Genomic DNA, 71,139 nt, shown 5'->3' with positions numbered 1-71,139 from the left:
TCTCAAGGAACCATGCATTGCATTCTTTTGTTTGTTTGAAATCATTTTATTGGGGGCTCATACAACTCTTATCACAATCCATACATGCATCGTGTCAAGCACATTTGTACATTCATTGCCCTCATCATTCTCAAAACATTTGCTCTCCACTTAAGCCCCTGGCATCAGCTCCTCATTTTCCTCCTCCCTCCCCACTCCCCCTCCCTCATGAGCCCTTGATAATTTATAAATTATTATTTTGTCATATCTTGCCCTTTCCAACGTCTCCCTTCACCCACTTTTCTGTTGTCCGTCCCCCAGGGAGGAGGTCACATGTAGATCCCTGTAATCGGTTCCCCCTTTCTACCCCACCTTCCCTCTACCCTCCCAGTATCGCCACTCTCACCACTGGTGCTGAAGGGATCATCCGTCCTGGATTCCCCGTGTTTCCAGTTCCTATCTGTACCAGTGTACATGCTCTGGTCTAGCCAGATTTGTAAGGTAGAATGGGGATCATGATGGAGGAGGAGGGCGGGGAGGAAGCATTTAGTAACTAAAGGAAAGTTGTATGTTTTATCGTTGCTCCACTGCACCCTGACTGGCTCATCTCCTCCCCACAACCCTTCCATAAGGGGATGTCCAGTTGCCTACAGATGGGCTTTGAGTCTCCACTCTGCACTCCCCCTCATTCACAATGACATGATTTCTTATTCTTTGATGCCTGATACCTCAGGCTGACATGAGAGTGTGGTCAAGCAGGGGTGACGTAGAAAGATGGATGGTGTGTGCTCTTTTGTGGATTGTTCTCTGACTCAACGTCCTGCAGCAAAATGAGAAGGCACGTTAATGAGCAAGCGTAACAACAGTAGGTCATCCAGACGAGGTTTTCCCTCTCCCTAAAAACCAAACTCACTCCCCCTGACTCATAGCAACCCTATGAGCCAGGGTAGAATTGCCGCGGTGGGTTTCTGAGAATGCAAATCCTTCCAGGAGTAGAACGCCCCTCTTTCTCTCCAGGAGCGCCTGGTGCTTTGACTGGTTGGCTGGTGCTGCCAACCATGCAGATCGCAGCCCATGTTCACCACTGTCTACCAGGCTCCTGTCCCTCTCCATGTTAAGGAACCTGTTGGGGGAGGGGAGGAGAATCTGGACAAGAGGATACTGGGTCCCCAGGAGAGGGATAAAGAAGACTGCAGAGAGCATGGCCCCCGCAGGGAGGGACAAGGACATTTCCACTATCGAAGAAAGGACCCAAACTGAACTTCTTTCGTTAAATCTGGAGTGGGGGGACTCCCTTTCCAACAGGCAAAGACAACAACAAGGTCAGAATTAAAGACGGGGAAAAGAGGAAGAGGGAGTGACCCAGAGTGAGGAGGCTCGTGCACAGAACAGAGCCAAATCACACTCCCCGCCAACAAATCAGTGTCAACTCCTAGGACCCTACAGAGCAGGGGAGAGCAGCCCTGTGGGTTTCCTGTTCATAGGAGTAGACAGCCCCATTTTCCTCCAGCAGGAGACTGGTAGTTTTGAACTTCTGACCCTGTGGGTTGAAGCCCAACACGAAGCACTGCACCTCCAGGGTGTTCTGTGCTCAAGGAGGAGGAAAGTCAGCACTTGAACCCATGCCCATCGGGTCAGTTCTGACTCATATGGACCCTCTCTCCACAGCAGTGCTTCTCAACCTTCCCAGTGCGGTGGCCCTTTAATACAGTTCCTCATGTGGTGGTGACCCCCCCACCATAACATTATTTTTGTTGCTACTTCGTAACTGTAATTTTGCACTGTACTGAATCATCATGTAAATATTTGATATGCAGGATGTATTTTCATTGTTACAAATTTAACATAATTAAAGCATAGTGATTAATCGCAAAAACAATTGTAATTATATATTGTGAAATACTTGTTTCTAATGACAAATAAATGAAATTTTGTCTTGAAGCATGGTGTGGCATGGGTAACAGTCTTCATGCTGGGTACTCATAGGTGGGATATCTGCCTGTGGGGGACCCGCCTGGAGATGGTTGGAGGAGCGATGTCTCAATGGTTCGCAGACCATTGGAAAGATGCGTTTTCCAGACCATTGGAAAGATGCGTTTTCCAATGGTCTTAGGCGACCCCTGTGAAAGGATCATTCAACCCCCAAAGGGGTGGCGACCCACAGGTTGAGAACCGCTGCTCTATATGGTTTCAGAGGCTGTAAATCTATCCGAAAGCAGATGGCCTCATTGTTCTCCCTCAGAAAGGCTGGGGGGTTGAACTACTCACCTTATGGAGCAACACTTACCTGAGAGGTCATTACCTTAAAACAAGATTAACAGCTTAACCTTCTCCCTGAGGGCTGAGTCACCTGATCCTCCACATGCCTGCAAGCTGTGTGTTCACAGTCGGGTGCTGGCCACAACGGCAGGGAAGTGAAACAATCACACCCCTGCAACTTTGCTTTCTGTGCATTTACAAAAAATGAAATGTGATTTTAATTTCCAGAGCTGCTTGCCTCTTCATGCTGTTCCAGGCAGGAGAATACATAGCAAAGGATCATGGGCTATTGAGTCCACACTTCAAAGAACTTTGGGTGGTATTATTTGTTTACCTACATAATAGTAGGAACTTAAAAGAACAAGACAACAAAACTGTGATTAGGTGTTCCTGTCCTACAGTGTGTGTCCCATAATGCTCCACCGCCACCCACCCACTTCTGTTCTTTTTCCTGCCTCACCCAGAGCGTGGCCACTCCAGGTAGGGAAAGACTGGACAGGACCCCACTCAACGACGCCCCAGGGGCCCACAGGTAAAACTGCTGGAACCTCTTGCTCCCCCTTCGGCCACCCTCCAGTCTGCAAAGACCCAGTGGAATGACATCTTCCACAAACTGGGTATCTTGTCCTCAAAGGAAAGTTCCAAAGAATTAGAAAAGGAAGCAGAAGAGGAGAAAGCATGGATCCTTTGGCAGTCCTTTGTGGAACATGAAGACTGGGGTTCGGAAGAGCTGGAAGAAAATGAAGGTGAATTTAATACGAAGGATGAACATGCTGGTGAAATGTACAGGGAATGGAAAAGTGGGGGAAGAGAGACGTCGGACAGGGCAAGATATGACAAAATAATAATTTATAAATTACCAAGGGTTCATGAGGGAGGGGGGAGTGGAGAGGGAGGGGATAAAATGAGGACCTGATGCCAGGGGCTTAAGTGGAGAGCAAATGTTTTGAGAATGATGAGGGCAATGAATGTACAAATGTGCTTTACACAATTGATGTATGTATGGATTGTGATAAGAGTTGTATGAACCCCTAATAAAACAGTTTTTAAAAAAACAAAGTCTTTAGCATTGAATGTGGCTCATTCACAGGTTCCCCAGGAACATTTTCAAGAATGATGGAAATAAAATGTATAGCATTGAAAAAAAGAAAAGAAATGTACAGGGAACAAAGATTGGCTACGTGGAAAGCAAGCACCCTGAAGAATAAATCTGGGGACATTTTGGAGATCTCAGGAGAGGACCACGTTTCAGAAGTTACCCAAGCTGAATTCCCTTCTGGGCTCTGATAATCACCCTGTCCGTGGACTGGCAAGGAAGTTGCACGTCAAATTTATCAAAGCCATTTCCACAGCCGGCATAGCCAATTATCCTGACCGGAGAGCCGTGCCCACGGTGTTGGTTTATCCTGAAGAAGATAACATCGATCAGTTTACTGATCCTCTAGTGTCTGTGGCAAGAAGCTGACAAGAGATGGGTTGGAGTGGAAATTGGCTGCATCTGGGGCGATCAAGAAAGACCCAGGGAGAAAAGAACCCCAGGAAACCATGCATGCGGAGCGTCTGTCCTCTGTCGTCTTTGCAGGGCTAGATCCCCATGAGGAGAGAGCAGATCCCAGGACAGCGGAGGCAACAACAGTCATGACGTGCTGAGCATTCCTGATGTGACACGTCATCTGGATTTGCAAAAAGAAAATACAGCACTTGACCTCTAGTGTTTAACCTTGTATATAAAACTATGTTTACACCCTCAGATAGCTAATCGCTGCTGGGAAGCTTTCCAAATGTTTTGCAACACTCTTTTTGAGTTAATGACATTTCCTTTCAAAAGAGATAAAAACTAGAAGAAAATGTGACTACATAAAATGAAAGAGCTACCCACAAAGCCCTAAGGACGATATTCCCGCTCAGAGCAGCCAATGCACAGAGAGGACCATATGACCAGCCCCACCACGAGACATGACGTCCCTCACTGACCCACAGCCCTACAGGGGACAAGACTGGACACAGTGCAGGAATTGTGCCTGATCTGACCCCCCCACACTGAAGTGAAACACTAAGGGTGTCCAACAGAACAGCATGGGGAACAGCAATGAAGTCCCCAGGGAATACCAAAAATAGACTTTTGGGCCATGGTGTGCCGCCCCATCAGACTCAGAAAACACTCCTAAAGGTCAACAAACAGACCTTGAACTATTTACAGGCTTTTGTTGTTATTATTAGTTTTTTGTTGTTTTCTTTTCTGTCTTGGTTTTTTGTGCATCTTATTATCTCTCCAGGTCTATCTGAATAAGATAGGCAGGATAAACAATCTGGAGGAGAAAACAACGGGGCCAACGGTTGGGGGGGGGCATGGGAGAGGGGGAGGAGGGGAAGGAAGTGGATGTTAACAAACCCAGGGACAAGGGAACAAGTGTCCTAAAATCGATGGTGAGGAGGGTGTAGGAGGCCTGTGGGGGCTTGATTAAAGGCAATGTAACCAAGAGGAATTACTGAAACCCAAATGAAGACTGAATATGATGGTGGGACAAGAGGAAAGTAAAAGGAAATAGAGGAAATAACTAGGAGGCAAATGGGCATTTATAGAGGTCTAAATACAGGCATGTACATATGTAATATATTTATATGTAACAATAGGGAAATAGATCTATGTACATATATTTATAGGTTTAGTATTAAGGTAGCAGATGGACATTAGGCATCCACTCAAGTACTCCCTCAATGAAAGAATACTTTGTTCTATTAAACTGGCATTCCACGATGCTCCCCTGCCCCACACAATCGCTGAAGACAAATGTGTGCATAAGCTATGTGGTAAATAAAGCTGATGGTGCCAGGCTATCAAAAGTTATAGCATCTGGGGTCTTAAAGTCTTGAAGATAAACAAGTGGCCATCTAGCTAAGAAGTAACAAAGCCCACATGGAAGAAGCACACCAGCCTCTGTGATCACCAGGTGTCGATGGGATCAGGTATCCGGCATCAAAAAACAAAAAAATCATACATTGTGAATGAGGGAGAGTGTGGAGTGGAGACCCTAAGCCCATCTGTAGGCAACTGGACAGTCCCCTTAACAGAAGGGTCGTGGAGAGGAGGCGAGCCAGTCAGGATGTGGTGTAGCAACGATGAAACATACAACTTTCCTCTAGTTTTTTAACTACCCCCACTATCATGATAACAATTTTACCTTACAAATCCGGTTAGACCAGAGCATGTACACTGATACAGATAGGAGCTGGAAACATAGGAAATCTAGGACAGATAAACCGCTCCAGACCAATAATGAAAGTAGCGATATCAGGAGGTAAGGGGAAGGTGGGATAGAAAGGGGGAACCCATCACAATGATCTACATATAATCCCCTCCCTGGGGGATGGACAACAGAAAAGTGAGTGAAGGGAGACACTGGACAGTGTAAGGCATGAAAAATTTTTTTATAAATTATCAAGGGTTTGGGAGGGAGGAGGGAAAGGAGGGAGGGAATTGAGGAGCTGATACCAAGGGCTCAAGTAGAAAGAAAAAGTTTTGAGAATGATGATGGCAACAAATGTACAAATGTACTTGACACAATGGATGGATGGATGGATTGTGATAAAAGTTGTATGAGCCCCCAATAAAAAGATTTTTTAAAATGAACAAACCAAAAAACATGAATGGGCCATGTCTATATATAAATGCACCGCACAATTCTCTCACTTCACTACGTACTTATACAGTAAGACCCAGGAGAGTCAGAACTCAGCCAGACGGGCTATTCTTCCTGGGGTCGCAGCTTTTCCATCCTTGACAGGGTGCAGTCGTACCCGCTCTCCACCACGCTCTGCTAAGTGGGGGATGTGCATTTTCCTTCTCTGACAGGTTTCTGTTTCCACAGGTTCTCGGAATGGCTGGTATATAACTACTTACACAATTCTAGAAACTACCCTGCCCAAAATTTGAACACATACTATAAACTAACAGAAAATATCGATTACAAAAATACATTTATACAAATATATTCATATTATATTATAATTTTAGGAAAATATTTTAAAAATAAATGAAATTGCCTTATCGTATAACCCAACTCACTGCCATTGGGTTAATTCCAACTCATAGTGACCCTACAGGACAGGGTAGACCTGCCCTTGTGGGTTTCCGAGACTGTGACTCTTGATGGGATGTGGCAGTTTCATAATCTCCTATTAACTTGAGTGAAGGGGTGGAGGTTGTCAATCAAGTCATAGTCAATGGTGCCTCTGTGGGGGCCTGGCTTTCTCCTGAGGATTCTTGGAACTCCTGTCTTCCTCCCTGGAAGCGGGACACACACTGTCCCTGTGAAACATTCCTGTTGACAAGTCACATGGAGCAACGCTGTTGGAGCCAGAGCCCTGGAGCTGGAAGAGCCACGTGGAGACCCACGCCAGCACTGAGATGCTTCCACCGCCACTGTTTCCACAAGACTTTCCACCCACTGACCTGTGATCTTCAGGCATTCAGCATCACTGCATGTGCTGGGGGAGTCTGAAGAGCAATTTATAGACTGGTATCAGACATGGGCTAATATCAGACATATGGACTTTATCTGGACTGGGCTGGGAGGTTTTCTTAATATACAATGACTCTGACACAAAGCTCTCTCTTACACACATATGAGTGTCTCCAGATTTGCTTCTCTAGTCTACCCAGACTAACACATGGGAGTAGAAGGCTTCATTTTCCTCTCACAGAGTTCCAAACTGCTGACTCAGGGGTTAGCAGCCCAATATATAATCCATTGAGCCACCATATAAAGAAATCTTCGAATATTAAGGAGCACATTTATGTCCTAATGCAAAAATGGTCAAAAGAAGAATGAGAAATAGTCATGAAACATGAGAAAAATCTGGGGTCTGAAAAGCTCATGGCCAGCTGTATAAGGTTCAACTATGGTATCTGCCCATCTAAAGGAAAGAAACGTGCTAAAAATAGAAAGACAGGTGGAAACCATCAAACATCTGCCCCACAATCCTGAGACCAAAAGAACTACTTGGTGTCTGGCTACCACCACCGACTGCTCTGGAAAGGACCAGCACGCACACACCAGCTGCTGTGTAGCGGGGGCTTGTGTGTTGCTGTGATGTGGCAACCATGCCACCACTGTTTCAAATACCAGCAGGGTTTCAGTGGAGCCAAGGGACCACGTGAGAGGAGAGGACTAGGCTGCTGGCCGAGGAGACGTGTTGCTGTAGGCCAATAACTGTATGCTGACCATTGACTGGTTCTGACTGTGGGATCCGGTTAACTTCCCTAATAAATCCCCTTAATCACTGAGTATTCGCTGAGTCCTGTGTGACCATTGCAATAAATTATGGAACCCAGCATAAATGTAGAGTGTGTGGGAGGAACAGATGGTGTCCAAATAGATAAAGAAAGATGGGCGTGAGGTACATCTTACCCCTGCATTGTGCAATAGGGAAGTCTCTGTTTACTTCATAAGTACAGCACTTGGAAAAACTAGGTGTTGTTGTTACTTGTTTAGGGACCATCGAATCCATTCCAATTCATAGTGACCCTATGTCCAATAGACTGAAACCTTGCCCCACCCTGCTCTATCGTCACGATTGTCTTGTTTGAGCCCCCTGCTGCCGTCACTGAGTTCATCCATTAAGATTAGACAGCAGCTTTAAAATCAAAACGAAACCCACTGGTTGTGAGTCAATCCCAAGTCATGCAACCCTTTAAAGGGTTTCTGAGGCAGTGAATTTTTACAGAAATAGATAATCTCCCTTCTCAGGGCAGCCATAGTCTGTTTGCTGGGAGCAAATCACCAGTCCCCGGAGGAGATCATGCTGAGTCAAGTCAAGGGGCAGCAAAGGTGAGGCAAGCCCTCAACGAGATGGATCGACACCTCGGCTGCACTACAAACAACTTACAGACGGGGTAGGACCGTGTGGCGTTTCGTTCTGTTGTGTATACGGTTGCTGTCGGCCCTGGCCCACTTGATGTCATCTAACAGGAGTAAATCGGCGGAGCCCTGGCTGTGTGTAAGGCTGCTGCTAAGTGCAAGGCCAGCGCTTCGAAAATACCAGCTCTCCCAGGGAGACCAGAGGCTTTCCACTCCCTTTCGTCTAGAAACCCGCCAGGGGCAGTTCCACTTTGTCCTACAAGGTCAATGTGAGTTGGAATCAACTCAGTGGCTGTGAGTTTGGTTTGGGCTTTGAGACACAACCAAAGGAGCCCTGTTGGCATCATCAAGTAAGCGCTGACCTGCTAACCACAAGGTTGGGGTTCAAAGCCACCAGCTGCTCCACAGGAGAAACATGAGGCTGACTGCTCCTGTGAAGATTTGCAGCCTCTGACACCCTCCCTAGGGTCCCTTTGAGTCAGAGTCAACTTGATGACAGTGGGTGGGCTTGAGGACGTAACCCAGAGGAGCAACTCAGAAAAGGAGGGGGAGACTGGCCACAGAACTCAAAAAATATAATGTGTCGCTGAATTGTAGGCAGAGAAACTGGTGTACTGGTGTCCACTTGGTGCGAATGTTCTCAACAATAAAATGAACTTAACATTTTTAAAAACTCATTGAAAGGTACACCTAATGTACATTCATATCATTGTGCATACACTGGGGCTCAGTAAACATAATTAAAAAAATATTATCTGGCTTTAACAACACAAACCGGTTAGGAAGCTTTGCAATTTTGCTTCAAGGAAGCTATAGTTTGACGATGGAATTATAAGCAAGCGTAGGTGTTATGGATTGCATTGTGCCCTCCAAAGATATGTGTGTAAATCCTAACCTCTAGGTCTGTGTAAGGAGCCCTGCCTGGTGATGCTGTGAGTTCGGCGCTGAGCGGTGAACTGCAAGGTCAGTGGTTCAAATACACCAACCGCTCCTTGGTAAGCTTAGCTGTTTGTGCCCATAAAGATTTACAGTCTCTCGGTTGGGAGACCCTGATGGCATCGTGCCTCTGCATTGGGCTGTAACCTGAGAGGTCAGCAATTTGAAACCACGAGCCCTTCTGAGGGAGAAAGCTGGGACTTCCTACTCTCAGACAGTTACAATCCCAGAAATGCACAGGGAAGTGTCACCTTGTCCTGTAGGAGTGCTATGAATTGGCATTGATCCCATGGCAGTGGGAGGGGTGCCCTGATTAAAATCACTTCCATGGCAGTGGGTGTGCCTGTGAGAATGGGTCGTCTTTGTTACATCGATGAGACTGAATTTGCACAGGGTGCGTTTTGAGTTCATCCCTTGTGAACTATAAAAGATGAAGCAAGCAAGTGAAGGAATCAGAAAGGCCAAGCCACATGGTGATCCATGAAGCTCCGAAGAGACAAGGACTTTCCTCTGGAGGAGAGAGAGAGAGATTTCCCCTGGTTCTAGCAACCCGAATTCTGACTTCCAGCCGCCTCAACAACTCACTGCTATTGGTCAATGCTGACTCATAGCAACCCTATTGGACAGGGTAGAACTGGCCCTGAGATTGTAACTCTTTATGGGAGTAGATCTCTGTCTTTCTCCCTCAGAGCTGAATGATGGTTTTGAACTGCTGACCTTGTGGTTAGCAGCCCAATGCATACATAACCACTGTGGCACAGGGCTCCTTTGAGCGTCCTAGATTGTGAGAAATTGTGTTTCTGTTTGATGAAACCACTCACTTGTGGTATTTCTATAATAGCAGCACTAGCTAAGTGAGACGACAAGCTGACAGCTCCACTCCCAAAGCGAGCGCTTCAGCTCAGCCACCCTTCCCTTCCTGGGGCTTTATTTCCATGCCGACTCTTGAGGAGCTGCAACCAGTGGGCTTTTGAACTGTTGGAGGTCCTAGAGAGGTGGGAGACGGTTTTCAATATTAGTTTTCTGATAAGAACGTGTATGAGCAAGGAATCCTGCCCCTTTATAAACGAACTAAAATTCATGAACGGGATGACCTTGAAAGCTATGACATTCTCCAGCATCCTCAGTTGTTGCCCACGTTCCTTGCTATCTTGTACCAATTGTTAACCTTGTAGCAATGCTAGACAGCCAAGCCACAAAGAACAAAACCCTTGGCAATGCTGAGATGCTTTGGGGGCAGGAGTTCTCACTGTCCTTTCAGCTCCCACTGTCCTCCAAACACCACTGGATAAGCCCAGGGGCTTTGACCTACTTTTGCAGTTAAGGTAATGATACATGGGATGCCCTGTAGGAGAGTCAGTCGGGCCCTAAAGTCAAACTCTGAGGTTCATCATTTGCTCCAGAACAGGGGTTGTGGTGGTATAGTGGTTATTACTCACAGGGCTGTAATCCTCAAGGTCAGTAGTTCAAAACCACCAGTGGCTCTGTGGGAGACAGATAGGGCTTTCTACTCCTGGAAAGAGTTACAATCTTGGAAACCCACAGAGGCAGTTCTCCCGTGTCCTATGGAGTTGCTTTGAGTCAGTATAGATTCAATGGCAGTGAGTTTGATTTTTTGGGTTTTAGAAAACAGCTGGCATTCTAAAAGATGAGCGCTATCAGGGCTTGTGGGTTATGTTTGTGGAACTCCTCCTAAACGGAAAAGAGACAGCAATGTATAGAAAGGTGGCAGGAGAGTTCCATGCCCCAGGGAGAGATTGGTGTCCCATAGGAGCAAAGAGAGCCCCCACTACAGGAAGAAGAAATGGGGTTCTGACCTGGAGTGGGAGGGGAGCTGGTGATGAGAAGACAAATGAGTATCTTCTGCAGCTTCTAATCTCTTGGGGAAATTAGCTGACAGTGCAGAAGGTACAGGTGACGCTCAGGTTTGAGGGGAAAAAGGTGTGAAGGAGGAAATCTGGGGAAACAGAGGAGTGAATTGACCAGGAAAAAAAATGCAGTGAAATTGATGGGGAACGCTGAGTGTGACACTTGGAGAAGTTGTAAATGTAAAGCGAGGGACCGCTTACATGGTGCTAGGTTGGGGTGCTTTTCTCGAGCTCCTGGGCAGCTGCTTGGGTACAAGCAGGAGTCAATGCTTTAACAGGGAGTACGGTTTGACCAGAAGTCCCTGGGTGGCAACTAACCAGAAGGTGGGTGGTTCGTCATAGGCGCCTTTGCGGAAAGGCCTGGTGATCCTTGATCAGGGTTTGTTCTTAGAGGAAGGCCTTCAAAAAGATGGAGGGACACAGGAGCTGCAACAATGGACTGTGGCATCGGAACCATGGGGAGGAGGGCATAGGACCAGGCAGGGTTTTGTTCTGTGTGCCCGGGGTCACTCTGGGTCCAAACTGCCTCGATGGCACCCCAGCACCACCACCAATAACATGAATCTTGTCTTGACTCAAGATTTTGATTCTGCTGATGGGGGAGGTCCTAATCCCCACTGATTTAATGCACAGAAGTTGTGCCCGTGACTGTCCCAGAGCCATGGGGTCTGTGCCATCACCCCCACATCAAGAATAAGCTGTTTCCTTTGGGGCCAGGGCGTGGTGCCCCAACAGACTGGACTGGAAAACGCTCCTAAGGGCCAGCAAACGATCCCTGAACTAACTACAAGCTTTTCTCTTGTGAACTGTTTTGTTCTGTTCTTTGTCAGTGGTTTGTTTTTGTTGTTTTGTTGCCTGGTTGTATACTGTTGCTTTGTTTTCCTCTGTCTTGTTTTCGTGCATGTTAGTGTCTCCACAGGTCTGTCTGAATAGGACAGGCTGGATGAACTATCTGGAGGAAAAACAACGGGACTGACAGTTCCGGGGGGACTTGGGGTGGGGGGGTAGGGGGGGTAAGGAAGTGGTGTTAACAAACCCAGGGACAAGGGAAAAACATGGGACCCCAAATGGTAGAGAAGGGGGAGTGGCAGGCCTGGTGGGAAATGATCAAGGGTAAGGTTGCTTAGAGAAGAGGTATACTCTAGCCCAGGTGGCGATGAAGCATGGTAGTAGGGCAGGAGGAAAGTCAAGGGAGATGGAGGAAAGAGCTAGGAGTCAAAGGGCATTCATGGAGGTCTACACAAAGACATGTACATGCAAATATATATAGGAGGATGGGGAAATAGATCTATGTGTCTATATTTATAGGTCAAGTATTAAGGTGGCGGAAGGACCTTGGGCCTCTACTCAAACACTCCCTCAATGCATGAATACCTTCTTTTATTAAATTGGAACTCTATGATGCTCACTCTCCCGACACAACGGCTGGAGCCAAAGTGGGTGAACAAGTAAATGTGGTGAAGAAAGCTGATGGTGCCCGGCTATCAAAAGAGATAGTGACTGGGGTCTTAAAGGCTTGAAGACAAACAAGCGGCCATCTAGCTCAGAAGCAACAAAGTCCACATGGAAGAACACACCAGCCTGTGTGATCGAGTGGTCCCAAAGGGATCAGTTACCAGGCATCAAAGAACAAAAAATCATATCATTGACTGCACACCTCCATGATAGGATCGCTGAAGACAAATGGGTGCATAAGCAAATGTGGTGAAGAAAGCTGACGGTGCCCGGCTATCAAAAGAGATAGTGTCTGGGGTCTTAAAGGCTTGAAGGTGAACAAGTGGCCATCTAGCTCAGAAGCAAATAAGCCCACATGGAAGAAGCACACCAGCCAGTGCGATCACGAGGTGCCAAGGGACCAGGTATAAGGCATCATGCAAAAAAAAAAGATATAAGTGTGTGTATGTATGTGTATATATATGTGTATATGTATATATGTATATATATACCATATTAAATGAAGGGGGAAGTGCAGAGTGGAGACCCAAGGCCCAAGTGTCGGCCAATGGAGATCCCCTCATAGAGGGGTTTAGGAGAGGAGATGGGTTAATTAGGGTGCGAGGTAGTACCGATGAAGAACACAGCTTTCCCCCAGATCCTGGATAATTCCTCCCCCCAACTACCATGATCCGAATTCTACCTTGCAGGGCTGGATAGGACAGAGGCTGTACACTGGTACATATGAGGGCTGGAGGTACAGGGAATCCAGGGTGGATGATACCTTCAGGACCAAGGGTATGAGGGACGATGCTGGGAGAGTGGAGGGTGAGTGGGTTGGAAAGGGGGAACTGATTACAAGGATCCACATGTGACCTCTTCCCTGGGAGAAGGACAGCAGAGAAGGGGGGAAGGGAGACCCCGGATAGGGCAAGATATGACAAAATAACGATGTATAAATTACCAAGGGCACATGAGGGAGGGGGGAAAGGGGAGGGAGGGAAAAAAAAAAAGAGGACCTGATGCAAGGGGCTTAAGTGGAGAGCAAATGCCTTGAGAATGATTGGGGCAGGGAATGTATGGATGTGCTTTATACAATTGATGTATGTATATGTATGGATGGTGATAAGAGTTGTATGAGTCCCTAATAAAATGTAAAAAAAGAAAAGAGGAGAAAAAAATGATTAGGGCAAAGACTGTACGGATGTGCTTTATACAATTGATGTATGTATATGTATGAACTGCGATAAGAATTGTATGAGCCCCAATAAATTGTTAAAAACTAAATAAATTTAAAAAAAAACAGAATAAGCTGTTTCAGTGCTCTCTTCAAGGACATACTTACTAACACCAGAAGGGCGCAGAGAAGACGGCGCGGCCCCTACCCAAGCATGAGGTCGTGGAGTGTGCCAGTTCTGCAGATTCTTCAACAACAGCGAGTAAAGGACAAATCCGTGGAAAGCTGTTAAATCCAGAACATTCTTCGTTCTACATTTGATATTTGTCTTACTTGTGCAGCTCTGACACAGTACCCAGGGAAGATGGGTTTGTGTTCTTCAAGGACAAGTGCACTGACAACGGACCATTTTCAGAGGTTAGTATTTAAGCCTTCGAAAGCCTAGTAGAACACTAAATGGAAGGACACAGTGGCGGTAGAAATGGGCTCAAACGTAACAACAGTTGTGAGGATGGCGCAGGACCCGGGCAGTGTGTTCTGTTGCGCACAGAGTGGCTGTGAGTTGGAGCCAATTTGAGGGCATCTAACAACGAAAGTGAACTTCGCGCCCTTCTTACACTGGGCAGTACTTTTTTTGAGGATACGTTCTACATCTCAAATTCCCGTGTGTCTTCCCATCCTCCTCCTCAAAGCAGATTTGTAGTTTGGCAAACAGTTCAACTGGCTGGGAAAAAAAAGCATGCTTTCTCTACTATTCTCACCGTCTTTTCCAAATATTGAAGAGCTTGAGTATCATCCAAGGGTGAGTGGTTCAACTCCAGAGGTGCCTCAAAAGACAAGGCCAGCAATCTGTTTCCCAAAAGTCATAGCTCGAAAACCCCTATGGAGCTGCGCTCTACTCTGCAAGCACGAGGTCACCACGGTACACTTACGCCAACGGCGACTCAACAAGGAAGAGCTGCTCTGAGACCCTAGGGCACAAAAGATGGGGAATGCGTGTGTGAGACATAGACTACCTCATTTATACCTATTAGTTCTCAAGGCCTGGTCAGTAATAATTGCTCGAATTCTGAGCCTGGCTTAGTATTCTGCTGTCACCAACAATTAACCCTTAATTTTTATACAAAGGGGTCCTTCGATAGAGGAAAGAAATAGGAGGCAAAGGACATCTACGGAGGTCTAAATACAGCCATGTACATATGTAAACACATTTATGTATAGTGATAGAATAGATCTATGTACATATATTTATTTATAAAGTATTAAAGCAGCAGATGGACATTGGCCCTCCACTCAGGTACTCCCTCAATGTAAGAACACTTTGTTCTACTAACCTGGCACTCTGTGATGCTCACCTTCCCTGACATGGTCGCTGAAGACAAAATGGGTGCATAAGCAAATGCGGTGAAGAAAGCTGATGGTGCCTGGGTATCAAAATATATAGCATCTGGGGTCTTAAAGGCTTGATAAACACGCAGCCATCAGTTGAGAAGCAACAAAGTCCACATGAAAGAAGTACACCAGCATGTGTGATCATGAGGTGTTGATTAGATCAGTTATCAGGCATCACAGACCCAAAACAAAAACATCATATCGATGGGGAGGAGGGGGACTGCAAAGTAGAGACCCAAAGCCCATCAGTAGTCAATTGGACATCCCCTGTCAGAAGGGCCACAAGGAGAGATGAGCCAATCAGGGTGCAATAGCACCGACAAAACACACAACTCTCTAGTTCTTTAATACTTCCCCCCACTGCCATCACTATCATGACCCCAATTCTACCTTTAAAATCTGGTTAGACCAGAACATGTACAACACAGAGAATCCAGGACAGATAAACCCCTCAGTACCAACTATGACAGTAGTGACACTAGGAGGGTAAAGGAAGGGCGGGGGTGGGGTGGGGAGGGTGGAGTAAGGAGGAACTAATCACAATGATGTACTATAACCCCCTCCTAGGGGATTAGACAACAGAAAAGTGGGTAAAGGGAGACAGCGGTTGGTGTAAGACATGAAAAAAAATTAATAAATTATCAAGGGTTCATGAGGGGTGGGGAGGGAGGGGAAAAAATGAGGAGCTGATACCAAGGGCTCAAGTAGAAAGAAAATGTTTTGAAAAGGATGATGGCAACATATGTACAAATGTGCTTGACACAATGGATATATGTATGGATTGCGATAAGAGCTTTAAGGGCCCCCAGTGAAATGACTTAAAAATGGGGGGGGGGTCCTTTGTTTTCAGTTTGCACTGGGCCTGGCAAATTATGTGGTTAGTCGTATTAAATTAATATTTAAAGGGTGCCTATGATAAAGTGCTCATCTGCTAACAGAAGGGCAGGCGATTTACTCACCTGCTGCTTCCAGGGGAAAAGATATGGCAGACAGCTTCGGTAGAGGGTGACATTGTAGGAAACACTAAGGGCTGTGCTACTGTGCTCTCCAGGGAAGCTGTGAGAAGCCCTACTTCCCTTTCACCTTATACATCAAAAATCAAAACCATTTTGCAATGGAGGCAATTCCCCCTCATTGCCACCTTGTCAGGGTTTCCAACACCGCCAATCACGAAGTTAGCTATTCAACATGTAATCCTTTAGTGGAGCGGTTGTTAAGGTCTGGGCTGCATAACTGAAGGTTCAAGGGCAAGCCCACCAGTCCCCAGAGAGTCTGCTTCTGCACGATGAAGTAAACTCAAGGTCGTGGACCAATGCTGACTCATAGCAGCCAGATAGAAGGGGCAGTTGGGTTTGAACCGCCGACCTTACAGTTAAGTCGGTCCAACGTTTACTGGACAGCAGCCTTGGAAATCCAACGAAGCAGTTCTCTAGTCTCCGAAAGGGTCGCTATCAATTCCAATCGACCGCACTGCTTTGGGTTGTTCGGATTTTGGGTCTTTTACTTTAATTTCTACGGCGACAGTCGCGTAATGGATGCCAACCACCCCCCTTTCAGTTAGCTACCCAGTCCCTCTACTCAAGACCAAACGCACTGCCGTCGACTCGATTCCGACCCTAACGACCCAGTGGGGTTTGGAGACTGGAACTCTGCGGGAGGAGCGGAGCGGCCGGTGGTTCCCACGTAGCCAGCCCTACCCGGACACTATCGCCACCAAGGTCCTGACGGGGGGTCGGGGTGGGGTGCAGAGTCTTCCCTTCCGGGCCGAGGAGCTAATAAGAAACAGGCATCGGTTGGACTAAAGGAGAGTTTATGGCGGTGGGCTCTAATTATAATGTGGGGGATGGGGCGGGGAGGACTCCGCAGGCAGCCATAATGATGGAGTTTGGCGTGAGGGGTACAAGCCCGGCTTCCAGGCTTGGGGCTTAGACCAGGCGGAAAAGAGCGGGAAAATTGAGTGCCAGAGAAAGAAAGGGCGGGTTGGAGTTAAAGGAAGAGGCGGCGCGAGAAGCCAATGAATGAGACTGAGGCTGCGGCGCGAGCCCCGGCCGCCTGCGTGCGCAGGCGCGCGCCCCGTGGTCTCGCGGGAAAGAGCCGTTGCCGGTCGGCGGAGGCGGGGCGGGGCGGCGGCGGGAGCGAAGTCTCGCGAGAAGCGTCTGTGGCTGTAGCGGAGCCCTCCGGCTGCGTGTGTGAGGAGCCGCCGCAGGACGTGCGGACGGTTTGCGGAGCCCGTTAGTGCCCCTGGCTGAGAGTCACCCCGCCGACATGTCCCGCTACCTGCGCCCCCCCAACACGTCTCTGTTCGTGAGGAACGTGGCTGACGACACCAGGTATGTGCGGCGGAGGGGCGCCGGGAGGACGGTGGAGGCCGCGGGGGCGCCGGGAGGGCGGCGGCGGCGCTGGGCCGGGGGAGGGGATGAAGATGGCGGGGCCCGCGCGGTCTGAGCTCCCCAAGCAGGCCGCGCCGGCAGCCCCAACCGCCGCGGGGGAGAGGGAGACGCCCCGGGCCCGCGCCAGGCCGCCGCGGGGAGCGCGGGCCGCGTGGCGGCGCTTTTGCTTCCCCTCCCCCTCGCAGTCCGGGGGCCGGTCCCGCACGCTGCCTTGGGGCGCACGCTGCCGCCGCCGCCACGGCCTGGCCGCCCCCGGACTCGGCGCCCCATTGATTTTGAAGTTTGCCTTCTTTGGGGTGCACGCCCCCTCGGTCAGAGATCTTGCTTTCCTTAGACCTAAAACAAAAGTCGGATCGCTTTGTACTGGAATAACGGGCCCGACGGAAGGGGAGGGAATTGTTACCCAACTATTTGGTACATTTTAAACACGGCCTGGATTTTGTACGTACGGTATCTTTGGAGATAGGGAATGATGAGATTTCGGGGGGTTTTCCGTCTGACTCGTGCCTTGAAATTCGGGCCCTTTGAGAGGGGAGGGGGAGCCTCGGCCATTAGGTTGTGGATAACCAGATTAATCCGGCGCGTACCTTAAGCTGGTTGCACTCCCACCGTTTCTCTTAATTTCTTCGAATTGCCTTCGCAGTATTTTGGAAGATATCACAAAATAAGACTGCATATTTAACAATTCGTCAATATTCTGTTTTTGTATGGTTTTTTTTTTAGCCGTGTGTGATTCCGCGGTTTTTTCTTTTTTGCTATACACTTCAACTAAGACAAGAAAGCATGGTTTCTGTGTCGCGTGCGTGTGATTTTTGACATTGTTTTTAAGGGTTGTGTATGAGAGGGCTTCAAAAAGATTATGGGGGTAAAATTCATCGTCTTGACTACATTTCCACGAACTTTTTGAAGCCCCCTATGTAATTTTTTCAAGGCATATCCGCCTTACCCTATATCCGCAGTGTTGGGGACCAACAATAAGTATGTATTTTTGAAAACAACAGGGACATAACTACAACCTGATTTTATGTTTTCTTTTTTCATTAAAAAATGAACAAGGTCGGTAAAAAACAATTGTGATCAGATTGCTTTATGCCTATTGTTAGCCCGATCCCTGGACATGTTAATGTAAAATAGTGATAGTGGTTATAAATTGTATCTTATCTCCCAAACTCTTGGATTCTGTAGCTTTCACTAAGGAGCCCTGGTGACACAATGGTTAAAGCACTCATCTGCCAACCGAAAGGTCGGTGGTTTTTAACTCACCAGTTGCTCTGTGGAACGAAGATGTGGCATTCAACTTCTATAAAGATTTGCTCCTTGGAAAACCCTATCGGGCAATGTTTTTCTGTCCTCTGGGGTCTCTGAGTTGGAATCCGGGCGGCACCAGTGGGTTTGGGGTGGTGGCAGGTTGGTGGGTGTTTAGTAGCTTTCTTGAACAAAAATATGTTCCTAAATTTGGTTCTTACCTTGAGCTTTAGAAAGCTGAGCTCGCCTGTTTTAAGATTCCCGTAGAAACAAATTCCTTTCATTGTTTGAGATATTATAGAAAGATCTCTGACTTCCTACAAAGAAACTTTCAAGGATGTGAGCATAAAAATTTGGGGTCTTTTTATGATGTTTTAGGTCTGAAGATTTACGTCGAGAATTTGGTCGCTATGGTCCTATAGTTGATGTGTATGTTCCACTTGATTTCTACACGCGACGTCCAAGAGGATTTGCTTATGTTCAATATCCTTTCTTCAGATGGCTGATTAGTGAGGGGTGTTGAAGTTTGAAATTCAAGTTTATGTAAGAGGTAACATTTAAAAAGCAGTTTGTTTTTGTCCTGTAATGTCTTATGTCTTCAGATTTCTTGAAAATAATTTCTGGCTCACATTGCTCTTATTATTTCTTAAAGTTAATCAAAAAATATTTATAGTATTAAATTCCCATTCATGTTACTGAAACTCATCCATGATTATGATATGTGATTTAAATTTGAATGCACTGGTTGCTACCACTTTTAATTACGTTAAAAATGAATGTTCTTGTGCTTGGCAATGTAAAGTTCTGGTATTGTTTTTTTAATTTGAATCACTTGATCAGAAACGAATTGTTTAACAATGAGGTAAACTTCTTTAATATTGTCCCCTAATTTGCTGTCCTCTGTTGTTACCTCAGAGATTGTAAAGCTGTACAGTTATGGCGACCCCAAAGAGAAAGCATGAAAGAACCTTTAGAGTAGAGTTCAACACTTAAGGCAAGTAGACAAGCCAAAGACCTCTTAAGGATCAGGCTTGAAGAGAAGGGAGAGTTTGGGAAAAGAAAAAATAAAGAAAAGCTGGAAGAAGGACAAGCCTAATGGGAGACAAAGCCTCGCTTTATCTACAAAAGGGGGAAAAGGTTGTTTTTCAAAGTTAAAGATAAAGCCATCTGTCATATTTGGCCAAGCATCTCATGACAAGTCCTTCTGACAAGCACTTAAAGAGTTAAAGGTCAAGATGAAGTTGAATGATGGCCAAGATTAAAGGAGTCATACCTGATGTATCCTACAGAATAACAATTTTCCTTTTCTTTTCTTTTTCTTTTTTAAAAAATGGTTTGTAAGCAGTTAACTTTCAAAATTATTCTGGTTTGGTCCAGTGACAAAACCTGTAACTTGATTTGTGTGGCCCTTGGATGTTGTAATTGTGGTTTTGTATGAATGCACATTCTCTTGTTGAGTTAAAAGTATACCAGGATGTGATATTGTTAAGCTTAAACTTGGCCTATCTGTTCTGCAGCAGGTACTCAGAGGCCAGGGGATAGCAGACAGAGAGCTCTTTGGAGTAGCGAGAGGTTCTGGACTTGGGCTAACTCTTCAGAACAGCTTACAGGGGAGTCAGGCACGTTCACTCACTGCTACGTAGAAATGACTGGTCTTGTGAGGTCAGATCCAATAATTCAGTGGGCTTCTTGAAACTTCAAGTTAGCTGAGTCCTCATAAGATTCTGATCGTGAGGGTGGTGCCCAAAAGCTGCTCCTGACTGGGGGCCAGGATTTGATGAAGGTCAGTGTGAAACCTGATTACAAAACTTGATTAAAGAAAGGAAAAGAAGTTCTGTCTAGCCTGGTAAACAAAGGCAGTGAGTGGTTTTACCTAGTTTGAGCTAAGATTGAGTAAGATGAGAACCAGAAAAAGAATTGTCACCTAAAGAAATCCAAGGGAGAGTGGTTCTTTTCTTTTCAGTAAGCCTTTCTTGAACTTCTATAAATCTGTAAAGGAAATGAGTAACAGTATTAATTTTGTTTTTAGAAATAACACTGAAGTACACTATTTGCTGTGGCTGGTATCAGAATGATACTTGGCCAGGCCTCTGCCTTCTACTCAGCCCAGTTCTGTTAGTCTGTTCTTCCCTTTATCATGGAGGAAGGGGGGGGGGGTGTAGACAGGGAAAGTAGAACCTAAGCCATGGTCCACTCAGCCCAGGATTCTATTGAGAGAGGAGCCAGAGGAAGATTTTATTAACCTCATTAACCATCTTTATAGTTTCCTTGATTTACTAGGTGGTTTGTTGGTTTGTTTGTTTTTTCTTATAAACTCTGCCTAAAAGGGTAACCCAATAAGTGAAATTAGTCCTAATTTTTTTTTAAGCCCAGCTACATTAACCTTTAGGATGTTGAGTTCGTGTTCTGAACTCTAGGACTTTTTTGTTGGACCCAATGATTTCAGACTTGGGAAAGCCCCTCCTTTCATTAAACCTTCACATGATAGCCTTTGGAAGAGACCTGGGAACCTTCACCCTGCTGGCCTTAGTCCCTTTCACAGTAAGTAGGAACGCATGGAAGCAAGGCCATTTGGATTCCCAGAGTAGGACACAAGTATCAGTCATGGTAAAGAGAATTTGTTACTTTTTTAAGAGCTTAATTGACTTTTGAGAACTGCCACTTTTTTGTTTTTTCTCAAATTTAAGAAATAGAAATGGCTAGGTTAGAAAAGTAATCTAAGAAAATTTCCCAGCTAACCTGAATGCATTTTGCTTCTGTTTAAAGTGGCGGTTTGGAGAGAAGAACTAAATTTGCACAGAATAAGTCCATAAAGCCAGACTTCATACATTGTGATTGCTAGTATAAAATGGAGGACAAGACACAGCAGCTCAGTTTCAAATATACAATACTGATACTAGCAGTTCTGCTTCAGGCCAGTAAACACTATATTGAATTTCTCTGGTTGAAATTCAGTTCCAGATCCATTTCTTTGCTGGAAGCTCTGTCTCAGTCTGGGATCCTTTAGTATCCTCTTATTTGTCCACAGCATGCTTTTACCATCTGCATAGATACAATGATGTATTGCTTAATGATCCAGTCTTGATACTCACAAGTGGCTAGCCTGTCAGTTTTCTGTGTGTGATGCAAGGAAAACATACATGAAATAAGTTACATATATCCAAGAAAGGCAATACGATTTGAGGTTATTTTATTATGCAAGGTCTTTACATAAAAACTATTGGCATTTTCATTTGAAACAGTAACTTTTATTTTTAAAGATTTTTTCCCTCTATCCAATGTAGAACTTAGTTTTTTACCTTGTTTTGTGAAGTTCTTAAAATGCAGTGAAATTTTTTCCATAGGATTACCTGTTGATTAAGCTATGACAGCTTTATTTTCATAATAACTAGAAGGTACGTTCACATGGTTTTAGAAAAACTTATGCCATAGGAAATCATGAAGTTCCTATGTGAGTCAGCCAAACTAGTTAAGTAGGATCTGATTGGTTTTTCTAGAATTAATGAGAAATTGCAAGTTCCACACTTAATCAAATGATCCTCCCATTCATTACCAAAGTTTTCAAAATTTCCCAAGCCCCTTAACCTTTAGCACATTTGAGGATGTTCGTGATGCCGAAGATGCTTTACATAATTTGGACAGAAAATGGATTTGTGGCCGTCAAATTGAAATCCAATTTGCACAGGGAGATCGTAAGAGTAAGTACCCTTAAAATGTCTAACATGCTGCATCCTTTTGCTTTAAGATTTCTAAGTATTTTCAATGTTTTTAGCTGAAATAACTTTAAAATGGGTAAAAGGAGAGATCAAAAGATAATACACTTTTAACCTGACTACATCTGCCATAACTTTTGCAATGTTCTTTGGTAACAAGGCTCAACTATGATCAGGGAGGATTCTCAATTCATGTGGATTTGGGGCTTCCACTGTCATCCATATTTTTCTGTAAACCAGGTGTTCACAATTTAATGCCTGATACCTTTTCCTCCATTGGATTTGGATTTTATTATATACAATCCTTGGATTACACAGGCTGATGGGCCTCCATGGGACTTAAGTGTATACCTTACTTAGATGGCTGTTTATTTGAAGACAAGCCTTTAAGGCCCCAGACTCTTCCTTCTGATAGGCAGGTACCATTTAGTTTCTTTGCCCGCTTTACTATATAGCTCCCATACCTTCAGTGATGTCTTCATAAGAATGAGCGAGCATCAAGCAAGGCCCTGCCATAGGACCTAATTGTTCCTATATTGAGGCCAGAATTAAGTGCAAGTTCAAAATCCATTCATATATATTTTTTATTTGTATGCATTTGTATCTGGTTCACCTTAGAGACATTGTCATTTTATATTGGCATTATTAATCATCCCCCATGTAGCATTTCCACTGCCATCAACAGGAGTAGAACGCCGCATCCTTACCCTGTGGGTTTTTGGGTGGTTTCAAACGGCTGGTTTTTTGTGGTTTAGCAGCCCAGTGTGTATAACCACTATGCATTGAGAGTGTCACTAGTTTAGCCAGTGGTACAGAATTTAAAACTGAGGTAGTAATTATATAGAGGTCAGCTATGAACTACAATACAGGAATTGTTGACTTCTACAGATTAAACTCTTTAGTGACTGGTTGGGCAAGACTTTAAATGATAATTCACAATGGCAGATTCACACCTACCAGAATAGTACATGTCATCAATCAAAAAGAGGATGTTAAAATAGTGAGTATAGGGCAATTCCTAGCCACCATTCTTCAGGCAACCTCAAGGCAGGAGATTTGCACCAAAGTCTTCCAGTACTATGCCCTTGGGCTAACAGTCATTTGCTTTTTCTCATACTAGGGAGTTTTCAGCTAAGTCCAAGGGCTACAGGTGAGTTTGAGGGTTTTTTTAAAAAAAAAAAAAAGCCCTGTTGACTCAGTTGACCCGTTCATTGTGTTCCATAGTTCACTAAGGCGGAATTAACTTGACCGCAGTGGGATTTGATTTGTACATGCATATCCCAGATCTTCGCTACACAGTGCTGAGGCAGGGCAAGGGTACAGCCTTTAATGGCAGATGGATTTTGGTTTGCATTTTGGCTTAGCCATTATACTATTCTTGGCCAACATACTAAAGGATAGAAATTAAAGTCATCGATGAAGAGAGTAAACAGGTGGGCACAAACTATTAGTAACTCCCCAGTTCTTGATTCCACAGGAGAAAGATGAGAGAGACTTTGTACTCTTGCAGAGGAACCGTCTCAGAAACCTACAGGGCCATCTGCCCTGCCTGAAAGGTTGCTGTGAGTCAGAGTAGTCTGGACGGCACTGAGGCTGCTGAGTTGTTAGTTGAGTGAGTGATTCCTGCAGATTGCTCAGGTTGCATATGCGTACATAAAATACATGCTTCATAGAACTGAGGGCTGCAGCTGTGTTGCAGAAGGTATTCTGTAAGTATGCTTTTCCACTTTGTTCTGGTCACTTAGAACATTGTGTAACGATATGCTGCATTTTCACAGTACCCTTAGGTCATAGTTCCCAACATTTGTGTTAACTTTGTGGTTCAATGTTGCAAAATTCTTTTAGGCTAAGAGATGGAAAGAACTTTGGGGGGAAATGCAAGAGAGGATAGGATATACCGTATATATTCGAGTATAAACTGACCCAAATATCAGCGGAGGCACCTAATTTTACCACAAAAACGGCATTTAAAATGTGCTGGAAAACTCGGCTTATACACGAGTAAATACGGTCATTCTTAACATGAAAACCTTCTAATAGACTTCCTTGAAAAGATAAACTTTCCAAGATTAATATTGACCACAACAGATGGGTGTGTAGGGGGAAAACCTGCAGGGAAGTAATATGTTACTCTTTTTTTCCCCTATAATTTGAGGGTTTGATTGTGGTTGTAATGTTGCATTTTTACTTTTTAATGAGTTAGGTGAAGGTTTACAGAGCTTATGCGTCATTAATTCATACAGATTGTTTCACATAGTTGATTATCCTACAAAATAACATTTATCTCACCACCTCCCTCGTGATATTTCTAAATAACTTGTTTTTATATATTTCATAGCACCAAATCAGATGAAGGCCAAGGAAGGAAGGAATGTATACAGTTCTTCTCGCTATGATGATTATGACAGATACAGGCGTTCTCGAAGCCGAAGCTATGAAAGGAGGAGATCAAGAAGTCGGTCTTTTGATTACAACTACAGAAGATCGTATAGTCCTCGAAAGTAAGTGGTGTGCATGTGTAGCACAGTGGACTGTTGATTAGAAAAGTTTGCTAGCACGTTAAATTTTATATGCTTTCATTATATACTAAATGCTTCATTGAGACTAAGACGATTTTAGGTTTTTAAGTTTTACAGTTCACTTTTTTAAAAATTAAGAAACTTTAAGAGAACCTGCAAATAGACATCTGTTGCTTTTTTTTTCTTCTACTAATCTTTAGCAGTAGACCGGCTGGAAGACCACGACGTAGCAGAAGCCATTCCAACAATGATAGGTAAATAATTTTGATTTGAAAAAAAGACCTGTATATATATATATATAATTTTCAATTTCAGAGTGAACTTTTACTCTAAAGATAACAAATTTGATTACTATAGAATCTAATTTTTTACTCTAATTGTATCTCTCCTCTGTTTTGAAAGATTCAAACACCGAAATCGATCTTTTTCAAGATCTAAATCCAATTCAAGATCACGGTCCAAGTCCCAGCCCAAGAAAGAAATGAAGGCTAAATCACGTTCTAGGTCTGCATCTCACACCAAAACTAGAGGCACCTCTAAAACAGATTCCAAAACACATTTTAAGTCTGGCTCAAGATATGAAAAGGAATCAAGGAAAAAAGAACCACCTAGATCCAAATCTCAGTCAAGATCACAGTCTAGGTCTAGGTCAAAATCTAGATCAAGGTCTTGGACTAGTCCTAAGTCCAGTGGCCACTAATAGTATATAAAACATGATATTTTTAGGCATGTATCATTCATTTACTCATAGTTTTGGTTTACTTAAATTATCAGGAATACAATGTTGCAATGATGCTTAAAAAAAACACTTGTTAGTTTTCCCTGTACCAGGCAATGGTTTTAATTAAAATGATATGCTGTTGAGAAGCCACTTAAAAGAGTCCAGTTTGTTTAATGTTATGGGCAGCTACCAATTTGTGGTGTCTCTGTATATTTTTGTAAAAATTCTCATTTTTTATGTTTGAAGTATTGGTAAAAAGATGCTGGTTGACCATAATTTGCAACATTGTCTTATTAAAAATAAACTTTCATAGCCGTATTTGGTAGAACTGTTAACCTAGAAATGTAGATTGTTAAGATAGAGTGATACAAACGTGAGGTGGTAGCAACAGGACAACACTTGACTGCTCAGACACATTTAGGTTCAGGTGGACCTTCATGGCGTGTTAGGATACTAGGCCTATGGTTGATGAGTTTATTTCAATTTGCAGTGTAGAATGATTCTTTCATTAGCCAGCTGGGTTAAGTAGCATTTTTCAGGGAGATTGAGTGACTAAAACATGGAGCCTTTACTGTTTTTTTTTTCCTCCTGGTTTCTATGAAGACTTGAAACATGGAAACTTAAGGAAAAATTCGAGTTTGAGCAGATGGATGATTGCAAAACTAATTTCAGGGTGGGGGGTACTCTTGTAGTTTGCTCTAAATTTTAAAGAGCATTGTTGATGCCCATAATATTGCTTAGTTTTCTTCATTAGAAGCAAATAGTTTGAAAGTAGGCTTTGTATGGTGCCTGCTTCACGAACAAGGCCTCTTATGATTCAAGTTCATTTAATGTGAAGCAAGTTGAAAGACAACACTCCCATATCTAGGTGATTCTGTGGTGCCATGAGATTTTAAATATTTTGGGTGGAAAATTTACTCATTAAGCAAGAGTGACATCTTGGAATTCTTTTATTATTTTTGTAGACCTGGCAATACCTGACCAAAAAATAAAGTAATTACCCTTAGCCATTTATAATTTCTAATATTTCTCTGAAAGATCATTTTGGGGATAGGAAAGGTGATTTGACATGTCTAAACCACATCTGAATCAAAGCTAGCATCTTCTAAAGTCCCAGATTGCTTGCTTGCAGATAAAAGTAAGAAGTGCTGTGAAGAAGCAATTCCTTTTAGAGGATTACTGTTTCCACTTTTGGTTTTCGTTAATCTAGACCTGCCTGTAAAGAACAAACGTTGGTTTTAAAAATTGTTTGTGGAATGTGTTTTGAAGGATTGATTCTAGAACCTTTGTATATTTGATAGGATTTCTAACTTTCATTTCTTTACTGTTTGCAGTTAATGTTCATGTTCTGCTATGCAATCATTTATATGCACGTTTCTTTAATTTTTTTAGATTTTCCTGGATGTATAGTTTAAACAACAAAAGTCTATTTAAAATTGTAGCAGTAGTTTGCAGTTCTAGCAAAGAGGAAAGTTGTGGGGTTAAACTTTGTATTTTCTTTCTTATAGAAGCTTCTAAAAAGGTATTTTTATATGTTCTTTTTAACAAATATTGTGTACAACCTTTAAAACATTGATGTTTGGATCAAAACAAGACCCAGCTTATTTTCTGCTTGCTGTAAATTAAGCAAACATGCTATAATAAAAACAAAATGAAGGAAATAATGATTAACTGGAATTATTAATAGTTTGCAATATTCTAAGACAACAATGAAAACAATCCTTTTGGATTTAGGAATCCCTTATATCAGTATTGCACTGGGCACAATTAACTTTGCTTTGGAAATGATAGAACTTGCCAGAAAACGACATCTCTTACATATACTTAAAAATATTTTATGTAATGTAAAATTTCTTTCATGATTGCTCATAAAGCCTCTTGGGTTGACCAAGAGGTTGATAGGATAGTGTTAACATGGTCAAATGAAATTTGATGCCGCAACTGTAAATTTCATTATTGGATGGACCAATAATTCTCTCTCCTTCCTAAACCATATACATTTAACCCTATATTTATGGGCATGGTTTATAGTGTTTTGCATTGAATATTGGTGAGCAGTTAATAGTAAGTGTTAAACATTCTGAGAAGTGATTTACGTGTTTTGTGGTTTGAATTCTAGGTACTTGATATTTTAAGTGTAGCTGATATATATTGAGTATATATGATGTGCCAGACACTGTTTTAAAATCTTTACATGTTAAATCATTTCCTTTGCACAAAACCCTGTGAGAAGATCCTTTTATTATCCCCATAGCACTAATTAGTGAAAGAAAGACACAAAGAGGTCACAAAGATGTTTTAAGTGGCAGAGTCAACATTTAAGTGTAGACCTGATAGCCATAGGATTTTCTTTAAATGTATTACAATTTATGAGATAAAATAAACTCAACTAGTATCACAGACTCTAAGTTTCAATGAGAAACTTAAAGGTAGGCAGTGGATAAGCACATGAATCCCAAAAGTAGATTCAGATGATCCATTAAAATTGTTCTCCGTCTCAATAGAACTGAACATTTGATCGTATTTTTATATTCAAGGTAGTTAGGACCCTTCCAGGTCCTTGATGAAGATCCTTAATTTTCACATGGTGTTTTAAATTAACTTTGAGTTGTGTCTCAGAATTACTGAGTACCTACTGTGTGTCTGGCACTGTGCTCAATATTAAGTGGAGTAGGTCATATCAAGACTCAAGGGAGGGTTGCTAGTTTCCCTCTTTTTACTTAAAGCTCTCTGCATTTTTTTTTTTGAAGCCAAGTAAGCAAGAAGAAAAATGACAGATAATGATGCTTCAGTGAGAAAGGAAAGGTGCTACATAGAGTGTGGGCTTATAAGTTACAGCCCAGGGGAAAAGACCTGGAAACTATTGTACTATTTCTTGAAAATTTGGCCCAGTAAGCTGCTACATCCAGTTCAACTAACAAAACCCTGTATACCACAGAGAAGAATAAAGAAAACCAAACTGACAAACATCCTTCTTTTATTTAAGACCAAACTGCAGCTGGAATACCCAGTACAGTTCTGCTCACTACACTTCAAGAAAGAGCTGAGAAAGCGGCAACAGAACCAAAGAAGGGCAGTTCGCGCGACCAGAGGGTGGGTGGACGGTGCTGCAGTGTGCGCACCGTGTGACTATTTTGACTCTGCTCTGGGAAGACAAAGGAATGTTAATGAAAACTACATGGAATAATTGAAGTCCTTTCAAGTTTGAAAGTAAGCATTTTAGGACAAATAAAAGGAAATTCAACGTTGTACCTGTGGAAACTATTCCCTAAGTATGAATAGGTTTATAGTGATTCGTGGCTAATAGGCTCATAATTACTGAAAATTAAGATGTCTGAATATTGAGGAAGACAGCCATCGTCTCTTAGAGTGCCTCTATTGGTCTGTCTGAAAATGGGCGGTGGGGGGGATGAGATACGGTCCAATTTTAACTCTTTCTTGGTTGTCTCTTAAGGCAGTTCCCCCTTTTTTGCTGTTACTGGCAAACAGCCTTGGTTTATTCTGGTGCCAGTGTTTCTGCTTAATTGTTTAGTCTGTTGGCGTCTTGAGTGTATTTACTTGGACACCACCTGCTATTTACATCTTCTAAACTACTCTTTGCCAGGTAATTTAAAGTGCGCTACTCGAAAGCCAGCTTAGAGAGGGTCCTTCTCTTTCATAGTTTATTCAGGAAACATTGAGCCTTTAGTGTGGGGAAAACATCTTAGTTAATTGGGGAGAAAGTAGATACAATTCACGTAGTTTCAATAAATGTCTTACTGAGCACAGTCTGGCCTCATTGTTTTGAGGTATATTGATAATTTAAACCACTCATTCTGATGTAATTGTAAAATTCCAGTATGCTATCAAAGATGAGTGATTTTGAGGTTATCTCTGCCTTTAAAATTTTTTTTAAGAAATCAGTATTTGCATCTCATTGATACAAATGAGGAAAATGTTTTATTTGTAATAAACTGATTTATTGTGCAGTGACTGTGATATACTAGAGTTATATTAAGTGGTTAACTCTGCCTCCTCGAACACATTAGGAAATAACCCCCGAACAAGTATTTAGCTTTGCATTGACTGTAAGGAAAGACTCTGGGTGCTAAAACTAAGTTTATTTTGAGGTAGACGGAGCTGTTATCCATCCCAACTGACTTCGTATGTTCTGTAATTGAGAAAATGTTCACCAAATTTACTTAGTAATTTACATGTACATTTACATAGGGGACATGTTCTGTGTATAGTGAATAAATTTTTTAGTATCACAAAATGTTTGATTCTTTAGTTCCTTATTTTAGGGTGTGAAGAGTGTACATATTGATACTACCACTCACATACCTTTTTTTTATATTCTTGGCCAATTATTAGAAATTTATGTGAAGGTTATTTCTCTCAAAATCCAGAAGTGAAATTTAGCCCCTTAATTTATGAAGATTTTGGGAAAAATAGAGCAGGCTACATATAACTGGGGAGGTGTGAAGTGGAAACTTTGTTGCCCCATTTTGGAGGTTTTGTTCATATTTGTGTCCATTATCACCAGCAAGCAGGTCCTACACAAATAAAGTTGGGGTGGGTTTTTTATAGCTTTACTTTTATGGAGACAAAAAGTAAAATTTACTTAAGTTGATGATCAAATTGATAATACTCAATATTCCTCTAAAGTGGTAATATTCACTTAAGAGGATAGATTCCCAAACTTTTGGCCTACCTTTCCCTTTTTAGAGGGAAAAAGTCACACACCCCAGCAATTAAAGCTTTCAGTCCATAAACCAGTGGTTCAAGCACACCTGCACTGTGGGGTAGTACTGCCCACTTGGAGACACAGATTACTAGATCTAATGTAAAGCTTGACACCCTTCACATGCCTCATCTGTATCGAGACTGGTGTATGTGTGCATATGTGAGGGGGTTTTAAGGGCTGGATGTTAGAGGCTCCACTCAGTTGTCTTTTTGAAGTCCTAGAACTCCTAGGAAGGATGCTAGTCCCACATTCTAAATAAGAACGGGGCTAGAGGTAGCGTGTGCCAGCCTTATATGTAGTTCCTCTTAACAGTTTACTAGGGTGGAACCTTCTGGGTGAGAAACCATAGCTGTTAGATGTAATTCAAGGTCTCGCAGCTATTGAGATTCTTGATCGTGGCTTTCTAAATTTGGTGGGGGGGGGATTGGTTTTTACAATATTTACAAAATTTCAAAGGACAGTCTGACAGCGTAGCATTAGCTCTGAAATGTGTCATAGCAGTGATGGTGAAAACACGCATTCAGAAACATCCACTCACAGTCCACTAGTCACTTGGAAAGGTTCCTTTAGGGGTTTTCTTTCTACCTCTCCTTCCAAGTGTAGGTTATGTTGAGTTTCTGTGTTCTTGCTTCACACATGTAAAGAATTGCTCCAACTGCCCCCCTCCCCCAAATAAAAATTCGGACATGTAACTTCCTTTCACTGAGAAGTATTTCTGTCGGAAATCCCCCCCCCCTTGTGCCTGTGCTTTTCCAGATCATGTTCTGGGAAGCTACACTGGTCTGAGCCCCTTGGTACAATGAGTGGCTGCTGCAAAACAAACGGTTGATGGCTCGCTCAGTCCCCGTCCCATATCGTGTCTCTCCCCCGCCCCCCCTCCCGTCACCCAGCAGTAGGAAGATGAGGCCCTTCTGCACTGCAGTGCCACTGCGTGAACTGACCCAATGGCAACAAATTTCACTCTAATTCGTGCATGAATACTTGTTTGTACTCTTGGTTTTCACAAATACATTCATTCGGGAGTCTAATCACTTTCCTGTAGACTAACCAGTTGTGTAACAATTTCTCCAGTATTTTGATCCTTTCATTCGTCTACCCTGAAATCCACCAAAAATGTTTCAGCAAGCACTTAACTCATTTTGACACTTAAACTGTATGTAAAGACCTAAGTTAAATATAGCTTTCAATGTCACCAATTACCCTGCAGCAAAAGAAATTGGACAATCATTGGTATTAGTCTTCAAAACTGTTGGTGAAAAATGGAGCTGTGCTTTGTGTTCAATGCTCTTCAGCCTATCAATTCAAAAGTACGGAGGTGTGGGTCTTACCAGCTTAACCCTAAGAGCAGTGCTGCTCTCTACATTTAGACCATCTTAAAATGTAAGCGGGGAGACATAATTTTAGCCAGCGGTGTGTGTTTTCTATGGGAGAGGGGGAATCAAGAACAGGTCCTCTAATTGGTTCTTAATCAAATGTCAACATCAAATAAGTAAAATTAGTTGCCTCTTCTAAGTGTGCTTGTGAAAAGTAAACATTAGGCAGTCACGGCAATTTCTTAAATAAAAACAAACCACTAGGGGAGAAAAATTTATTTACTTAAATTTCATGTGTCAAATTCTTATAAAGCGCTGTATAATTTTGTCTTTAGGATACCAATATTAGACTGGGACATTTTATCTGGATTTATTTGAAGTTCATTTAGTCATTCTGCTTATAAACACACCTAAGCTGCCAAACTAGAAAATAGCTTTTGCCATGAGAAATTTTATAATTAACCTCCACATTTTTATCTTAAATTGATACTGGGATTGGGGGTAATTCATTAGGCAAAGAATACTTGTCGATCAAAATATTGTGCAAGAAAGTTTGCTTATGTGGCCACCGTGGGGCTGCACCTACTCATGACGACAAAAGTACGCTGGCATTGGGTGACTTGTATCTGGTTACAAAATCCTGGTCTAAGTCAAAATATTAAAGGTTGTTAGCAGGATCTTTTTAATACTTAATCTTTGGGTTTAAGGGGGAAAAGTTACCGTATATGCTCATGTGTAAGCTGAGCTTTTCAGTACATTTTTAATGTAGATTGTGGTAAAATAGGTGCCTTGGCTGATATTTGGGTCAGCTTATACTTGAGTATATATGGTATGTGCTACATTTCACATCTCTTAAAAATAGAAAGTGTTTCAGCAGCTTGAACTTTTTTCATTATAAGACATCTTACCCTACAATTTTCTTTGAAATATAGCTTACAACCAGATCAATTAGAACGTACATACACTGGCACTTTAGCACAAAGGCAAACTTAAAATTATTTGAAGCTTTAAAATTAGGTCGTATAAAAACAGTCTATGGTCTTACATTCAGCAAATTCATACTAAAAATAGTCTTTGTAGCATAAAAGCCAACAAAACCTTACATATGCCACACATTTATTACATTATTTACATGGCTCTTTCCTAGATATTTAAAACATTTTACAACCCTCTGCTTTGCACCAAGCTTTGCAGGGTGGTTCGTATCGCTGTCAATAGCTCATGCAGTGCGGGAACACAAGTGTACTTTGAAAGCTATTCAGCCAGTACTGCGTGGGAAATGGTTTGGTGCAGTCAGAAATAGGGCTCTTGGTGTGTACTGTGCCACTTAAGGCCCTAGTTTCACCACTAAATACTAAAATACAACTACCCACTAAGAAAAATTCACATTTTCTTCTAGCAATACGTCAAGTTGGCCTATTACTGTCAAGGGTTTCTAGAACAGTAAACTTTCAAGATTTCCACCCTAGTTTGTCGGAGCTATCTGCTTATAATCTCAACCATTTGTTTTCAACAAGTAAATCTACTGAACCATGAATGATAAATTAGTATTTCCCCCAATAGAAAGTAGAAAAAGCTTGATTCATCACTCCCAAAATCTAAACTGGAAATGGTTTCACAATTAAAGAGTTAAGTCAAATGAAAACATAATTATCAAGTAAATATTGTCATGAGTTGCACTGATAAAATCAGTACACCACAGTGCACGTAAAACAAGTAATCGTTTTCTATATTAGTTTTACAGAAATAGATTAGTTTGCTAGTGGATTTGTTTCAGACCCACTTTTTTAGGATACTTAAATGTAAACATTAGTACTTATTTTATACCTGCACTTTAAGTAAGGTTTTCAGTTGAAATGTCATCATTTCTTGATCAGAAGGATGAAAGGAAACAGGAACCCAGTGGCTTGGTGGTTGAGGGAGAACACTGGGGGATGGTGGCTCACTAAATTTGGCTCCAGCATAGTTCTGGTTTGTTTGAGACTTAAACCGTAGGCTGGGGTTTGAAAAGCTAGAGTTCCAATTTTGATTATTTGGAAAATGTACTTTGTTCTTCCCCCCACTTTGCATGGCCTGCCACGCAACTGCTGATGTATTACAGCTATGTCCTCTTTCTTTTTTCTTATGAACAATCTTCATCTGGGAATTCTGATCCTTGGTCTTCTGTCTGTTAAGCTGCTGTTGGTTCTTGCTAATGTTTCTAGATTGGGGGACTGCTATGTTAAACCTCTCTCCACCACCCATCGTCAGCTTCTCTGTCACCTAGATAGAAGTGAATGGAAAGAAAACAAGACATTTAAAGTTCAGAAAGGGATGTTCAGAGTTTTCTTTAAAACGTTTCTTCTAAAGCCACAAAGTGCAATTCTAGAACTTTTAAGGGAAAACTCAAAAATTGACCATTCATTTGCTTTAACTTTTAGAAAGAGCAAGCTATTCACACTTTAGTACATATACAACCTTTACTACTTGAACCCAAAACAAAAAATCCTCGCCCACAAATTAAACAATCCTTTTTTGAGGAGGAAGGGTGGGGTGGATTTAGAATTTGAGTCCTACAGACTGCCCAGAACAATTCACCATTACAATGTGACTGTACCTTTCGGTCTGCTTTTCAGATTGTAGGGTTTCCGCAGTCTGCCCTCTTCCTGGTTGCCAAGCCCGGGAGAATAGGTGCTTTCGGAGTCCTTTCCTTTGTCTGAACACAGACGTTCTCATGGGCTGATCTGCCGAGTCCAGCCTGGGAGCTGAGGCCAACATCTGAGTCTCCTCCGCACACACGCTTGAGAGAAGCCTTTGCTAGAAAAGATGAGTCCAAAATGCGGGGGAGGGTACCCATTTACATTCATTGCTAATCATCCACTATTATAAACAGCTACTTTTTGAACCAATGGCTTCCTTGAGCCTCCTCATCTGCCATCTCTGTGAGATCCCGAAACCCCTGGGGACTTTTGGAAAGGACGCCTGTCTTCCAGTCACGGCACAAGTTACTTTTTTCCTGGGAAGAACTTTTCAAATTTTCATGCGAATTCTGTGACCAGAAAGTTTACTCGAAATGAACATGCTCGCCTTTACAGTCATACCAAGCAATTGGCTTAACTCTCCTTACAAAAAGGATCCATGAGATTGCGGTCTTTGGATCTAGCGAGCAGCCTCTCCCGGCGTCTACCGCAGGCCGAGCTAGACTCCGCCGAGTCTGCCACCGAGGTCGGCGTCCCCCGCCCGTTAAATCGTAAAGCTCACGGGACGTGTGGGTCCCAGTCCCAGTCCGGCCTCTGGTCACTCCAACAAAGCAAATGGCTAGCAGTGCGCCCTGCCTTTCAAGGGGGGCCTTCCTGCTCTGCCCCCGCCGTCACTTACAGGGCTAGTATTTAGCATCAAGAGTGCGGGACTTTGCGTCCTTCACAACTCAAACCCGGCCGGCTCTTCGCCGGGATGCTCGGAGCGGAGCGGCTTTCTTGAGCCGGAGTCCGGGAGCAGGTCCGATCGGGACCCCGCGCCCCCGAGAAGGCTTTCGTTCCCTCCTGCCAACAATGGGGAGCGCAGCTGCCAACATGGCCGCGCCCGCAGCGCCGCCCCACTCACCGACTTCGAGCTGGGAACGACGGCCGCGGCGGCTCCTGCGCGACGCCGACGCCTCCCTCCCTGCCCCGGAGCGATGAGGCTCGAGACCAGCGAAGCCGGCGAGCACAGACAAGGGAGCTGGGGACCACCTCGGGGCCTCCGACCTGGCCGCCGCCGCCTGCTTCCGCCGACAAAATGGAGGTGGCGACGAGCGTCGGAACGGGGCCGACATCACCCACGGCCAATCAACTCACGCCGACGTGGGGCCGGGCCAATGAGGAGCGGGTTGCCGCCTGTTGCTGGGGCGGGGCGGGGCGGGGGCGGCGGCCGGAGAGGGAGCGGGCATTGCCTGGGGTTTGAAACGCTGCTGGCGAGGAGCACGTCGGGAAGAAGCGCTGCGGGCCGGGGCCGGGGTCCTCGGCCTCCTGCGGCCCCCGCTGTCCCCGCCCTGCGCGGACCGGCCCCCACCCCCTGCCGGCGCCCTCCGCGTTGCTCTCCGCGCCCCCGACGCGACGCGGCCGCCCGCCCCTCGGGCCACCCGGAATCGAAGGCCAGCCGGCCAGCACCCAAGCCTACCTCGGCCCTTTACACGGTCCATTTACCCGCGAGCGTTTTAAGGCCCCTCCTCACGTGTGTAAGGACGCGTGCCCAGCTGCTTTCCATGGCCTGCATTCGCCTCACTTGTCAGTCCTTCCTTCCTGACACGCCTTGCGTCCTGTGCCTCAGGAAACAATTATTCAGAACTTCGCCGTCAACATGGGGCTTGTCTCTCACACCTCAAGTTGGTCTCTTCCTCCTCAGTGACCGCACTGAGTCTGAACTTCAATTAGGGCAGTGGTTCTCCACCTTCCTCATGCCACGACGCTTCCATACAGCTCCTCATGTGGTGACCCTCCCCCTCCTCCCAACCCCCCAACCATCACATTATTTTCTTTGCCACTTCATCACTGTCATTTTGCTACTGTGATGAATCGGGAGACCTCTGTGAAAGGGTCGTTCGACCCCCAGGTTGAGAACCGCTGAATTAGACCCTGTATCTCACCAAAGGGCACTGTAAGCTTAGTTGCCGCTAGGACAGTAGTGCTAGGGTGCCTGGGCTGTAAATATTTCCAGAAGCCAGCAGCTTCGTGCCCCTCCCCCACCTGCTGATGGGTTTTGCATTACCGTATATACTCGAGTATAAGCCGAGGTACCTAATTATCACCTGGGAAACCAGAAAAACTGATTGACTCCAGTATAAGCCTAGGGTGGGAAATTCAGGGTGTGAATTAACACAGAGACCAGAGGGGAGAGACAGAGCACAGCCTTACCAGTTTAGCTGCTGGGTAAGTGAATCACTATGGGTGCTTCTGCGTCCTCGTCATAGGATGGCTCTGGTTGGTTAGATGTGAGTAAACAAACATTCAAAGCCCTGCAGTGTCAGCTTTGAATGAACAGCGGAGGAACGGCAATCACCCGCTGGGGTACCACTGACCCATGTATAAGCCGAACTCCAATTTTTCAGCATCACTGACCCATGTATAAGCCGAACCCCAGTTTTTCAGCATCAAAAAATGTGCTTATACACGAGTATATCCCGTAGGCTGTGTTCTTTGGAGAAGCACAAGCAGTGACGCTGTATGCACACAGAAAGATTTATCTCTAAAAATGGCTCAGACCGTTGTAGAAGTGGGTACGTCCAGGCCAGTTCAAGCCCATGGGTCAGATATAAGCTGGGGCTTCCCCTAGACTCTAGGGCAGCAGTTCTCAACCCGTGGGTCTCCACCCCTATGAGGGTCAAACAACTTGTTCACAGGGGTCACCCGATTCATAACATCAGCAAGATTACAGTGATGAAGTAGCAATGAAAATAATTTTATGGTTGGGGGCACCATAACATGAGGAATTGTATCAAAGGGTCTGGGCATTAGGAAGGTTGAGAGCCACTGCTCTAGGGGAAGGGGCTGATGCACAGCAAGCAAGAAGATGGACTAGGAAGACCACAAGCTAGGGGATGCAGAGTTGAATGAATACAAGGTGGAAGTCTGCTAATGGCTCCTGGGATCGTCTGGCAATATAACAAGGTCAATAAACCAGATGGCAGGGTCCTGATCCAGAAGTAACAATGAGCTAGCTTCTGCAGAACGGACTAAACTGAGGAGTAAGACTCCACCTGTTCTTCCCAAAACTGCTTGGCTGCTTGACAGACAGTCCCATCATGGAGTTCACCAAACCAGGCTACATCATAAAATGGAAAATCCTCCCCACCCAAATTGACATGCTCCCTGGGCCAGCAACAAGTACCTCAGCTGGCAGTCGTTTCTTTGCTTAGTAGAGTGACCCGAACTTTCATTCCTGAAGAGCATAGGCCATTAGTAGACATGTCAGAATTGGGTTGTTATAGTTGGCTTTCATCACAGGACAGGTGGCATACTAAAGGACGACCTCCAGACTTGGGTTCCACGTATATCCTTTCCTTCCATTACCCAACACTAATCCAACTTCCCCTTGGTAATCAGGATCAATCACACCACGCAATACAGGAGCACGATTCGTTACTGTTGATCCAGAGGCATGAGTCCCAAATAGCCAGGAGGTATTCCTACAGTTTAATGGAATCAGTCCTGGATCTCCAGGCAGGTGTATTACAACCTTTGGGTCTAAGACCTAGACACAAAAAGCATAGCGTTGCAGGGACAGGAAGCCAAAAATGTTGCAGTGGGTCAGTAGGGGGGATAGTGAGTGGTGCCACTCCCATTTCTACTCCTTGGTTTCTAGACCTGTGGATCCTGGCTACTGGAGACACAGCACTTTGTACTGGACCTCGGTTAAGAGCACATACCGCCTCCTATAGACATTGCAAACCCTGCAAGGTGTTGCCTGCTAGCTGGTGCTGTAATTGTGTCTTTAGAAGTCCATTCTACTGTTGTATCAAGCCAACTGCTTCAGGAAGATGGGGAACATGATAAGACAGGTGGGTTCCATGTGCATGACCCCACTGATAAACTGCATTTGCCGTAAAGTGAGGAGTCCCTTGGTCTGACGATGCTGCGCCTGATAAAACCACAAAGGTAGTTTTGACAGAAGCATCGCAGGCTGTCCCGTCCCGCGGGAACTTCAACGCAGACCCTGGAGGAGGGAGTGGGAACTGGGGGAACAAGAGACATGAGAAATGGAGACAAGACCGCACTCTGATTAAGTCTCATTTATTGAGTAAAAGGCTACAGCTTATATAGGCCAGGGAAAGGGAAACAAGCCGCAGGTGTTTCCCTGAGAACAATGACCGCAGAACAAACAGTTCCTGTGGAAAGTTACAGAGCTCAGCCAAGCAAGATCAAGACAATGGCTGGGCCTTGTGACTCCCGACAGGAGGCAGGGATGGCAATTCCACATCTCTTTCAATAAGAATGGAATTCTGCCCCTTTCCATGAAGAAGTGGTTCTTTATCATTAAACCTGCCACCAGATTGTTGGTTAGTCTCCCAAAGGAATGGTCCCATATCTTGGACTCAGTGTTGATCTCTGCTCAAGATTGGTATTCAGCAGTGTCAGTGGCCAGGTCAGCCTCGGTGAGAACAAGTCCATGTTGCTGAGCCGACACATAACCTCTATCCCAGGCACCACAGTCACTTTGGTGGTGGTGGTGGTGAGGGAGGGGGCAACACTAGGTATAGTGTATTGATGGTCCAGGACAAAGGTGGGCTCTAAGGCCCTCCCCTTCTTCAAGGGATCTGCATGAAATAATTGATGAGGGGATTTCTCAGTGTGTTGGGGGACCGAGTTGGGGAAAAGACTCCCCAGCCGCTGAGGGCCTCTCTTCCTCCAGTGTTGTTGCTGGGACTGGGGACCCAGGGAGGTGCTTACTCGTTGGAGGTCATGTGGACCATAAGGTCCACCACTCTTTTGCGGGAGCCAAATTCATCATCATACCAGGAAATGAGCTTGACACAGTGGTCATTGAAGGCAAAGCCAGCCCCAGCACCACAGCTGTCACTGTTGAAGTCATAGGAGACAACTTGGTCCTCAGTGTAGCTCAGGATGCCCTTTGGGGGGCCATCTGATGCTGCTTCACCACCACCTTGATGTCGTCGTCCTTGTCAGCTTTCTCCAGATGGCAGGTGAGATCCTCGACCGACGCACTGTGGGTGGGGACACAGAAGGACATGCCAGTGAGTTTCCCATTCAGCTCTGGGATACCCCTGCCCGCAGCCTTGGCTATACCCATAGATGCAGGGATGATGCTCTGGGCACCAGCCTCACCCCACTTGATGTTGGGATCTCGCGCCTGGAAGATGGAGATGGACTTCCCATTGATTATAAGCTTCCCATTCTCAGCCTTGACGGTGCCATTGAATGTGCCATGGGTGGAATCACACTGGAGCATGTAAACCATTTAGTTCAGGTCAATGAAGGGGTCATTGGTGGCAACAATGTCCATTTTTCCAAAGTTGAAAGCAGCCCTGGTGACCAGGTGCCCATGCAGCCAAACCCGTTTACGCCAGCCTTCGTCGTGTCTCCGGGATGCAGCTGGGACTGCCTGGGAAGAAGTGGCTTCCTGTCGAACAAGGAGGAACAGAACCCCACACGGTCACTTTTTTCACGCACCCATTGGGCGAGGGCAGGAGGTGCTGGGGAAAGAACATGACTGGTTTCCACAGAACGTGTCATCCTGTTCCTTTGAGTGTCAAAATCCTCAGCTGCAGAGGTAACCTTTGGTGAGTATTCCCAGAAAACACTAACATCTGCACTCTTTTGGCCCTTGAGAGACCATCAGCATGAGGCCATGATGGTGTCCAAGGAGCCACAGCAAATCAACCACTTCAGTAAGCCTTGGGAAATAGAGGAAACTCACAAAATCATGATCAGCTGCTCATCGGTTCACCACAGCTGCAGGTAGAACTACAGACATGGGAAAGGGCCCCTAATTGGGCTAGGTAAACCATTGCACATAGAAAATCTTAAGAGAACTGGTTCAGGGCTCCATGACCGAGACCGTCAGGGTATGACTCTTGACTATGTACCCTAGCACCCCAATTTCCATGAAGGGCACTGGCAAGACCCTGAAGCCGAGGCTCCCCGCTCCTGGACTGGCTAGGATAGAGGTAGTAATCCCTTGTCAAACACACTCTGCCTGTGAGGAAATAAAACTTTTCACATTTCAGGTCCAGGATCACAAAGAAAACAGGAGGCTGAGCGTGTGGTGACTCAAAATGGATTTGAGGCTCCCCCTGTATAGCATCACCTGCAACCCTCAACCCAAAGTCCCTGTCGTTGAGTCATTCCAGCTCAAAAGGAACCTGTAGGAGTGGGGAGCCCTGGTGACATCAGGGATTTGCAGTCTCAGAAACCCACAAGGGCACTCCTACTCTGCCTTACAGGGTAAGCCTGGTGCTCAGAATGGAAGTCCTGCGATCGAGCAAAGGAACTGCTTCTTGGGAGGAGATGGATAAGCGACCCAGGGTGGGTCTTTTCGAAGAGAAAACTAATGTCTGTTACAAATGGTTCCACGATAGATGGCCTCAAGCCAATTTTGTTACCTTACGTTCGTTGCAGGGTTTATACGTGCTGACTTGTTCCTAAATCCCATGTAATTCCATTTCATCCAGTTTTCACTGCCATCACCACCTATCTATCCCCCAGTCCAACCCAAGCTTCCATGTTCTCGTCATGGAGCCTAACGAAAGCTGCCGCATCTTAAAAGAAATGTGTTGATCATCTGAATCTGGTAAAATATATAAAGCTACTTTTGAGCAGGGTGGTTTCCTGGTGTTAATGATAGCCAAATAGGATGTACCTGGTAAGCCAGCTGCCAGCTTGCTTGAAAGTATAATCTGTTTCCCTAAAACTCAAGAAGCGCATTTAGACCTCCAGCCAGATCACAACTGTTTCATACGCTCCAAGACTGTGACCTCAGAAATTGCTCTTAAAATATGTCTATTTTAATACACTAGTCTGTAAAGTAGATTTTCAGGGTTCAGTCTGAGCTAGTTCTGTGTTTCTAAATGTTTTAGGATACCAAAATGTCTTTCATATCCATCTCTTGTGTACTCCCACCTCTTCCTCCTTCCTCTCTGTCCTACAGTACTGTTTGTTTCAGTCCTGCAAAGTTTTTTTTGTAAATATTTCACAAAGTGCCAGGAACATCTCTTCCAGGCACATGGGTGAAAAATCTCCTCTAAGACACAGCGCTAGAGTTGGTTCACAGGCTGCTGGTGACAAGAGTGACCCTGAAAGCAAAATGTCAGCATAGGTTAAAGCCAATAAACAAATGCACTGCCAATGAGTCAAAGCTGACTCCTAGTGACGCTATCAGACAGGGTAGAGCTGCCCCTGAGGGTCTCCCAGAGTGTAACTCGAAGTCAAAATGCTGGTGGCTTCAAACGACTGTGGTCAGCAGCCCAGTGCTTAGTCCACTGCGCCACCAGAGCTCCTAGGTTAAAGCACTCTAAAACCAAAACCAAACTCAGTACTCTGAGTTCATGCTGGCGCAGAGCAACCCCTTGTGGGTTTCTGAAACTGCTCAAGGGAGTAGAAAACCCCATCTTTCTCATGTGGAAATGCTGGTGGTTTTGAACAGCGGATCAGGCAGCCCCACATGTTGCCTCCACACCACCCGGTCTCAGAATCTGGCAAATGCCTGTCAAGGAAAGCAAGGCCAGCACAATTCTCATGAGAGAATCAGAATGGAAAGTCAAAGGCTGTCGAGGTAGGAGACCCTACTCTTTGACACCCAGCTGGGCCCCCCTGGGGAAAGGATTCTGGGCTCTCGACATGTCACCACATTCCTCATTTCCTCACTTCTCAAGTGCCTCTCAGGTAAGTCCTCCTGATAGTCCTTGGGGAAAGCATCCGTGTTCCATTTTCCTTTTTGCTTTTCAAGACCCGTAAGCTTCCCTCTCTGGCTTTCGCTCGCACATCAGCTTGCCCCACCTTGAGATGGTCCCTCGGCCCCTGGCTCCCTCTCAGCATTAGCTGCCTTTAGGACCCTGACTTCCTCTCCACTTCTGGACTTGCATCTTCTGACTTGTCTTCCTCTTCAGGCTCGGCTTCACTCTGGGTTTTTCCCAGCTTTCCTTCACTGTCCTGGTAGTTTTTCCACGTTGAGATGCTGCTTCTTTTCCCGTTCTGCAGGGCCACGGGACAGGTTCTCCCCTCGCACAGTGCTGGGAGCAACAGATGCCCAGACCTGGCCACAGAGCGCCCCCTACCTGCAGGGCTCACAGCACCCCGACCTTGCCCACCGCTGCCGGGGAGCTGGTGCTGCTGGGGCCACACCCAAGTGCCGTGAGGACCAGGACGCTGGGTAAGCTACTCGCTTCAGGTCACCCACAGCTAGCCTTCCCTTCCCTCGGCCCCCAACCCAGATGATCCACGGAGCTGAGGAGAGAAGAGCTTGGAGTGGGGGCCACTGAGAAGGAGACAAATTGATGGTTCAAACTGCATTAGAGAATAGTCTAAATATTGAGAAAATCATTCAAGACCATCACTACCAAGAATTCATTTTTCCCTTCTGTTGTCCTCTGAATCTTATCTGAACATTACTTTTCTGCCACGCCCTCTAGACTCAGGAGATTTGTATAATCATGTTTTGCTTACACAATTTCATTTACTCCTGACAACAACCTTATGTTAGATACCATTAAAAAAATCCTTTTCTTGGGGACTCATACAGCTCTTTTCATAATCCATCCATCCATCCACTGTGTCAAGCATATTTGTACATATGCTGCCATCATCATTTTCAAAATATTTTCTTTCTACTTGAGCCCTTGGTACCAGCTCATTTCCCCCCTTCCCACACCCTCCCTCCCTCATGAACGCTTGATAATTCATTTTTTAAAAGTTTTTCATGTCTTACACCAACCGCTGTTTCCCTTCACCCACTTTTCTGTTGTCCATTCCTCTGGGAGGGGGTTATATGTAGATCATTGTGATTAGCTGCCCCTGTCTTCCCCCACCTTCCTATTACCCTCTTGGTATCGCTACTCTCATTGGTCCTGGGGGGGTTATCTGTCCTGGATTCCCTGTGTTTCCAGCTCTGATCAGTACCAGTGCACATGCTATGTTCTAGCCGGATTTGTAAGGTAGAATTGGGGTCATGATAGTGGGGGCAAGGAAGTATTTAGGAACTAGAGGAAAGTTGTAAGTTTCGTCGGTGCTATACTGCACCCTGACTGGCTCATCTCTTCCTTGTGACCCTCCTGTAAGGGGATGTCCAATGTGTACAGATGGGCTTTGGGTCTCCACTCTGCGCCCCTCCCCCCCTCATTCACATTGATAAGATTTTTTGTTCTGGGTCTTTGATGCCTGATACCTGATCCCATCAACATGTCATGATCACACAGGCTGGTGTGCTTCTTCCATGTGGACTTTGTTGCTTCTCAGCTAGATAGCAGCTTATTTATCTTAAAACCTTTAAGACCCCAGACGCTATATCTCTTGTTAGCTGGACAGCTTCAGTTTTCTTCACCACATTTGCTTAATCACCCATTTTGTCTTCAATGATCCTGTTGGGAAGGTGAGTATCACAGAATTATTGGAACAAAGTGTTCTTGAGTTGAGGGAGTACTTGCGTAGAGGTTCAATGTCTGTCTGCTATCTTAATACTTACCATATAAATATATGCACATACATCTATTTCCCTATTGTTACATATAAATATATTTACCTATGCACATCCCTGTATTTAGACCTCTATAAATGCCCTTTGCCTCCTAGTTCTTTGCTCTATTTCCTTTTACTTTCCTCTTGTCCCACTGTCATGCTCAGCCTTCATTTGGGTTTCAGTAATTCCTCTCAGTTACATTGCCCTTGATCAAGCCCCCACCCCCAGGCATCCTGCCCTCCTCACTATCAATTTTAGATCACTTGTTCCCTTGTCCCTGGGTTTGTTGATACCCCCCTTCCTTTCCCCCACCTCTCCCTCTCCTGTGCACCTCCCCCCAAACCATCAGTCCCGGTTTTTTCTCCTCCAGATTTTTTATCCCGCCTGCCTTATCTAGATAGACTTGCAGAGACAATAATAGGCACAAAAAACAAGACAGAGCAAAACAACAACAAAATACACAAAAAAGAAAAGTTCATAAGTAGTTCCAGGTCTGTTGACCTTTAGGAGTGTTTTCCAGTTGAGTGCCTTCCCCTGACCCCACAGTCTGTTTTTGGTCTTCCCTGGGGACTTCATTGCTTTGCTCCCCTTGCGGGTCTGTTGCACGCCCTTAATATTTCGTCCGGTGTGGTGGGGTCAGATGGGGTACAATTCCTGCTCAGCGTCTCCTGTGTTGTCCCTCCATAGCGCTATGGGTCAGTGAGGGACATGTCTATGGTCCTCTGTGTGCATTGGCTGTTCTGAGCAGGAATATCATCCCCGGGTTGGTGGGCCAGGATGTGTTCCACTCTCTCTTTTTCCGTAAATACCATTTTGGTTTCCTCTATACCAATGAAGCATCTGACCAGTTTAAAGCTCAGAGCTACCCACTAAAGGGGCAGAAGCCAGGCTCTATCCCCCGTGCACCTGATGCTGCTTGGGCAATAGGAAGCGTGCGCCCTGTCCTCTAGCTGAACCGGGTTCTGTGCTTGGCGGCCTTCCCAAAAGACCTGTTAGGAGCCTTGCCACGTCACAGACTGCCAGCACCGTCCTTCATTTACCTTTACCGAGGACTGCCGCAGCCTAGAACGGGAGCGCAGGCGCTAAAAGAATGCCCTCCTCAGAACATCTGATACAACTTCTGCACATCCCACACTGCCTTTGAAAGTCCATCCCACCAACACAATTCAATGAGGGACTCTCAGTTTAAATAGGAAAGGCATCAGGAGACAGATCAGCCACAAGCGCTGGAAGCCCGAGCTTATAAAACAACACACGCTTGTTCAGTACAAGACCTTTACTTAGCGCAGAGTTCTCTGGTGGCTACACTGAGCCAGGCACTCCACCAAGCCCCGGGGACACATGAATGCGGCTCTGACCCTGTTTCTTCTACAGTGTATTGCAGGTGGCAGCGGTGCTTGGGCAGTTGTTCCCTCAGTTCCCCTGAGAGTTAATACCAGTGGTAAACACACAAGGTCAACCTACCAAAAACATCCCCAAAGCTCATTGCTGAAGAAGCGCCATGTGCAGCTATCTACTTGGACCCTGCCTAACGGGAGAGAAGGGGGGAGTTTCCACAGCCACTGGGATTTTTGACAGAAGAACCGAATCTGCTTTAAAGCATGTGTCAGTGGGAGGCAAGATCACAGTACCTCCCCCGTTTGCAAAGAGAGCAGGTCCCCCGAGTGGCACATGGGGTATGTAGGCTTGTGTTCAACTCTGAACCTAAACATGGGCTGTTTGAGCCCGCCCAGTGGCCTGGTGGTCTGCTTTAGTAAAGATCCAGCCAAGGACGCTCTGGAGCCTTCCTGTCTGCTCTGACCCATGGGCTCGTCATGCGTGTGACTCACCTCACTAGCAGCGGGCTTGGGTGGGGTTTTCTGTGCTTAGAGGGGGAATGGAAAAGAAGGCCAGTCTGGAGAACCCGCGGTAACCCTCCTAGAAACTACATGTCACCAACTCCGTGGAGCTGGGCGACCCCCTAGGCCAATTGACCTGTGGGTGTGCTTTTGAACCTAGAACTTTGAAGAAACTGGTTTTGTGAAGTCATCTTTGAATCCAATAACAACTGTAAAATTTACCAGGAAGTAGTTTAGACAATGTTGCCTTGGGGGTGTCTTTTGGAAACGTATCCAGGTGTAGACCGTTGGGAGAAAATGGAACTCCAGAGGCTGAACAGAGCGAGGCTCTGGGGGTAGATAGCTATGTTGGGACGCCCATTTTCATGCATTGCTGATAATATGTGATATAAGAAATACAGACGCTAGACTTACCTGGCAGGGGAGAGACCATGATCGCGAAGGGGGCTTTCCCAGGGTGAGGCTCACCCATTGCACTCCGGATGTTCTGGCCCCTGCGATTTCCCCAAATGTGGGAAACCCGACTGCATAATTTGTGGTAGTGGGGGACGGCGTTCGCGCTCAAAACAAACATAGACGTTCTCATCTTCAGAACATTTTTGATACAAGTGAGTTAAACTTTGGACTGCTAACCAGAAGGTCTGCAGTACACACCCACTGGACTCTCGTCAGCAGAAAAGCGAGGCTGTTCGCTCCCGGAACGAGTTACAGTCTCAGAAACCCTGCGGAGCACCCCTCCTCTGCCCCGTTGGATCCCTGAGTTGGAAGCTCCTCTACGGCAGTGCCGTTAATGGTTCCAGGAGACAAAGTAAGTGACGTCCAGGAAACGTGCAGCGACCTGGGATTAGGCAGTCGAAAGCATTTCTCAAGCTTAAAGAAGAAAATAATTCCAGTGTCAGGTTACAGTGTAAAAGGATTTTATGATGAGGTAGAAAGCGTCAAAAGAACCTGAGTACACTGTCACTGTATTAAAAAACAACACAGGTAAGAGTTGTACGAGTCCCTAATAAAATGTAAAAAAAGAAAAGAGGAGAAAAAAATGATTAGGGCAAAGACTGTACAGATGTGCTTTATACAATTGATGTATGTATATGTATGAACTGTGATAAGAATTGTATGAGCCCCAATAAATTGTTTTTAAAAATTCAAAAAAAATAAAAAACTACACAGTCACCCATTTCAGGAGGTAGTATATGATCAAGAACCAATGGTCGCCACTAAAGGAAGACCAGACCAAACCAAACCTACCAAACTCAAGTTGGCAGAGGCGAGTCCAGTCTTAGAATGGAGGGTTGTGAGCCAAAGGACCCTGAACAGTTGCCAAAAGGGCTCGTTGGTGGTCTGAGCTTGGAAACCAGAGATGACTGTTGAAGAGAGCGTTTCAGAAGTGGGGCACACTTCACGGATGATGTGGTGGGAGAGACCGTCGAGCAAAGCTTTCCAGGGGCGTTGGTTTTGCAACTTCCTCTTGTGTTGAACGGCGGAGACAGCCAGGTGTCCCCGGCCATGCCAGGCTGACAGGCGTGTGACCGAACCAGAGAGAGTTATTTCAAGAGAGGGTTTTCTAAAGCCTGGTGCCCAGTTACTAGTGAAGAAAGAAATTATTGGTGATGTAAAAGAAGACACAGAAGCATATGGTTTGAGAACTTACTTGGGAAAGTATGGCCAGACTGAACCCATAGAGGTCATGGAGGACAGGCAGAGCGGGGGAAAGAGAGGCTTTGCTTTTGTACATTTTGATGGTCATGATTCAGTTGATAAGACTGTTGTTCAGAAATACTACACTATTAATGGGCATAGTGATGCAGTGGAAAAGGCCTTTCAAAGCAAGAGCTGCCGTCTGCCGGGCCACAGAGAGGCCGTGGAGTGGATCTGGCAACTTCAGGGGCCGTGGAGGGGACTGTGGTGGGAGAAACCGTTATGGAGGTGGTAGCAGCAAAGGTGTTAGGGAGGAGGTGATGCTGGCAACGAGGGCGGTGGTGCTGGTTAGAGCAGTAGAGGGGCCGATGGCAGCGGCGGACCAGGAAGCCAAGGTGGTGGATATGGTGGTTACATATACGAGGAGGAGATTTTGGCAATGGTAACTATGGTGGTGGTAGGAACTGTAATGATTGGGAAATGACGGTAGCCAATAGCAGTCAGATTATAGACGCATGCAGGGCGGTTAGTTTGGGGTGGAAGAAGCTCGGGCGGTCCTTACGGTGGTCGTTATGGATCTGCTGGTGGCAGTGGTGGGTATGGTAGCCTAGGGTTCTAAACATTCAGCAGAAAAGGGCTACCATTTTTAGAGGAAGGGAGAGCAAGGGGTTGTCAGGAAAGCTGCAGGTTCCTTTGAGATGGTCGTCCCAAATGCAGGAGAGGAGCTGTCCAAATCGGCCCCAGAAAGAGCAGTGACCCACAGTCACAAAAGTCACCGCAGCTGCAACGGGAAACCCTTCTTGTCCAGGACGGTCACAGCAGTTTGCAAACGCGCAGCGATTGAGAAGCTCAGTGCAGTGGCACTCAGATGAACATTCCTGAGGTCGGATTTTGTGTTGTAGCTTTGTCTTCTCCTTCCCATTACATCAAGTATCTTGCCCTGTACATTGTGGTCCCCGTGCCAGGAAGAAAAATAATAAGGAGTTTTTAAATTTGAAAAGAAAGGTCTCCAAGAATGAACAGAATAACAATCGAGATGTTTCAATAAACAGAATCCTCGTGCACTGCTGTTCTGATTGTAAAATGATGCAGCCATCTGGAAAATAGTAGGGCACCTCCTTAAGAAGGTGGACGTAGAAATAGCACGGTCCAGCAATCCCACGCCCCGGGACATGTCCTAGAGAAATGAGAGCCATGGCACAAACTGATACACGCAGCCCGTGCTCGGTGCAACACAATTCACAAACACAGGAAGAAGACGGAGCAGCTAATCTACAGAAGAGTGACTAAATCAACTATGCCACATCCGCACAACGGAATGCTATGCAACATTAGAATTAATGACGAATCTGCAAAACACTTCATAACATAAGCAAACCAGGAAGACAATATGCTGGGTGAAATAAGTCGATCACAAAAGGGTAACTATTGTGTGAGACCACTATTGTAAAGAGTCGAGAAAGGCTGCCCTTTAAGACCACTCCTATGTAATATGGTCTTGGAGGTGTTAGCCAGAGTTGTGAGACATCAAAACGATTTCAAAGGCATTCAAAATGACGAAGAACCAAAAATTCTATTTGCAGATGATGTAATCCTATATCTAGAAAAACCCACAGACTCAATTTAAAATTTGCTGAAACTCATTGAAAAAGTTGGCAACGTAACAGGATATAAGGTCAGCATACAATAATCAATTAGATTCTTGTATATTAAAAAAGAGGACTTCAAAAAGGAAATTAAAAGAAAAATATCAGTTACAATAAAGTACTTAGGAATAAATCTAAACAGACACAAAAGACCTATACAATGACAACTATAATACACTTCTACAAGAAACCAAAAATGACATATAAATGCTCCTCTATTGTCATGGATAGGAAGACAATATAGGGATATGTCAATAAGCACTCTATAAATTCAGTGCAATTTGAAACTAAGTCCCACTATAATTTTTCAAAGAAACTGAAAACTAATCATTAACTTCAGATGGAAAAGGAAGAAGCCAGAAAAATCAAAACACAAAAACAAAGTAGGGGACCATTCACTGTCCTATTAAAAAACTTAGTATATTGCTTGGTATTGGTACAAGGTACAATCAAAACAGCTTGGTATTGATACAAGGATAGAGATACAGAGCAGTAGATTAGAACAGAGAACCAAGCAATATAGTCAAGCCCCTTCAGACAGCTGATTTTTTTTATAAAAGACTTAAAACACATTAATTGAGGAATGTAGAGTCTTTCCAATAAATGGTGCTGGAAAAATTGTATCCCCACTTGCAAAAGAGTGAAGCAGGACCAATCCCTCACACCATGACTTCAAGGTGGATTAAGACCTATCACCGTAATGATAAATGAAAATATAGGGACAAACTTATGGGTCCGAATAAACACCCACACTACAGAAGACAAAATAAAGGACTGGGACCTTCTAAAAAGATAACATTTATGTCCATCAGAAGAGTAAAAAGAGAACACACAGACATTGACACTGATATATCAGATAAAGGGCTCGTTTTAAAAGTCTGTAAGAAACACAAAGAGCGAGAAGACATGAATAGACACTAAAGATAGTATTGAGTCAGCCAACAATCATATGAAGATATGCTTGTGATCATTAGCTATAAAAGAATAAAATTAAAACAACGCTGAGCTACCACTTCACAATGACACTCTTAGCAAAATTTAAAAATAAAACAAATAGCAATTGTTGGAAAGATTGGGATCGTCCTACATTGCTGGTGGGAATTGCAGAATTGTACAGTCACTATGGAAACAGCATTGTGCCTCCTTAAGCAATGCTAAGAGAAATGGAAATATCTCTAATCAGCATATACACACCCCCAAATAAAGAACACAACTGATACATGCACCCCCGTATTTATCGCAGCCATTTCTATATTAACAAAGAGATGGAAACAACCCCAAACCCTATCTACGGAGGAATGGATAAACAAACTCTGGTACATACACACAGTGAATATTATGTATCCTGACAAAGCAATAATGAGACAATTAAACTCCTCCTGGCATGGACAACACTGGGAGACACTGTGTGCAGCAAAGTTAGTTGGAGTTAGTCATAAAGATAAGCATTTCACGACACCATTGCTAAAGGGGGGATGGTTTTCACACCAAAGGAACAGACTTTCAAGATTATGACGGGGTCGGGGGGCTGGAGGGTGGGGAGGAAGAGAGAGGGGAGAAGGAGGGAAAGAGGGAGAGTGGGTGGGAAAAAATGTCAAGAAGAGGTTTTTGAACGAAAAGAACTCTTATTTGAGGGTTACAAAGCGGGGGGGGGAGTACATCTGACTAAAACATCTGTACTAATTTGGGTTAAGGGAAGGTCTGCAAAAAATGATGGCGGAAAGACACGGGGAAGCACGTAGATATTAAAAGTAAAGACTGTGCACACAATCCTGCAATAATGGAGAACAAGTAGATGCCTAGAGACACATCGGCTGAGCGGGTGTGGGAGGGAGAGTGTGACTATAGCCACAAATGAATATGTGTTTACATATACCTTCACATGCATATGTACGCATAGGTATACATACACATTTATTGTTTTCTGACAGAGATTTCTACACGTGCCTTCACATGTCGTTAGGTGGCATTGAGCCAGCTCAGACTCATAGTCACCGACACACACCCAACAAAACATTGCCCAGGCCGGTGCCCGCCTCACACGTGCTGTAGCTGTGAAAGGGATCACGTTAGAAGGGCATGGAGAGAGGGGCGGGAAGTACGGAACAAAAGTCCTAAGAGCCCAGGCTTACTGGTTGGCTAGACAGTGATGGACTTCCCAAGAGTATGACCCTTTGCCACCCTTCAGGTCTGGACGTGAGTTGACTCCTGTGACTCCATTTTCCACCAAACAGTAGGCAGATCTATAAGCATCACAACAACGCAAACAAACAGCTACAGAAGGAAAATTAGGGGTGTAGAAAGCATTCGCCATTACCTGATCTGGTCCATTCTAATTACTGAATTAATACTGAATTTCAAATGTAAAGTGATGACAGAAATCTGTTACTCAGAAGAAAAGGAAATGGTGAAGATAACAGCTCTGTGGCGACCGTGAACGTAAGCACGGGAACAGTGGGGAGGAGGGCACAGGTCCAGCCCCGGTTCTGTTCTGTTGTGCACAGGTTCGCTGTGGGTCAGAACAGACTTGGTGGCACCTCACAGCAACAACGGAGCCTACACGGAGTCCTGGGTGAAATAACTGTTAACATACTTGGCTGCGGAGAGACGTGCAGCTTAAGTGCACCCAGAGGGACCTCGGAAGAAAGGCCTGGAGATCTACTTCCCCAAATCAGACATTAAAATCCTAGGGGGCACAGTCCTTCTCCGACATGCAGGGGTCACCACGAGCTGAAATCACGCGATGGCAACTGGGTCTTCCTGCCACCTCACACTCACTCCACGAATCCAAACTCAGCAGCCAGGACGTCCCTTTACTTTTTTCATTTTTAAATCGTTTTATTAGGGGCTCATACAACACCTACCACAATCCATACATACATCAATGTGTAAAGCACATCTGTACATTCATTGTCCTCATCATTCTCAAAACAGTTGCTCTCCACTTAAGCCCCTGGCATCAGGCCCTCATTTTCCCCCTCCCTCCCCACTCCCCCCCTCCCACATGACCCTTTGATAATTTATAAATTATTATTTTGTCATGTCTTGCTCTGTCCAACATCTCCCTTCACTCACTTTTCTGTTGTCCGTCCCCCAGGGAGGAGGTCACATGTAGATCCTTGAAGTCGGTTCCCCCTTTCCAATCCACCCTCACTATTCCCTCCCGGTATCACCACTCTCACCACTGGTCCTGAGAGGATCATCCGCCCTGGCTTCCCTGTGTTTCCAGTTCCTATCTGTACCAGTGTGCATCCTCTGGTCTATCCAGACTTGCAAGGTAGGATTTGGATCATGACAGTGGGGTGGGGAGGAAGCATTTAGGAACTAGAGGAAAGTTGTATTTTTCATCGTTGCTACATCGCACCCTGACTGGCTCATCTCCTCCCCAAGGCCCTTCTGTAAGGGAATGTCCAGTGGCCTACCATGGGCTTTGGGTCTCCACTCCACGCTCCCCCCCTCATTCACCATGGTAAGATTTTTTTGTTCTAATGATGCCTGATACATGATCCCTTCGACACCTTGTGATCTCACAGGCTGGTGTGCTTCTTCCATGTGGGCTTTGTTGCTTCTGAGCTAGATGGTCGCTTGTCTACCCTCAAGCCTTCAAGACCCCAGGTACTACATCCTTTGATAGCAGGGCACCATCAGCTTTCTTCACCACATTTGCTCATACACCCATTTGTCTTCAGCGGTCGTATCATGGAGGTGAGCACACAATTATATGATTTAGTGTTCTTTGATACCTGTTAACTGATCCCTTTGGTACCTCGTGATCACACAGGCTGGTGTGCTTCTTCCATGTGGGTTTTATTGCTTCTGAGCCAGATGGCCACTTGTTTATCTTCAAACCCTTATGACTCCAGACACTATATCTTTTGATAGCCGGGCACCATCAGCTTTCTTCCCCACATTTGATTGTTCACCCGCTTTATCTTCAGCAGTTGTGTCGGTGCAATAGTTTATTGTGCCAGCCTGGCCGATAAACACAAGTAGGATTAACTGAAGGGCAGAGGGATAAATGGCTCGATGAGCCTCACCTTGCTTGTTCTGTGCCTCAGTTTAAAGGGGTACACTACCTGTGGGATGCCTAGCCTGTGGACTGTGTCGCTGCAAGTTGAGGTCCCTTCAAGCCCACACGATTGGAATGTTCATCTCTGGAGCTGGGGACCGACAGTTGATGACAGTTGGAGACCTGCCTTGCTGTTTGCTGCCTGGATATATATAGCCCAGCTCTCTCTACAGAAGGGGACTGGCAACTGGCGGCTCTCAAGCCTTAAAGGACTGCTAGTGTCTCACTGCTTTATAATTTAACTTTTAATTTCTTGTATTATCTATCTGTATATAATTTAACGGTTCATTTCTTATATTATATATCTATCTTTATAAATATATTTATATATAATGACTAGCAATCTGGTTTGTCTCTCTAGAAAACCCTGTCCAATACAGTTGGGAAGGCATAGAATGCCAATTTAATAGAAGAAAGTATTTTTGCATTGAGGGAGTACTTGAGTGGAGGCCAGATGTCCTCTGCTACCTAAATACTAAACCTATAAATATAGGCACATAGCTCTATTTCCCCATCATCATATATAAATATATTTGCATATGTACATGTCTTTATCTAGACCTCTAGAAATGCCCTTTGCCTCCCAGCTCTTTCCTCTATTTCCTTTGACTTTCCTCCTGTCACACTATCATGCACAGTCCCCCCCCAGGGTTTCTGCAATTCCTCTCAGTTACATTACCCTTGATCATGCCCAACCAGGCCTCCCACACCCACCTCACCCCATCTGCACAGGAAAAAATTTAGCTCAAAGACAACCCCACTCTATCTGTGACTACACTTCAGTAAGAAACTGTCCATTCCCTAGGACAGCCGTTCTCAACCTGTGGGTCTTGACCCTTTCACAGAGGTCACCCGATTCCTAACAGTAGCAAAATGACAGTTATGAATTATCAGTGAAACTAATGTGATGGTTGGGGGTCCCCACCACATGAGGAACTGTATGAACGGGTCACGGCCTGAGGAAGGTTGAGAACCGCTGCCCTAGGAGTTTCTTCTTTCAGGAGCAAGTAGATGATAAGCCTCCCAGAGAAGTTGTCCTTCAGAGGTGCCTGGCCAGAACCTGACTCTGAGCGTGTGCAGGAGACATGATCTGCCCCCTCCCTCTCCCTACCTCCCATCCTCCCACCATCCTGGAACAATGGAACTCTTGCTGAGGAACCAAAATTCACTGCATGACCTCCTGGACCCACTTCCAAAGCAGACGGTCTGAGTCAGCATCTGCGCCCACACCTAGACTAACCCTGGGACTATTGCACAACCCCTTATGAATATGTATAACCCCCCATAGGTCATGAATATGTGTGGTTTCTTTGTTCTGTGTTCCTGTAAAACTCCCTCCTTGCCTCTCTTAGGGAGGCAGTCTCTTTTTCTCAGAAGAAATTCTCACTGCCTCCTTGCTAGCCATAAAAAAATCTGCTCACGAGCGCCTTTGATAACCTTAGTATCATCTCTGTACATTCTTATCAAAGACCTTTGGAGTCTGTGGGGGCCCCCAAAAGTGTCCCCCACTGGGTAGCAGAGGAGAAAATAGAGAGTGTGTATTGGTGGGGTTGTGAGTTCCAACTTTATTTTTTTTGCATTTTTTAATCATTTTATTAGGGGCTCATACAACTCTTATCACAATCCATTCATGCATCAATTGTGTAAAGCACATTTGTACATTCATTGCCCTCATCATTCTCAAAACATTTGCTTTCCACTTAAGCCCCTGGCATCAGGTCCTCATTTTCCCCCTCGCTCCCCACTCGCCCCTCCCACATGAACCTTTGATAATTTATAAATTCTTATTTTGTCATATCTTGCCCTGTCCAACGTCTCCCTTCTCCCATTTTTCTGTTGTTCGTCCCCCAGGGAGAAGGTTATATGTAGCTCCTTGTAATCGGTTCCCCCTTTCCAACCCACCCTCCGTCAACCCTCCTGGTATCACCACTCTCACCACTGGTCCTGAGGGGGTCATCCACCCTGGATTCCCTGTGTTTCTGGTTCCTATCTGTACCAGTGTACATCCTCTGGTCTAGCCAGACTTGCACGGTAGAATTGGGATCATGATAGTGGGGGGTGAGGTGGGGTGGGGGTGGAGGAAGCATTTAGGACTTAGTTCCAACTTTTGGTGATGAAAAGCTTTAGAAAAAGATGGAGGTCATAATAGCGCAAGATGGTAAACGGCATTTATTATGTATGCTTAACAATGGTGACAAAGGCAAGTTTTGGTTACTTTTTTTTTACCAGAATAAACTATTTTTAAAGGGATAGCTAACAAACATTGAAATAAAAATATTCCTACCTTAACAAAAGTATACTCCTAAGCATGAAATCCAGGGTAAACCTTCACACCACTTGAACGCAGTTGCTTTATTTCAGAGTCCTGGATCGAGGGACGGCGGTGAAACACTTCATCTTCTGGGAGTCTGAGTGGTGCTGGCCGAGAGCGTGGAGGTGGACGGTCACAGGCCGTGTTGTCCCAACCCTGAGTGCCAGACGCTGAGTGACAGTGACGTACGTGCCCCTGTGCCCTAGCAGACGGTCATCTGACCCCAACGTAAACCCATGGCTAACAGAGTAGGCTTTCCAGACACCTTGGTTTCATTTCTACTGTTCCTCTCCTTACGTCTTCTGGGACACATTTATCTGCTATGTGGTTGTCGTGTGGGACCCTCTCCAGACTGGGACTCAGGGCACGGGCTTGTCTCGCATAATCGAAGCAGTGATATCGTTGCATGGATGTCCCTGAAATCTAGTAGAAATAGCGAGAGCGTCGGACACATTCTGTGACTGCTGTGGCCCTGGAGTGGCCTCAGTCACACAGGAGGACCACAGGGCCACCGCACGCTGCCTAGTGTCTTCCCTTTAGTGGCCCTTTTCTCCTCGCTGCCAGCCCTCCTTCCTTGGCAAGGTCTCAGGCAGACAAAAGAGTTACTGGGCGGCTAGTAGGAAATCCCATTAGGGCGCCCCACAGGCCAAGCTATTCCTTTACAGCCTGGCCCAGCGGATTCAAATGTCTTTTTAAGTTTGTGGAACAAACACGCGCACAAACAGCCATAGGCTCCGGTAACATGCATTCATGCTATGACTTCAAAAAACCCCAGTTGTGGAAAAGTAGGGTTTGTTATGGGCGAGTGAAATAACACTATAACAGATTACCAAAGAATGTGCTCAGAAGACAACATAATAGTAATCTTAGTAAATTATTGCCGTGTAACCATTTACCCCTCTCCCCAGCCCCTAAACGTCAGCCTCAGACAGCAAGCACTGCTGCTGTCCAATTAGCTGCGTCCTCTCAGGCTCCCTCATGTTTCAGTGAGGTGTCATCTCTCCACTCCCTCAGCGCCTCACATCTCTTTGCCACGGGGCCTCTCCACAGAGTGGGTGACAGGGCGCGAGAGAGCAAGCAAGACAGAAGTCACAGACCTTCTGCAACCTAATCTCACAAGGGACATCCCTCAATTTTTAATATACGCTTGGGTAGAAGTTATGTCAGTAGGCTCAGCCAACCGAGAGGAGATTACACTAAGGATGGATTACCGAGAAGCAGGGACCAGTTCGGGGATGGATATTTTAAAGGCTGTGGGCAGTAACATTTACTAAGGATTTCATAGGCCCCTCTGCAGTCCCTCAGAGGAAAGGCCTGGTGATCGACTTCCCCCAAATCAGCAGAATGGCCTGACTGACAGCTGGGGTGCTACGCTGAGCCGTGGGCACACACACGCATTCGGTTCCCAAAGTTCCCTGTGCATCACCGGGACCTCGGCTTCTCCCTAGTTGGGACTGCAGAGGGATCAACAACTTGGGCATGACGTCACAGCTACCAAGTGAGGAGCTGGGCTTCGAACCCAGCCTGCCCAGCCCCAGCACGGTGCCTTTAACTACTGCGTTCTCTGTGCCAGGGCGGCCTCCACATCGCAGGGGAATGTGACATGTCCTCGGCTGTCACTGCAAGCTTAGCTTCCTGATCTACCAGCGCCTCAGCCAGCTGCTCTCGAGCAGAAGAGCGAGTTCTTTCAGCTGCCTCTAGCTCTGGTCAACGGCATTTGAGAAACCCTTCTATTCTGGTTCAATGTCAACTTGTGAGGAACGTTTGCTGCCCACTGGGGAAAAGGAAGGACCCCCGCCAGCACAGGCAGGGGAGAAGGGGGGCCGCGGGGAGGGGGGCAGGGGGTTCTGGATCTGTCTTTACAGGCAGCTCCCTCCTGACATCAAAACTCCCTGCACCATGCCCTCACACACAAGAGAGCTTTGTGGAAACACGTTTCCCCAGAGCCTCCTCACCCCGAGAGAGTTTCTACTTTCAATGGACCCTCCACCCCCCTGTCCATCCTGCCGCTTTGAGAATGGAGGGCCTCCTGCCCCACCCTTGGGATGTGTCCGGAAGCTGCTGATGGAATCTCCGAGACTTTTCGGACCCCCTCTGCAGAAAGGCCACCTTGGGTTCAGGGTGAAAGCCCAGAATAGCGTGTGCGTGTGTGAGGAAAGGTGGAAACTTTATGTTCACGCGCGTGTCAACGGTGGGTGTGTTGTCAGTACATCTTCATGAGTTGATCGGGTGACCCGAGTCCCGGGCTGGCGTCAAACGTTAAGCGATCATCTCCTACCAGGAAAGTTGGTAATTCCCAACAAAAGGGCTTCGAGAAATTCAGCCTTGAAGACCCTCCGGGCGCAGTTCTGTCTGTCACACATGGGCGCTCCGTGAGCCAGAATCCACTCGAGGACTACTGGTTTAGCTTCTTGATTTTGCCTTTGGGGCATTTTGTGGTGGTTTGAGGGCAAGTTTACCAAGCCAAGCCAAGCGGTTCACCCAGCAACAGTGGACACGCACTTTGTGTGGTGACAGGCGTTGCGATGCCCTCCTGTGCCCCCCACTCCCCGGGAGGCTGTTTCCTTTTGACCTTCCTTCCGACCCCTTCCTGGCCTGTGACCTTTCCATCTCCAACAGTTGATTGTTCTGGGGCGCATGAACCCCCAGTGTTGTCCTCCCTGGAGACCTGTCTACTGTTTGGCTGGATGGTAATCTCGGAGTAGGGGGTGGGGGGGCGTGCGTGAAGGGAGTCTCTATCAAACCAGTGCGTTTGGTTGTGTGCTTCTCAATGATTTTGAATCATGTCATTTGTTGCTGCTACCTTATTGCTTCTGCTGGTAAAAGGACATCCACTCAACGCAAACACTAGTTCAGAGCTCCAATTCCGCCTTGGGTCCTGAGTTAGATGTTGTATTGGTCCTTGATTCAGAGATGAATTAAGATGTGAACACCAGATGGTAATGAACTGTGATCGTGTTCCAGAAACAGGATCGACGCGCTGTCATGCAAGGCAGAACAGGCCACTCGCTTTAAGGGAGCTGCAAATAACTATCGCCCTGTTTGCTCACCTGGCCCATGCCGCTTTGGTCTCCAGAAGCCCTTTCCCAAGCTCTATGCCAGGAAATATGGAAGACAGACACTGGGCCGACTGACTGGAAGAGATCCATATTTGTGTCCATTCCACAGAATGCTCAAATTACAGAACAATATCATTGATCTCACATGCAAGCAAAACTTTGCTGAAGAGCCTCCAACAATGGTTGCAGCAGGACATGGACAAGGAGCTGTCTGAGGCTCAGGCCGGGTTCTGAAGAGGACGGGGAACACAGCATACCACTGCAGACTCCGGGTGGATCTTGGTGAAAAGCAGAGAATACCAGAAAGCTGCTTGCTGGGTGTTTCACTGGCTATGGGAAGGCGTTCAGTGGTGTGGATTATACCCCAGCCTCATGGACAGCCTGGAGAAGAGTGGGACTTCCAGAGCCCTTCGTTGTGCTTCGGCAGCCATGAACATGGGTCCAGCGCGCACACAGAGCAGGGAATGCTGCCTGGTGTCCAATCAGGAAAAGCATGTGGCTGGGTTGTCTCCTCGAGAGAAGCGGGGGTTGACAAAGAGGAGTGAGGCATTGGCAGTGGGCGCAGGCTGGTTAACACCTGAGAGACGCAGATGGCTCAGCCTTGCTTGCCGATCACGACGAGGACTTGAAACGCCTGCTGCTGCTAATCCAGGATCATGGGTCAAGGCCCAGCACGGAGCAGTGGTTCCTTCTGTCGTCCACAGGGTGCCTATGGGCTGGAACCAACTCATTGCCACCTAACAACAACAACACTTCACAACTGGACCAGCAGACAAGGAGCAACAGCCATGCTCCCGGTCATGCTCCCATTTGACAAATGGGCTGTCTTGGTTATGTTAACAAGACAAGCTTAATGGAGAGTGTGTTTTTAGAACGATCTTTTTTGAGATCTAACGAAGATTATACAAAGCAAATATGAGAAACAGTGATGGGGGAGAGATGCCAAGACCCAAAGATAACCTAGGAGCACAAGTTCGGAGACAGGACCTTCCTCCAGGACGGACAGGAGGGAGCCTTCGAGGCTCCTGAGCTGTGACAAAATCCGCCTGTTTGTTAAAGCCACCCCCTGGTAGTTCTAGTACAGCAGCTCTAGATGACGAAGTCATTTCCACCGGACTGTAAACGCTTTGAGGGCAGGAGAGTGTCTAACACAGCCTCGCACCGACGATCAGAATCGTAAAGCCTGTCCCCTCCTCTCCTTCTCACAGGAGAAGAGTCCACGACCATACGGGACACGTGGATCCAGCGCCTTAATCTGGTCATTCTTCTCCACCCATTCAAGCCTTCGCCGCAGCTGGCTGACTTGCCACTACTTTCCTCCGCCCTTTCCGGGGTGCTGCCTCTCATAGAACGCCAAGAGTTCCGTCAGCTTGCTTTTCCTGGGGGGTTCAAGTTCAATGGTTTTCTCCGGTCAATTCTAGGTCAGCAGTGTCCAGCCAGTCTGTCACTTTGGCCTCAGCCCAGAGTGGAAACTGCAGTTGCTGACCCTTTGTCACCCGTGACCCAGCCAGAGAGGCGACAGGAAGCCCCTCCCTCTGACCCATTTCCTTTCTCTCCGCCATTGGGACCTTGGGCTTGGGTTTCTCTTTGTTTGTTTCCAGCCTCTCCCTTCCCCTTTGGGCTCTGCCTTTGTCCGCCCTCTCTTGGGTCCCCATCCCCATTGAACCCCTGCAGTTCTGCAGGTGGGGACAGAGGTGAGGGTGGAAGGAGGGTCCTGCCCCCTTCCTCCTCCTCATTCATTCCTTTGTATGCTGACTACTCCTGGTCCCTGTTCCCTGTGACTTGTCATCACACCAGCTTCCATTCGGTCCCTGAACAGGTCGAAGACCTCTGACTCCCCAGAACCTCAGTCACAGTTGTTGATTCATAAAGTGACAGTTAGCCGGCAGCCATCTTGCCAGGTACAGCCACTTAAGCAAACAACAATATCGACAACAGATTAAGAAGGGAAGCAGGTCATTGTTGCAGCCACTGTGTCCTTCCATCTCTCCTGATCACGTGCACAGAGTATGTGGGGCAAAGCCTCCTGTTTCTCACTTCAAAGAAGTGTACGGACTGTCAGGGGAGCCAGCCCTAACAGGTCAGCACAGGCCGGCAGGCGCAATTGTACAGTGATAATAAGTAAAGATTATAGTAAAGTCGTAGAGAACAAGAGAAATTGACATAATGGATTCAGACACATTTCATGGTAGCATGCTCACGTCAGCTCCTCTTGGTGGTATAGGGTAGGAGAGAGAGAGAGATTTATTGCTAACCAAGGCTTATATATCTTTTGGGGGTGTCCATACCCCCTAATTACAGGTAAAGACATACATCACAGGGAGGGGTTGTGCTATAGGTAATACAGTGATGAGAGGGGGGGTGATCTAGGTGTATGCACGCAATAGAAAGGGGAGGGATTGGGGGCACACATGTGACAAGATGGGCGCATCCTAGATTCAGGATGGCAGCCTAACTTTGGATGTCACTGAGCAGGTTTGACCTGTTCTCTGGCTCTCCATGGAAACAATTACTGTACTTATCAGTAGGGTGTGAGCCCCACCTACAGTGGACCAGACAGTAGTCTGATGGCTGAATTCCTTCAGGGAGGTTATCTCTTAAGTTTGACCCTGCACCAAGTGCTGGCAAACAGCCTCTAATGTTTGACATACCTTTGGGGGAGACAGAGTTGGGGGAAAGTCTTTTTATATCCCACAATGGACTGTACTTCTTCCAAGACAAATTTGTTTGCTCCTGTAGGAGAAAGGATTTGTTAGGCCTAGATGATGTCGCTGCCCGGTGCCATTGAGCATAGAGTAATGAGTTACTGAGCATGACCCTTCTAGCCAAAGTTTATGGCTACCACCCAAGGATTAGGTTGGGCTAGGTAAATAAAATGCTGTGGCCACCACAGGATCGGTCAATTTGATGCTAATGCAAAGAAAATGCCTGGGGCCTGTGATTACTAAGGTTATAGGTCAACTTGCCTGGGCCATGATTGTCAGTGGTTGGGCAGATATACCCGCACATAATTTGCAGTACCATCACGATGTTTTGTGATGTGCTGCTAGGCCTTTGATTATGGTTCCAGAGGAGAGTGAATCATCCATTCTGCTGATGTATCCAGGTCCACAGCCTTGTGAGCCAGCAAGCTGGCATCTGGCATCTGACTAGTTAATTGGGGTTCATAAGCCCTGCAACTACAGGAGTCAGGAGCAGCCTCCAGACTCATGCCTGCCCCGTGGATTGGGGCTTGCCACCCTCCACCACAGTGGCATGTGCCATTTCCCTGGTGAGTCATGGGTTCTGTGGGACATGGCAGCACATTAAGGAACCTAAAGCCAGAGGGCGTGTCCTGAGGGGAACTGGGGGAGCAGATGTCAGAGATGGAGAAGGGGGTCCAGCAGTTTGGAGAAGTTGGACATTTGGGACATCTTTAACTTCCATCTCACAGCCACTAGCTTTTTGCTGATGCTTCTAGAATAAATGATTTTTGCAGGTTGAACACTGAACTCTAGTCTTTTCCTAGGAAAGGTTCCTGCCCCCGTCCTACTTTGGAGGGTGGGGTATTATCTGTCCAGAAACTCTGGTCACACAATTATCCATCGAGTTGATTATTGACCACCAGGGCGGAGCTGAAAAGAAGGGCAACCAAGAAGCCGTCCAGCCACCCACTGGCGCTGGACCTGAAGTGCTAGATGCCTTCCCCAAAGACCAAGACCAACAGCCTCTCTCCTGCTCCTTCAAATAGACTTTCTTTACCAGGGAAGTTTCTAGAAACAGTTGGGTTCCAAAGTTGCATTCTATTGATCAACCCTTTAGTTCATTTCTCAAAATGTCCCTTCGTGCCTCTGTCCCCACACCCACCTGCCAGATCCCTCAGTACCTCTAGCCTGGACCTTATCTTATCTAAACACCGTTTGAGGTCCTTGGTTCGCTGTCATTGTATGATGCGTAAGGCCCCTTGTGTTTAATTACACCATTACTGCATAGAGTTTCCTGAACCTCCTTTCTTTCCCCCGTGCCCACCACCATCACAGGTAACCCCCTGGGGTCCATCTTAAGTATGGTAACTACCCTTGACTTTAAATGCATCCTTGCAAAATCTGTTGCATCATCTGCTATGTGCAGGTCATCTATGATCTACATAAGTAATATTGTGTTAGAGATTTGTTGTGCTTCATCCATCTCACCTTCTTCTTTTCTCCTTTCTCTTAAACTTGGCTCCTGTGTGGACACCTTACTTGTTTTTACTTCCACAATCAGTTGTGGGTTTTTTTGTTTTTTAAATAACATAACAAATAAGAGAAGTTGAGTGGGCTTGGTGGTTTCAGCAGTGTCTGGGAATGGATGTGAAGCCAAATGTTCCCTTTACTTAAGTAGGTATGTTGGGGAGCCCATGAGGGGTGCAAATTGGTCAATGCACTGGGTTGCCAACCAAAAGTTTAGAGGTTCATGTCTACACCAAAACATCTTGGAAGACCTGGCGATCCACTCCCAAAGCATCAGCCATTGAAAATCCTATGAAGCACCTACAATTGGTTTGAGTGTGTGTGTGTGTGTGTGTGTGTGTGTGTGTCTGTGTGTGTTCGTGTAAATGAAGCATTCAGCTTCCTCGCTGGGAGGAACAGGTGATGGAGAGGGTGGGACAGCACAGAGAAAGGCAGAGTGGGAGGGGCCCCTAGTCAGAGGGTCAGGCATGCCGCTATCCAGCCCCAAAGCATGTTTTTCTTTTTCAAAACTCCAGGAATTACCCATGAAAATCTTTATTTTTCATAGAAAACTTTATGTCCAGCAACCAGAATCCCATTCCCACAAGAAACAGTCAGCAGAACTGAGGGAACCGCCTCCTTTACACCCAACACAGGCCTTCCGTTGCCACAGGCCTCTCTCCGCCCTGATGACACCACGCTCTCTGCCCCTCCAGTCAGTTGATGACAAAACCTTGCCTTAGACGTCATCGGGTTCCTGAAACTCAAAATACCTGAACAACTATTGCTGTTCCCTGAATGCCCACGCTGGGCATGCCAATGACCCCATTCTGGATTCTGCCACTCTTCTTAGACCCAGCTTCAGGCTGCGTCTCTACAGTTGCCGTAGGCACCTACCACCGAACCAAGGGCCTTGACGCTCCAGGTGGATGTGCCGCCCCTGGAAACCCAGCCTGCTTCCTGCAGAGGGAGAAACTGAAGCCCAGAATGGGGAAGGGGCTTTATTCTAAGAGCCAGGTTTATAAAGTGTAAAAGTCAGCAGGAGGGGCATTTCTGGGGCACAGCATAGCATGTTTAGCTGTAGGAGGATCTGCTAAACATTTTCCCAAAGTGGTTGGACCAATTTTGTCCAACTTGCTGTGTGTGACAATTCCAGTTCCTCCACATTCTCACTAACATTTGACATACATCCGCCTTGTTTCTTTTCCCTTTCTGGTGGGTGTGTGACGGGCATCTTATTCTGCTTAAAGATGCACTTCTTTGATGATTAAAGCTGTTGAACACCTTATCAGATGTTTGGTGGTCATTTTGGATATCTTCTCTTGATGGTGAAATCTTTGATCTACTGAGGGGTTGTTTGTCTTTAAAACAGTTTTGCATTTTGCTCCTTTCTCTTAACATTCGGTTGTGAGCATCTTCCCAAGTCATTACATCTTTAAAACTTCTTTTTAATAGCTGTATTACATTTCAGGGGCCCTGGTGGCAAAGTGGGTGGCCCATGGTGCTGCTCACTCCCGCTTCAGAGGCCTTGACTGCTCCAAGGTGCGCTGGACCCGGTGCTGGGGCACCTTGGTAGCTCAGGGGTCCCGCCACAGTAGAGTCCCCTCCACGGCCGGTAGCTGTCCTCCGGGCCACAGGGTGGATGCCAATGTGCCCGTTCTCCTGTGGGGAGGTTAGCTCAACAAGGCGGCCTTGTGGTCTCTGCATTCTCTCGATGACAGGTTCAAACACGCTGATGGGAATATCTGCATGCTTGGTCAGAAAGAGGGGACTCCCGATTATCTTGCACACTTGCTTAGGGACGTGAATGTCGGAGGGGTCAGGTGGAACCCCACCCCCTCCCACCCGTGGTATACCAACCCAGAACCTCCAGCTCCTCCACAACTGCTTTCAATGGCTCCTCCCAGTTGTCAGAAGACACCTTGACAGTTACCATCTTCTCATCCACAGTGAGGGGCATCTCTCAGTATGTGGGCCTTCCTGCTCCCAGACCAGAGCCCCACCCCTGCACAGGCCACCCCTCCTGGGAGCGCATGCAGAGCCAACGGTCTGAGAGATGGAGAAGGACACACTCCCAATCACTCCCGAGGCCTGAACACTGTCCCTGTCGCCTCCACCTCTGTCCCGGTGCTCCCTCCTGTCCAGCCGCCTCCACCGTTTTCCCCACGGCCGCCAGCCTGGGCCTAGTTTTCTCCATTTCCCCTTTCCCGTTCCTTTCCTGCACGACAGTAATGGGTGCATGTGCACAAGCACTGCCTTGCCTTGCCTTTGCTAATTTTGTCTTTTCACCGAATGGCCAGTGGCAGGCTGTGACGGACATCCAGTGGAGGTGGGGCGGGGAAACTGCTTCCGTGAAAACACCTTCTCCCTCCGTGCCGGGATCCATTCGCTCTTCTCTGTCTGCTCCAGGAAGTCTAGAGGCGCTCCCTGGTTAACAATAGCAGAAAGACTGGGGAAATCCTTGCCTGCCTGGTTTGATCGGGGCATTGTAATGTTTTCATGTATCACTGTAAAGCCAAGCGCAATGTTATACCTTTGTTGGACGCAGCTTCTACCTGCAGGGAAGGCTGTCTTTAAGTGCCGGCTAAAAGACGCCCAAGGAAATGAAGCCCAGCTCGTTTCTCCTTCAAGTCAAGCGTCTTGCTGTTTAAATAAACGGACTGAAAACAGAAACGCATTGCCATCAAGCCGATGCCAACTCATAGCGATCCGGCAAGACAGGGTGTGGCTGCCCCCCGTGAGTTTCCCAGACCGGCGCTGTTCACAGGGCTAGAAAGCCCCATCTTTCTCCCTGGGAGCCGCCGCTGGCTTCCACCTTTGGACTAGCAGCGGCCAGGCTTTGGAGAAGATCATCGGTCATGCTTGGGAAAGTGGAGGGTCAGTGAAAAAGAGGAGGCCCTTCCGAAGAGGGGTGGACACAGAGGGCAGCAGACAGGAGCCTAACCACAGCGGAGATGGCGCAGGACTGCGCAGTGCTTCCTTCGGGTGCGCCTCGGTCTGCGACTCAGCTGACTGGACAGCACCCAGCAACAAGAACTCCAGCCCGCTCATTCGCCGTCAGAGTCTACTCCACAACAACTGGGCTGGTTACCGTGAACTTGGCAACGTGACAGCGTTTCTTTTTCTTCTCTTGTTTGGCCCAAGTTAATAGGTGAACCACTTTTACAGGGTGCAAATCTCTGATACACACACATCTTCCATGTCAATATCACCAGCACCATTTGTAGTTAGTAGACTGAAATAACTGCATGCTAGGTTTGATTCTTTTGTTTTAAAAAACCCTGCAGTTGGGTGACAATATATTAGCCCCCACACTAGCTGCCTCTATTTTTGTTGTCCCAAAGTAAATGCAGCCACCAACACCCATATTGGAAACGGAGCTATCCAAAGGGGTCGGAGGAGCCAGACATGGCAAAAGTTGCTCCTCTGTGCCCTAATTGAAAAGGCTTTCCCAGAGAAGTGCCCTCTTCCAGCCAGACCCCAAATGTGGCTGGACTCTGGGCCCAGCGTGGGCCAGACGATCCAGTAGAGGGCAGTGTCTCACAGTTCAAGGACTGCTGGGGATGCCCCACCCCACCCCAAGACAACACCAACTCCTGCACAGGCTTCCTGCACAGACTTCCTGCACAGCCCCCATCAGCCCTACCCAGGGTTCTCAGAGGGATCCTCAGTTGACTGGCAGGAAGGTCCTTTATCAATCCTCTTTTCCAGGGCTTCCTGAGGTGGATCCACGACCAACAGTCCACCCTGACCTCTGTGTAAGCATACCGAACCTTGGGCCCCAGCCCAGATCTGCTGAGTCAGAAACTCTGGGGTGTGACCCGTAACCTGTGTTTTCAGGGGGATTCTGATGTCAGCAGGAGCTCTGGTGGCATAGGGGCTGCACAGTGGGCTGCTAATGGCAAGGTCAGCAGTTTGAAGCCACCACCTGAAAAAGGTGAGGCTGTCTACTCCCATGAAGAGTGACAGTCAGGTTTAGAAAATGATCAGGGCATTATATGTCAAAATATGCTTGATACAATGGATGGATGGAGTGTTATCAAGGCTGGAAGAGCCCCCAATAAAATGATCTTTAAAAAAAAACAAACGTGTTAAAGTTCCACCCTGTCCTATAGGGTCACTAAGAGCCAGAACAGACTCGATGGCAGGGAGTCTTCTGAGGGTTCCGACATAAGCAGACATTGTAAGAGCCACCTCTCATCTTCAAGGTCTCTATTCTAGGAATGGGGAAATGGAGACTGTCGCACAACCAGGCAATGGCAGAGATGTCAGTAGAACCCAGACGGCCAGTGTTCTTTCTGTCTTAGGTTTTAAGTCGCTCCGTTCCTTTCTTCTTTAATCCATCATGTTGATGCGTGCGTACGCTGGCCTGTACCCACGTTTGGGCTGCAACGGAGGCCCAATTTCAGTGCAGCGCATACTTTTCCACCCGGCGGGGCCTCTTCAAAGTCCAGGTGCAGCATCATGAAAGCGTCTACGAGAGCTCTTTGAGCTCCCCGTTGGTGTCCTCCAATCTGACCTTGACAGAAGTCTGATGGAGGCTGGGCAAGGTCCCCACTGATCAGCTCCCCCCTAGCTTCCTTGTTCCTCGCTCTCAGCCCCCTAGACCGCTGTCTCACATTGTGGTGAATGACTGGCTTTGGGGGAAGGTACAAGAGCAAAGGGGGCAGTGGTGGCTGAGGGGTAAAATTCCCACTAAATAACTGACACAACCACTAGAGTTACCTTATATCCCAGGAGAATGATTGATAATGTTCTCTAACATGAAATGGCAATGGCAATGATGTTTCTAAGGTGAACCAGACATATGGATAATAAGCCTTAGCGATACATGAATGGATTTGGCCTCGCACTTAATTCTAGCCCCAATCTAAAAACAATTAGTTCTTGTGACGTGGCCCTGCTTGATGCACACCCTCATGAAGAGATCTCACATTGGAGATACAGTGCGAAAGCAAAGTGTGGTGGAGAAACTAGATGGTGCCTGGCTATCAGGAAGAATAGCATCTGGGGTTGTAAATGCTTGAGGAACGGCCATCTAAGTGAGGTGTCAACTAAGACCACATGAAAGAAGCACACCAGCCTGGGTGACGCAAGGATTATAAACGATAAACTCCAAATCCAAAGGAGGAAATGGGATCAGAGATTAAACCGGGAACACTTGATTTGCAGGAGGCTATGGATGACAGTGCAAACCTGAAATCCGTTTTCAGGGTCCACACATGGATTCAGCCTCCAGAGAAGTCCCTCTGACCATCGTGGAGGGGTGTGAATGCCTTGTTATCGGAGAGCTTGTCAGTCCATTATGCAGACATAGGTTAAATGGACTATCAGTTAATCTCCTTTTGACCCATTTTAAAGCTGTTTCAGTTTGGGGGGGTTTTTTTTAAGTGAAAGGGAAATACACCTAGCTGAAGCCTCTGGTTAATTCCTTCTGATCTTAGGTCAGGCATACAATTAAGATGTCAAGTTGGAAATAAAGAGGAACAGTAGTTGGAAAACAAGGACGTGTGATAGAAACTAAGCTGGAGATTGCATGATAGAATTTTGCAAAAGCAGTGACTTATTCATAGCAAATACAGCTTTTCAATAATACAAAAAGTGATTATACATGTGGACTTCCCTGGATGAAATACACAGAAATTAAATTGACTACGTCTGTGGGAAAAGACAATGGGAAGCTCACTATCAGCAGTTAAAACCAGGTCAGGGGCTCACTGTGGAACAGATCATAATTTGCTTATAGGCGAATTCAGGATAAAGCTGAAGAAAATAAAAACGAATCCACAGAAGCCAACATATAGCCTTGAGTCTATTCCACCTGAATTTTGAGAAGACCAGATTTGTCACATTGATGACAGAAATGTCACCACACTAATGACAGAAAACCTGAAGAGCTGTGAGCAGACATGAAGAACTTCATTCATGAAGAAATCACATGGTCTTTAAAAAGACAGGGAAGAAAGACAAGATCCTAGTGGGGGTCAGATAAGACTCTGAAACACACTCTGCATCATAGAGCGGTTAAAATAAAGGGAAAACGTCGAAGAGCTGAGTAGAAACTTTCTAGGGGCAGCTCAAGAAGACAAAACGAAAAACTGTGATGAAAGATGTAAAGACCTACCATGAGAAAACCAGAAGAACACGTTCACAGAGCTTAAATCCAAAGAACTAAAGAAAAACTCAAGCCTAGAATTGCAATTTTGAAAGATTCTATGGGGAAAATATTGAATGATGCAGGAAACATTTAAGAAGATGACAGAATACACAGTCACTGTACCCAAAAGAACTAGTGGACAGTCCACCATTTCAGGAGGTAGTATACAAGCAGGAACCAATGGTGCTGAAGGAAGACGTGCAAACTATACAGAAAGCATTTGCAGAAACAAACAGGAACTGATGGAACACCAACAGAACTCTTTCAACAAGCTGATGAAGCCCTGGAAGCATTCTCTAGACTATGCCAGGAAATTTGAAAAACAACTTGGTCAACTGACCGGAAGAGATCCATATTTGTACCTATTCCAAAGAAAGGTGACCCAACAGAATGCTCACACTATACAGCAATACCACAATAGTGCTACTTCAGTAGCACATGGACAGGGAACTGCCAGAGGTTCCGACTGGTTTCAGAAGAGGATGTGGAACAAAGGATATTATTGTTGTCAGATGGGTCTTGGCTCAAAGCAAAGAATACCAGAAAGATGTTGTGTGTTACTGATTATGCCAAGGCATCGACGGTGTGGGTCATAACACACTGTGGATGACCTAGGGAAGAATGAGAATCCCAGGACACTTCGCTGTGCTCGTGCAGAACGCGTGCATGTACAGAGGCAGTTGTGGAAACAGAACCGGGGACTGCTGCAGGGTTTAAAATCAGGAAGGTGTGCATCGGGGCTGCATCCCTTCACCACACTTGTTCAATCTGCATGTTGAGCAAAATCATCAGAGAAGCTGGCTTCTATGGAACAGAATGTGGCATCAGGATTGGAGGAAGGCGGATGAACAAATAGTGATGTGCAGATGACACACGTGCTCGCTGAAAGTGAGGAGGACGTGAGGCACTTGCTGATGAGGACCAAGGAGTGTAGCCTTCAGGATGGGTTAAAGAAGACTAAACTCCTCACGACTGGTAATATCATGACAAATGGAGAAAAGGCTGAAGTTGACAAGGATTTCACCTTGCTTGGATCCACAATCAATTCTCATGGAAACAACACTCAAGAGACCAAAGGACAAATTGTGTTGGGCAAGTCTGTGGCACCTGGCTTCTTTGGAGTGCTGACGGGCAAGGACGTTACTTTGAGGACTAAGGAGCACTTGGCCCAAGCCATGATATTCTCAAGTGCCTCATATGCATATGAAAGGTGGATATTGAAAAAGAAAACTGAAGACCCATCAATGCATTGGAATGGTGGTGCTGGAGAAGAACATTGAAAGTACCATGAACTGCTACAACAAATCTATCTCTTAAAAATACAGCCAGAAGGAGCTGGGAGTCAAGGGGCATTTATGGAGGTCTAGACAAAGACATGTACATGCAAACATATATATGAGGATGGGGAAATAGATCAAATTGTCTACATTTATAGGTTTAATATTAAGGTGGCGGAAGGACCTTGGGCCTCTACTCAAGCACTCCCTCAATGCACGAATACTTTCGTTTATTAAATTGGTACTCTATGATGCTCACTCTCCCGACACAACTGCTGAAGCCAAAGTGGGTGAACAAGTAAATGTGGTGAAGAAAGCTGATGGTGCCCAGCTATCAAAAGAGATAGTGACTGGGGTCTTAAAGGCTTGAAGATAAACAAGCGGCCATCTAGCTCAGAAGCAAAAAAGCCCACATGGAAGAAGCACACCAGCCAGTGCGATCACGAGGTGCCAAAGGGACCAGGTATAAGGCATCATGCAAAAAAAAAAAAAAAGAATATGTGTGTGTGTATATATATGTGTATATATATATGTATATATATATATATGTATATATATGTATATATATATACCATATTGAATGAAGGGGGTGGTGCAGAGTGGAGACCCAAGGCCCAAGTGTTGGCCACTGGAGATCCCCTCATAGAGGGGTTTAGGAGAGGAGATGGGACAGTCAGGGTGCGAGGTAGTACCGATGAAGAGCACAGCTTTCCCCCAGATTCTGGATGCTTCCTTCCCCCAACTACCATGATCCGAATTCTACCTTGCAGGGCTGGATAGGACAGAGGCTGTACACTGGTACATATGAGGGCTGGAGGTACAGGGAATCCAGGGTGGATGATACCTTCAGGACCAAGGGTATGAGGGACGATGCTGGGAGAGTGGAGGGTGAGTGGGTTGGAAAGGGGGAACTGATTACAGGGATCCACATGTGACCTCCTCCCTGGGAGAGGGACGGCAGAGAAGGGGGGCAAGGGAGACTCCGGATAGAGCAAGATATGACAAAATAACGATGTATAAATTAAAAAGGGCACATGAGGGAGGGGAAAAAAAAGAGGACCTGATGCAAAGGGCTTAAGTGGAGAGCAAATGCTTTGAGAATGATTGGGGCAGGGAATGTATGGATGTGCTTTATACAATTGATGTATGTATATGTATGGATTGTGATAAGAGTTGTATGAGCCCCTAATAAAATGATTTTAAAAAGATTTACAAACTTGGAAACTCTATATAGAGTCCCTGTGAATCAGAATGGAGTCTGTGGCACTGGGTTTGGT

At 45.9% G+C, this 71,139-nt stretch overlaps 2 protein-coding genes and 1 non-coding gene across 9 annotated transcripts; 2 read left to right on the top strand and 1 right to left on the bottom strand.

Annotated features, from left to right (window-relative positions):
* The first annotated feature begins 17,044 nt into the window (after positions 1 to 17,044).
* On the top strand, positions 17,045 to 29,743 carry SRSF10 (serine and arginine rich splicing factor 10). Of its 5 annotated transcripts, none has more exons than XM_075552476.1 (6): positions 17,045 to 17,236; positions 18,920 to 19,026; positions 22,138 to 22,239; positions 24,593 to 24,755; positions 24,977 to 25,027; positions 25,176 to 26,347. In XM_075552476.1, exons 1-6 carry the CDS (start codon positions 17,172 to 17,174, stop codon positions 25,471 to 25,473), a joined length of 786 nt encoding a protein of 261 aa, XP_075408591.1. In that variant the 5' UTR covers positions 17,045 to 17,171; the 3' UTR covers positions 25,474 to 26,347. The 5 variants fall into 5 exon arrangements, with proteins under 5 accessions (XP_075408591.1, XP_075408610.1, XP_075408621.1 ...); XM_075552495.1 differs by lacking the exon at positions 25,176 to 26,347 and adding an exon at positions 28,481 to 29,743 and having other exon boundaries at positions 17,046 to 17,236; XM_075552466.1 differs by having other exon boundaries at positions 17,047 to 17,236; positions 24,974 to 25,027.
* A 2,037-nt stretch (positions 29,744 to 31,780) lies between these two features.
* PNRC2 (proline rich nuclear receptor coactivator 2) lies at positions 31,781 to 35,299 on the bottom strand. Of its 3 annotated transcripts, none has more exons than XM_075552436.1 (3): positions 35,116 to 35,299; positions 34,130 to 34,329; positions 31,781 to 33,795 (listed from the first exon to the last, which is right to left on the bottom strand). In XM_075552436.1, the coding sequence occupies exon 3, from the start codon at positions 33,775 to 33,777 to the stop codon at positions 33,355 to 33,357; it is 423 nt and encodes a 140-aa protein (XP_075408551.1). In that variant the 5' UTR covers positions 33,778 to 33,795; positions 34,130 to 34,329; positions 35,116 to 35,299; the 3' UTR covers positions 31,781 to 33,354. The 3 variants fall into 3 exon arrangements, with proteins under 3 accessions (XP_075408551.1, XP_075408568.1, XP_075408560.1); XM_075552453.1 differs by having other exon boundaries at positions 34,130 to 34,324; XM_075552445.1 differs by lacking the exon at positions 35,116 to 35,299 and adding an exon at positions 34,891 to 35,041.
* Positions 35,300 to 45,921: 10,622 nt separating this feature from the next.
* LOC142438000 (U1 spliceosomal RNA) lies at positions 45,922 to 46,080 on the top strand. Its single transcript, XR_012782491.1, has one exon. It is a non-coding gene; the product is annotated as a U1 spliceosomal RNA (small nuclear RNA).
* Positions 46,081 to 71,139: the final 25,059 nt, after the last annotated feature.

This window comes from Tenrec ecaudatus, chromosome 1 (genome assembly GCF_050624435.1).
Source record: "Tenrec ecaudatus isolate mTenEca1 chromosome 1, mTenEca1.hap1, whole genome shotgun sequence".
NCBI lineage: Eukaryota > Metazoa > Chordata > Mammalia > Afrosoricida > Tenrecidae > Tenrec > Tenrec ecaudatus.
This window is presented reverse-complemented; position numbering and strand designations above follow the sequence as displayed.

Coding starts and splice junctions, on each gene's coding strand:
- SRSF10 (XM_075552466.1), top strand. CDS start 17,172: ATGTCCCGCTACCTGCGCCCCCCCAACACGTCTCTGTTCGTGAGGAAC. Junction 17,237..18,919: donor AACGTGGCTGACGACACCAG/GTATGTGCGGCG, acceptor ATGATGTTTTAG/GTCTGAAGATTTACGTCGAG. Junction 19,027..22,137: donor AGGATTTGCTTATGTTCAAT/ATCCTTTCTTCA, acceptor CCTTTAGCACAT/TTGAGGATGTTCGTGATGCC.
- PNRC2 (XM_075552436.1), bottom strand. CDS start 33,777: ATGGGTGGTGGAGAGAGGTTTAACATAGCAGTCCCCCAATCTAGAAAC.